Source organism: Primulina huaijiensis, chromosome 13 (assembly GCF_012295235.1).
Source record: "Primulina huaijiensis isolate GDHJ02 chromosome 13, ASM1229523v2, whole genome shotgun sequence".
NCBI classification, from domain to species: Eukaryota; Viridiplantae; Streptophyta; class Magnoliopsida; order Lamiales; family Gesneriaceae; genus Primulina; species Primulina huaijiensis.
This window is the reverse complement of record NC_133318.1, coordinates 15,094,436-15,166,524: the sequence shown is the minus strand read 5'-3', so window position 1 is coordinate 15,166,524 and position 72,089 is coordinate 15,094,436. Positions and strand designations below refer to the sequence as shown.

Below are 72,089 nucleotides of genomic sequence, written 5' to 3'. Positions count from 1 at the left end.
ACAAAATTTTCTTTATTAGTTACTATTTTTTGTAAAATATTAATGGATTTCGATACAAGTATTGTTGTGAATGGGAAAAATATATCATTTCCTTTAATGTTGGTATATAATCCTTTTTCATTAATTTTATTAATAGGAAATAACATTTGGAAAAAAGGTGTTCCTAATATAACAGGAGTAGAAATATTTTTAATAAGAATAAAAGTTGTATTAAGACAAACCCCTGAATTACATATTGCCACATCGGACAATTTGTAATTTACTATAAGAGGTTGCTTATTAGCAGCTGTTATAAATTGAATAGTCTTTTTATAATATTTAGAAGGAACAATTCCTTCACTGATGCAATTTACATCAGCTCCTGTATCTAACAAAGCTTCAATAGTAATTTTAATTTTTTTTATTAATAATAAGGGTTACTTTTGAGTACCACTTTTGAGAAATAATTTGATCAATTTTATTGACCCATACCATTTGATTTATTTCATTATCTTCTTTAGATAAAATATCTTTTTCATCATCTTCTTCTTCATCAGAAGTAGAAGTTTTTTCCCAAGTATGATTATTATTAATACTAAGAGTATTTACTCTTTCTTTTAAATATTTTATTTCAGATTTTATCTGATCTATTTCTCCTTTTAATTCGAAGATAGTAGGTTCTCTTTGTTTTTGTTTAGCTTTTTCTAATATTTTGTTGTAAGAATATAATTCATATTCTTGTGCAGTATTTTGTACTAATTTAGTAGGCTTCTTATTTGCCATATTTAGATAATGTTCTATAGCTTTTCTTTTTCTAGAGGATTATTTATTTGATCTATAAGATCTAAAATGAAACTTTCTTCATTATATATAACATTTATTTCTAATCCCATAAAATTTATGAGACAAGTATCGCAATCACAATCTGGATCACAAATTTTATTTTCTGATATTTCAGAATCATTATCTGAACTACTATTAGAATATTCAGATATTTCTTCATCAGTAATGTTAATATAACAATCTTTTTGTTTTAAATCTTCTTCATTATTTAGAAGAATATTTATCAATGATTCTTTTAAATCATTGTTTATGTTGAGATTATTAATCTTTTTCTTGACATAACACTTATTAGCTTTATGTCCAATTTTTCCGCATTTCCAGCATACTGGAACTTTAGTAGAATCATTTTTCATTGGTTTTTTAAATCTTTTCTTAGAATATTTTTTAGGTTTTTCTTTATTTTTTAGATAATGCTTTTTTCTTTTAAAAGGAAACATTTTTCTTTTCTTATCTCTTTTAGGATATTGTATTGGTTGAAAACCAATTTGTTCACAAAAATCACCGATAATATTTCGGTTTTCTATCTATTGCATATCAAGTTGTCTTTTTAACTTGATATCATTGCAAAGATTTATTCCTTCTGCAATTATTTCTTCGGATAAATCACCGTAAGTAAGTAAACTCCAATCTATAGAATTTGTTGGAGACTTAGATTTTAATCGATTTTTGACTCTTTCTGCAAAAAGAACTGGAAGTCCTGAAATAAATTTTTCTTTCCAAAAATTTGCATTGCAATCATTTCTGGTTAAAACTTTTGTCATAAAAACATTTTTATACCATCTGAATCCAGACAGTGTTGGACATCTCAAATTCATTAATGTTCTTGAGATCTATCTAATTGAAGCTCATTAGCTCCAATAAAATTAGATAAAATGGTATAAATAAGTGTATTCACCGCATCTGACTCTTCTCTTCCATTAAGATCAAATATAGAAGAGTTAAGAATTTTATTGTTTGCATCTTTTGAAAGATAAAAATCCCACCAACCTTGAAGTTGGCCAGTAAAACCAGTAATAATAGCTTGATTAATGTGCCTATCATTATTACCTTTTCTTTTGGCGGCAGAGGAGTATATTAACATTTGTTTAATTACAGTTTTTATCTGATATTCAGATTTACCATCTATATTCCTTTCAGTAATGGCTTCACCATTAAACTGAACATAATCTTTCTTTTCTTCAATTTGAAGATCAATTGGTGTTCCCTTTTTATAAAAAGGTTTTACAGTTGACACTTTATGCATTTTTTTAATCTGCATTTCATCTTCAGAAGAACTTGAAGAATTTTCAAGTTGTTCAGCTTTGGTGATTACTGAGATAAAACCTTTTTCTTTTATATTGATTTTTTTGTAATCGTTCTATTAGACCTTCCATAAAATTTTCATCTTTTTTAGAGCTTAAAAGAATTTTTTCTTGTTTAAGATTAGTGGGAGGTTTTATCATTAAAGTTTTTGAACTTTCACCACTAGAAGTTTCTTGTTTAGATTTTGATAAAATTTCTTCTATTTTAGTAGTTTGATTTCTTAAATAATGTAAAGTAAGATTAGTAAAATTATTTTGCTGAATTATATGGTCAAAATTACCATTTCCTAATTCAGATTTTATAGGAGGAGCGTATATTTCTTTATTACCTTTTTTAATTTGTAAAGTAGTAAATGGAGGATGAATTTCGAAAGATTCTTCTACAGTTTCATGAACATATAATTTATATGTTGATTTAAGAGTATTTATAAAAGACTCATCTATAAAATTTGGAAATATTTTATTTCTTGCTGAAAATATAAGTTTTCCATCCATTTGAAAAAATCTAAATTTACTTTAGTTTCTTCAATCCATTCTGTATATCTTAAAGAATATAGAGTTTGTTGTTTTGGGTTTAAACAACTTAAAAATATTTTTTCTTATTTAGATTTTTATCTTTTCAAAACTTTTTTGAATAAGATTATGATTACTAATAACCATAACATTATAACCCATATCAGAGAATGTAGGGGAATTAGATTTTCTATTATTAACAGAATAGCTTCTTTGAAATTTAGAAGTACTAGATTCAGGTATTTCAACCTTATATTCTGGTTGAGATATATTATCATTAGTCTTTTGAAGACCAGGTATACTAATTTTTTCAAAATCAGATATAGAAGAAGTAGAATTTCTACTTTCTTCAGGAAGTTTAATTCGTAAATTTCGTTGGAATGAGAATTTTATTTCAACATCACCATCAACATATTGAACTATACTTTCTAGTTTTCTAGATTCTTCTTTAAGAGACGGAGCAATATTCTCCATCTTCCAGATTTCTGGCAAAGTAACTTGACTCCAATTAATTGTTTTAGTAATCATAATATTACTTTTATTAATATCAGTTATAAAAAGAGTAGTTTCCCCTGTTTTTGAACTGATTTGATTAGTATTAATTCGGAAATTAGAAATAGTTGAATTCATTACCTTGTAACAAATTCTATATAATAGAACAACATTTTCTGTTCCATCTATCATGTCGAAGCCTTCAGTTTTAATGTTTAAAGTGAGGGCTTTCATGATATTTGGATCAGAAAGAGATATTGGGAAATTAGGAAAACAACTAAAATGTATTGGTCCTTTGCATAATGAGGACTCTTTTATTCCTAATAAGGAATCTTCAAATTTATTATGCCTTTGATCTCGTACAATAATTAAGGCTGAAGGATTTAAACCTAATCTAGTGAGAGGTTTTAAACCTACTTGAATCATACCGAGTTGCATAAATTTGTAATATTGCTTATGAATATCAACAAGTCTTTGAGATAATAAACTAAATGAATCATTTCCTTCTCTTAGAGGAATTATTTCTTCAATTGTTTTTATTATATAATCGGATTTAAAATTAAATCCAATAGATCTATAAATCTTCATATTTCCACGAAATGTTAAATCCATCTGGACTCAATCCCAAGAGGCTAATCTGCACTTAGATGAATTAACAAGTATGATCCAATTTGCCATTAATTATAATGTGCCTTGATAATCCGATGGGAATATGGACTGCAAGAACAAGCCAAAGAAAAATTAGAAATAAAATTTACTCCTAATATTCTGATTAGGAAAATTTTAATAAAAATGGTGGGGTAAAGAGGACTTCTTTGCCGAAGGACGAGTTTATGATCGACATGGAATTATTGCTCTTGGACCAGCAAAAGAGACCATGAAAAATTTAAACAAAGATACGCCTACTCAGGCCACACTTCTCAAAGAATTATTTCAACATTTAGATAAAGACACTATTACTTCTATGTTCACAGAAGTATTTGGTGAAAAATCCAATCTATCTACTCAAGCTTCAACTTTCTCAAAAGGAAAAGAAAAAACTGAAGATGACACACCTATGACAGACCAAGATGATCAAGATCAAGATGCACAAGACCCTTATGATGGGGATGATGATATTTTTGCATTATTGAGAGCATAACCGTGGGAAATGACCTGGATGGCACGACTAAAAAGTCTAATGAATTATTGTTGTAAGTTATCGAGTCTGTAATCTTATCTTTTATGGTGTACGTGTCAAAATTGTATTCGTCTAAGTACTATTGATAGTGGGTGTACTGTTTATGTTATTGTTCTATTTAAGGAGTGGATACCCTTTGTGATCCACACAACGAAAAATCTCTACAACTGCTTTTATAATAAAAGTCTGAAGTTCTCTCCAAACTTTCCAGTTTCATCAGTTTCTTCAGAATTATGTAAGTATATGTCTTACGATTATATTTATGATCCACCTTTTGATTATATTATGCCATTTGCAAATTATCTTTTAAAATTAAATTAATAAAATCTCAAATTGAGATTCTTGAAAATCAACTAAAGGATCCAGAGATCAATCCTGTTTATAAACAGTGGTTTACTTATCCAAGTTTGGAAAGATCCAAACTAACCTTAAAGGCTTGCGAAAAACAGAGCTCACAGCTTGCTGCTTAAAGCCGAAGATTTGAAGAATCTTGAAGTGTTATTTTAACCTAATATAAGGTTGTTTATTGTAAGAAATCTTAAAGATTGTAATAATTGTTTGTTGAAGTGATAAGGTTGTTTATTGTAAGAAATCTTAAAGATTGTCTCAGTTGCTTAAATCGAGATCTCAAGTTCACCACTAAATTCTTGCATGATTCATGTCTTGCCTGGAACGATCTTTCTTTGGTTTCTAATTCTTTAGTTAATAAGGATAATGAAATTTTGTTATGACACAATAGGTTAGGTCATGCCACTTTTATTTACTTGAGAAATTATTTCCTTCATTATTTAGTAATAAAACTCGTCCAGGTTTGTTTCTTGTGATGTGTGTCAATTGTCTAATCATACGCGTGCTACGTTCTCACCACAACCATATAAGCCATCACAAACATTTTCACGCATACACAGTGATATTTGGGGTCTTTCTAATATATCAAATGTTGCGGGTCACTGTTGGTTTTTGCTTTTTATTGATGATTTGGGTATTTCTTATGAAAGAAAAATCTGAGACGTCTGCACTCTTCAAACAATTTCATGTCATGATCCAAATACAATTCTCCAATCGCTTCAAAATTTTGAAAACTGATAGGGCCCGAGACTACTTCAATTATGTTCTAGGAACTTACCTTCACAGTCAGGTATCAGTTCACCAAAGCTCTCGTGTCGATACCCCCAACATAATGTTGTCTCTGAGCGTGAGAATCGACACTTACTTGATGTATCCGGATCCTTACTCTTCACACACAATGTTCCCAAGCATTTTTGGGGCGATGCTGTCCTCACTGCCAATCAACCAAATGCCATCTCGTGTCCTCAAATATAGACTCCCATCCAAACTCTCCAGGCCTCCTTCCCTACAACACGCCTCATTCAGAATATCTCTCACCGAGTCTTTGTTCTCCAAGACCCACAATGGAAGACGACTGCTTTTGATGAAATACAGGGCTTGAGAAAAAAAAATACTTGGACTATCACTGATCACTCTCATGGGAAACAAACTGTTTGATGTTAGTGGATCTTCTCAGTGAAACACAAAACTGATTGTAGTACAGAAAGATTCAAAGCACGATTGGTAACAAAAGGATACGTGCAATTATATGGCATCGATTGCCGATAAACTTTTGGTCCAATGGCCAGACTCAATACTGTCCGAGTTCGCTTATCATTAGAAGCAAACTTGGACCGGCCCTTGTGTACCAGGTTGATGTGAATAATACTTTCCTCGGTGGTGGTCTAGTGGAAAAAAGTCTATATGGATATTCCACAGGGTTCGCGACATAATCCACAACTAATAAAGTGTGGAAACTGAAAAAATCCTTGTATGACTTGAAGCAATCACCTCGGGCATGGTTTATACGGTTTTCGAATGTTCTAAAAATGAGTGGGTACGCTCGGGAACAATCGGATCATATCTTGTTTACCAAACACTCAGAAGAAGGAAAAATCACAGCCCTCATAGTCTATGTTGATGACATTGGTCTTACAGGGAGGCATATTGAGGAGATGGAGCATATGAAGGCCTTATTCTCGAAGGAATTTGAAATGAATGACCTTGGGAACCTCAAATATTTTCTTGGAATGGAAGTGACCAGATCTTCCTTGGGATCTCAATTTCTCAAAGGAAAAAGTACGTGATAGATCTCTTAAGAAACTAGAATGTTGGGAATCAAACCAGTGGACACACCACTGGATGCAAATGTCAAGTTTGAAGCAAAAACGATAGTCTACTTGTTGACAAAAGGAGTTATCAAAGACTAGTTGGAAAATTGATTTAAGTCTCACGTACACACCTTGATATTGGCTTTACTGTGAGTGTTCTTAGTCAATTCATGAATTATCTTACAAAAGATCACATTGATGAGGTGTATCGAGTATGGAGATATCTCAAAAGAAACAACCCAGGAAGGGGACTATTCTTCAAGAAGTCATCAATTCGAAATGCAGAAGCTTATAGTGATGTTGATTGGGCTGGGTCGCATACTGACGGGCGTTCCACATCTGGCTATTGTACATACTTATGGGAGAATCTGGTAACATGGAGAAGTAAGAAGCAGTATGGAGTGGCGAGAAGTAGCGCAGAGGCAGAATATCGAGCCTTAGCTCATGGTATATGTGAAGGAATGTGGTTGAAGAGACTACTCAGTGAGCTGAAGTTAGACAACCTTTGCGAGTAGTGTGTGATAATCAAGCAGCTATAAGTATAGCCAAAAACCCAGTCCACCATTATTGATCAAAGCACATTGAGGTGTATCGACATTTTATAAGTGAGAAGATTGAGAGTAAAGTCATTGATCTCTGTTATATCCCCAGTCACTTGCAAACAGCGGACATCGTAATGAAAGCGCTTCACCGACCTCATTTTGAAGACTTGAGTTCCAAGGTGGGCATGATCAACATATGTAACCCATCTCGAGGGGGAGCGTTGAATGTTGAACAACAAATCTTATCCAAATAATCAGTAATTAGGATATATTATTATTTGTATTTTAAAGTATATTCAATCTTCTAGAGATAGGACTCTTTGTTGGAGTAAACTAGGTATGTAGATATTTATAAATTAATATCTCGTATCAGGCTTCTTAATTTTAATTTTCTGAATAACATTTTGCAACCTGCAAACCCTACGTGCGTTCCTACTTTTGCTACACTACTATATTTTCACAACCTCGTGTTTACCATTATTTTCAAAATTTATGATATTCTCTGATAGTCGATAGAGAGCACATTTTGTAATTCTATGAGGTTCACTTATATTCAAATTTCATGAAAGCCTCGAAATAAAGAAAAAGGCTTCGGATGAGATTCCTGTGAGATGCGTAGCATGTAACATCGATCTTTTCTTGATACTATCAGGAAGGAAAAGCCTTAAAACTACTGGCGACAGCAGCTCGGCTTGATATAGAAGATTTTTTGCAAAAGAAAGTTTTCCTTGAGGTATAATTTAATTAGTCTTGTTAATGTTACTCTGCATGAGAAATAAGTATTGTGAAAATTTCAACCGCTAGTTGAGAATTTATAGCCTTTTCTTTTCTACTTTTCGTAGTGTTTGTCGCAATAATGATTACTGGGAAAATAAAAAATTTCAGGTTGAAGTCAAGGTAAAAGAGAATTGGAGGCAAAATGAAGGGCTACTTAAACACTATGGCTATGGGGGGCAAATTCAAGCTTTGTGATGTAGAACTCCATGCTTCCTGTTGTAAAATCCCCATATGGCTGATGATTTTTTGGGCAGCGGCTGATCAAGGTACCAGTCAAGACACCTGTGTTCATATTTTGTTAGCAGGATGATGTCTATATTATTATTGTTCATTTCCTGTAACGACATATATTTTCTAGATGAGTTTTTTTTACTTACCAGACATTTATGCACATGGTATATCTTGTGAGGACCCGGATTTTCGAAGCAAATCAGCCAAGAAATAAATTCAGGATTTTAGCTCAACCTTATCAAATTAAAAGCTCAACAATTGGACTTAAAATTGCAGCTCAAGATGTGCAAAATCCAGTATAACGGAGCTCGAGACGTCGCAAAACCGCAAGGACCAAAGTGTAGCCACTCGGTGAAGCAAACCCTCAGCTCATGGATCTTAATATCTAGTTCAAAGAAGCTCATCCATGTTGTTCTAAATGACAGTAAAATGAAGCCAATGGATAAGTTAGGAGTTGAACATATTTATGGTGTAAAAGATGACCTTTTAGTAAACCAAAATGACGTGAAGTGCTTGAGCAAATTGGCCATCATGGAGGTTGATTGGGCTCCCAGATTTCGACCATATGGCCCTCGATATGTCATTTTTCAGTCTATAAATACCACTCATGGTCTAGACAATTCATACTCCAAAAAGCCTTCACAAATTCACCAAAAATTCTGCCCTTTCGTGTGAGAAAGTTGTTGTGCCCTTAAATTTTGGGCAGCAAGTAGACATTATCTTAAGGTGTTAATCTGTTCAAATAATCAATTATAGTCGAGCCAAGAAGTTCCCTCAGGAGTTGAGCAACAATAAAATTGAAATGGAGTCTCATTTGAATCGCATAGTTCGGTTGTCGATATCGTGTGCCTCTAGTGAAGTATCTACATCGTCTAGCCAACATTTTAAGGCATTATTTTGCTTGTGTATCACGCCCAAGTCTTGCTCGTAATGCTGTCCAATTCACGTTCAAGCTCGGCCCAGGTTCGGCCAAGGTTACGTTCAAGTATCGATCTAGTTCGAAACCGCACCTTTGAATTGCCGTAAGTGGGGTTATATATGTTTCAAAGACTTGTGTATGTGTTAAAATTTGATCGTATACTGTATGTTTTGTTTTCAATCGTTTGCTTCGCATTTGCATCTTTTGCTAAGTTTTGTTTCGATCCGATTCGTTCTGTCCGTTTCATTTGATCTGTTCAATCCGTCTGTTTCGTGCCATTGAGATAAGTTTGTTTGATATGATTCGAATGATAGCGCATTGGGAAAGCCTGTGGAGGAAAATGCCCCAGAGGGAGTCTGTCTATGAGAAAAGGCTCCAGAGGGAGCCCGAGATCAAATGATAACTCATGGTCATTATTATAAGATCTGTTTTCAATATGTGATTCTGATATGATAAGATTTTGTTTTGTTTAATATGATCTGATCGATATAAGTTCCGAACTCCCTCTGTTCCATTTTCTACTTCTGCTCTGAAAAATGCCCACTTTAAAGATATGTATATGTATAACTTGTTATTCTGATATTCAATTGACCTCCACTTGTTAAGTATTTCCCAAAACGCTCACCCCTTTACGTCCCTCCCCAGATAATAATGAAAAACAGATGGAGGAGACGGAACAAGATAAATTTTGGGGTTGGTGAAGAAATCCAGAATTATGAAGACCAAGTCTTTGATTTCATGATTATAGTTTATTTGCTTCCGTATTTCGTACTTTTCTTTGTAAGAACAACATCCGCATTATTCGTATTTCACATATGTAAAGACAATGTTCTTTTACGAATTAGACGAATTTTTGACTATTTGTTACGAGACTTATTGTTTTCAATGAAATGTTTAAACAATGTCGGATATCATCTACGCCTCGGTCTCCGGACGTTACATATCTGATTTACTTTTAGTGGCTACCTTGTTCACCATCCCTTTCTCTATGCGTGTATTTGTATCGAAGGAGTTAATTGATGTTATCTACGACGTTGATACTTATGCCGAACTGGAAATTGCATGATGTACTAATACATTAAAAAAAATCCTGGAAATGTGAATATGAAGATAATGACATGTGACCGAAATGTATGATTTTTGTATCTTTCTTGCTTTAATTATCCTCCATGGTCTCGTGTCCATAAGTTTTAGATAATGTCTCTTTGTGAGATGGTTTCACGAATCTTTATCTGTGAAATAGGTCAACCCTACCGATATTCACAATAAAAAGTAATGCTCTTAACATAAAAAGTAATACTTTTTCATGGATGACCCAAATAAGAGATTCGTCTCACAGAATACGAACCGTGAAACCGTCTCACACAAGNAGAGATTCGTCTCACAAAATACGAACCGTGAAACCGTCTCACACAAATTTTTGCCTAAGTTTTATTCATTTCAAGGCAAAGAATATGGTGTGATTGTTTGTCTGTCCAAATACTATAATATGCGAAGATTCAAGAGCTGGGGTTTGATTAGCAAAGAGACCATAGAAGCCGAAGCAACTCAAAACTCTGTTGAATGGACCAATCTATAACATAAACGAACATGGGGTGTGTGTACAATGAATGATATCATATATCCCAATTAATTAGTACATATCTTTTGGCATTGGATTGGGATCGTATTCATTGTGTTGTTGGGGGACACGCCATGCATGCTGCACGTCTTGAATCAATTAATTACTACCAGATTTTGGCCGAGTCATTCACAAATAAATATTAAATATTCAAAATTTTATAGTTTAATTAGTTATAGACCATTTAGAATTTTTTATTTTACATTTATTGGTTTTTTTCCCCCTCAAACCCTTTCTACTTGGGTGAACAATAGTTTCTATAATTGTATTTTATTTGAAAAACTTTTTAAAAAATACATTTAGAATATTTTTGTCATTTTAAATGTACTTTGTAACCTAATGTGTAACTCTCATTGTATATGTAACATGATCCAATGTTATATTATGGGACAATTCGAATAGTGAATATTGAAAAACTTTCATTTGCAGAATTATAGTTGGTATTTATTCTCTATTTTGTGTTATCTGCACTTCACTTTATTTGTAAAATATGTGTCATTTTTATTTACAAACGGAGTGAAAATAAGAAAAAAATGTAGTGTAAATAATAAATTCTTTGCAAAATTTTGTATTTTCATGACAATATTTCTAATTACAGATAAATCTATTTTTGGTCTTGTATATTTGTGTGGTTTTGAAGATAATGTTTACTAGTGTACGTAGAACATGAATTGAATGTGTATCTAATATAAATATTATTTGGAAATTTGAATTTATTTATAGCATTTTCTTACATGTTAGGATAATAAGATAATTGTTAGAATAATGAGCTAGTGGCAAAAGAATATGAGGTGTTTTTTATTAAATAATTTACTTTTTTGCACATTAATTCTTAAATAAGAAAAATAGTAAGGACAAATTTGGACATTGATTAATATTATCAAATATAATTATGCTAAGGGTTTTACATATTATAGCATAGATAATCTCTTTTCTATTAATACAAAAGGATAGAAATCAGGAATAGGAAAAATAAAATAAGAAAAATCCATAGCAAAAAGAAGATGACATCCATCAATTTCAGCCGGGTTTAATGCAAAAGGCAGATTTTGTATTAATTCCTTTAATTTCCGCTTTTCTTTTCACATTAGTTCAATATTACGGTAACATGAGAAAGTTATGAAAATTAATTCGAGTGCTACCTATCTTTAATATGGGACAGTCTTTGACCTTAAAAGTGCCATTAAATTGTATATTTATTTCAACAACTCGGGACCCTTTGTATATCCCATAATATATATATATATATATATATATATGTGTGTAATTTGAAAATTAAAAATCTAATGAGATCAGTGTTCTAAAAAGCTCGTTTAAGCTTCTCTTAAGCTCGTTTAAGCTTGAAGTTCGGCAAAAACGCCTCGCTTCGGAGAAAGCGGAAAAAAGCGGTCAAATTGTAGTTTGACCGAATTAAGCGTAATTAAAACGTTTAATTAAGCGTATTTAAGCACAATTAATCACATCTATTTATTTTTTAATTCTTTTATTTTGAAGGTATGTCTTTTTATTTTAAAATAAAAAATTAGGTTTATAATTTAAATGTTTATTTTTTTAATTTTAATTATGATTAAGCGTGTCTGATAATGATTTGACAAATATTTAACATTTTTATTGTGGTCTAGTTGCAAAAACAAATAAAGATTNTATATATGTTTGCACAATTTTTATGGAATGCACGAATGTCAGGTGCTAAAAGCACCAATTTATGTAAATAATATAGCTTCTAAAAATTCAAATGACATAGGAACCAAATTTGATCGTAAGTTCTAATCTCCTAAGAAAATACTACGCTAAAAACGAAGAAAAAATGTCTGGAAATTGAAGACATAAACTTCCAACATAATTTTTTGTATTTACAATAATTTGTAGGAATTTAGAAAGCATAAAAATATATTAAAGTTTCTGAAAACTCTGGAAACTCGAATGAATATCGAAAGAAAATATCTAGAATCTAAATTAAAAAAATGAATTTGCTTGAACTAATGTTATGAAACTTTCGCAGAGAGTTTGCAAGAGTTATGATGTTGAGTTGTTTTGTCCAATTTTCTTTCGTTTGTTTTTGTTATTGTTCTCAGCTTGAGCGGTTTCTCCACATCACTCATATCCATGATCTGTTTCACGATTTCTTTAACTTTTGCCACCAACACATGACTTTATCTCACGATCTCCTTACAAGCACGCTACTTACTACCTAACCAATTAAGATTTAAAGAAACAATTGATGGACTTCATCTTTCAATCTATCTTATTGTATTTGAGCCACTTTGATTGGATTTCAGATCAAACAAAAAATATATATATATATAGTTATTTAAAACGTTGGTGCTTGCTCCCAAATCTCTCTTGTTCGTTCTTAGAGGGTGATGTGTCATATTTTTATTTTATAGGGCACATGATCTATCATAGCCTCACACATGGCACAACAAGATCCATATTTAGATGTTGGATATTTGGGTATGTGAATATACATATAATTCAATCATCAAATGTCTGCAGAAACTATTCCTATCAATATGATAATTCGGCAATAAATTAGGTTGGCCCAAATTTAAAGCTACAAACGGTTTACACTTATACGATTATAATTGGTTCATCAATCACCCATCGCCTCCTTGATTTGTGGCGAAATTGATATTTACCCAATTCTTTTTATTATTATATTTTCAAAAAAGAAATTATTTTTATTATCATCTTTTTTTTGGCCCTGAATCATAAATAAAGAACACAGATCACAAATCACAAATCACAAATCACAAATCACAGTTTTTTTTAAGCTCAAGCAGCAGCATAGTGTTCCTCAAACTTTATACAAAGAGTGCTCAATACCCAATATGAAGCAACATTTGGTAGCAATGCTAAATATTATCTTCTTCTTGTTCTTTTTCCTCCAACAAAAATGGATTGTTGTTAATGGAGACATGTTCATCAGAAGCAAAGGGATTCAGTTCATGCTGAATGGGAGCCCTTTTTATGCAAATGGCTTCAATGCCTACTGGCTCATGTATATGGCTTCTGACCCTTCTCAGAGGCCAAAAGTATCCGCTACATTCCGCCAAGCCAGAAGCCATGGCCTCACTGTCGCAAGAACTTGGGCTTTCAGTGATGGTGGCTACCGGCCTTTACAGTATGCTCCTGGATCTTATAATGAGCAAATGTTTCAGGTCTCACGTTTTAAATATATGTACACACACATATATATATATATTTTGTTTCAAGATTCTAATACATTATGTGTGTGTAAAGGGTTTGGATTTTGTTATAGCTGAGGCTAGAAGATATGGAATTAAGCTGATATTAAGCTTGGCTAATAACTATGAAAGTTTTGGAGGAAAGAAACAGTATGTGAATTGGGCTAGAAATAAAGGGCAGTATCTCAATTCTGATGATGATTTCTTCACAAACTTTCTTGTCAAGGGATTCTACAAGAATCATATCAGGGTAATCTTCACGCATTTGTTATACGTTGGAGTGAGAATCTTTTGACTTCTGAATTTTTTGTAATTTTTTTACAGACCGTTCTTAATCGATACAACCATATTACCGGAGTCGTTTACAAAAATGATCCAACAATTATGGCTTGGGAACTAATGAATGAGCCCAGATGCACTTCAGATCCATCAGGCAGAACCATTCAGGTTTCATGAAACAAATTTCATTCTTTTTTCTGTTTAAAAGACCTAATATTATTTGCTACATGCTTTATAGACAGGCCCAATTCATTTGTTTTCTTCTCCACTTCTGTTAGAGTCAACACATAATCTTTAGGCCTAGAACATGTAAATAAACTGCAAAAAGGGTAGGTCCGCCCCAACCATTTCAATTACATGATGGTTGGGAATAAATAAATGACAAGAACTGGTATTTCTTAATTAGTCCACCTAATTTCTTGGTGAGCTGTGGTCCTAATTATGCATGTGTTGGTCTCTTTTTCCTTTAACAGACCTGGATAACGGAAATGGCCTTCTATGTGAAGTCCATTGATAGAATTCATTTACTTGAAGCTGGTATAGAAGGATTCTATGGACAATCAACTCCCCAGAGGACTCATCTCAATCCTCATTTTAACTCAGGAACCGACTTCATAGCAAACAATCGGATACCTGCCATAGATTTTGCTACCGTTCACTCCTATCCTGATCAATGGTAAGTGCATGCTTACCTTGTAGATATTACGATCCAACATCGGTTCAATGATATAAGATGTGCCAAGATCTTGTAATTCTTAACATATTTTTTGTTAAATGATTAGGCTATACAGCTCAAACGATCAAAGCCAACTGTATTTCTTGAGCAATTGGCTGGATGCACATATTCAAGATGCTGAGAATGTTCTTCACAAGCCACTACTCATCGCCGAGTTTGGAAAATCTCGGAAAGATCCCGGTTTCAGCCCATACCAGAGAGACATGTTGTTCAACACTGTGTATTCCAAGATTTATGCCTCCGCCAAGCGCGGTGGAGCTGCGTCTGGAGGCCTCTTCTGGCAGCTTTTAGCCCAAGGAATGGACTCTTTCCGAGATGGGTACGACGTAATCCTGGAGGAGAACTCGTCTACAGCAAATTTGATAGCTGAACAAGCTCGCAGACTGTATGAAATCAGAAAAATAGTTTCCAGGGCTCGATGATTTTGTGGAAACAGAGGGAAACCCATTGGAAATTGATCTAAATACAATATATATATATATATATATACTCAACGAGTACTGAGTGTTGTGTTTTACTCTTAGAGATGGATCGAAAATGGTCATCCAGATATAAAGATTTGATGGCTGTCTCAATATGCGAATTCGATCGGTTGACGGTTGATGAATACATAGATCTCTCCTGATACTGATGTAAACTTCCATGAATGTGGATAATAGCGAAACTATATCATATTTTGAGCGGCTCATATTAATTAGCTTTGTTGTGTCAGCGCGACGTCAAATTTCTTTACAATTTTACTCTTGATAATACTTGTTAGTCAATTTTTGTTTGTGTTAGTTAATTAGTAATTTATGTATATCTATCTTTCTATTTTCCCTTTTTTCTCTAATTTATCTCGAATTTATCTAAAACTTCAAACTATCTCAATAAATCTTATCTAATATATAAATATCATAACCTAATAAAATAATAAATGTGTTACATAAAAATTATAAAACACAAAAAAAAAATTTAATATGACATGCATCTGTGCTACGGAACAACGAACGCTAGTGTGTGTGTGTAAACAAAACCATTGGATTCAATTGTGTAGGACTCAGGGGCGTAAGACAGTATGGGCAAAGCTGGGCATAAGATATTTTTCATATTTAAAGCCTAAGTATAAGTGTTTAAAGCCCATTTCAAAAAAACAAAAAAAAATGCATTTAATTTTAAAGTCCAATTAATGTTTAAAGTCCAATTTAAATGAGTAATTAAATGTGTAGATTTAAAGCCTAATTCAAAGTGTTATTAGGTGTAGATTGTTACAAATATTTAATTTTAACTCTTCCGGTTTCTGCAGCAACTACAGAACGAACTTTTTTAGGGATGAAACTCATTAAGACGCCACTTTGTAATAAAATAGAAAATGACCCTTTGGCCAATACCATGGTTATTTATATATAGAGGGATATTGCTCTGGATATTGATATAGAATTTATCATAAACAAGTTTGATGTATTGAAAAATTTCAAAATTCGGCTTAAATAAGAATTCGTATGTTCCTTTAACTTTTTTTAATTTCTATTATATGAAGTTCAAATTAATATTTAAAAATATTCTGCCCATCGGAAAAAATAATTCTGGCTACGCCACTGGTAGGACTTGTTTATATATTTAATAAAATAATCAAAATTCATTCAACAAAATTTCATGATAAATAACTTTATTCAAAAAACATATGCTAGAGAGAGACGGGACATAGATAAATAATCAATTATGTGAGCACAAAGGCAGAAACTTGGTTTATCGATCTTCTGCGATAAAAAAGATGACACTTGTTATTTTACAATTATGCCCTTCTCCTTATTTTTTTCAGAAAAATGCCGTCACATTTATGAAGGAAAAACAAGGCGGGAAAGAAAATTGGATAAATCAAAGCCATTAATGCTATAATTAATATAAACTACCGGATTTCGGTGGTGAGTGAAACGTCCACTACTCGCTTTGCTTTAAAAGTACTAAATTTTTTTTTCTAACTCCTAGTCTCGATTCAGCCTATACATATACATATTATATATAAAATATTTTGACATCATTTTAAAATAAAACATACCAACTATATTTGAAAATTCAAAAAAAAAAAGAATTCAAAACAAAAAATCGTCGAAAGTTTTACCACTCCTAACTTAGCAATATTTAAAAATAAAGCTGACTCTAACAATCTCTCAAAAACCACTCAAAAGCATAATAAAAGTCGTACAAATCTTTAACATAAACTTAAATCCTAAATCCTAATCATAATGCGGAAAATCTACCGCTGGTCTTCGGGTTATGTGCATTTTCAGTCCAGTCAGATCAACCATCAAGACCTCCATCAACATCAATATCGTGCTCACCTGCATCGATCACACCTAGTAAGTCTATTGACTCAGCAAACCATAATCTTCATAACAAGTAATACATATACAATTACATGCAACAGTGAAAATACTTTTACATAAAATAACATTTCATGATCATGCATACATTTAAACATTTTTCATATCATCATTATCATATTCCTTTTCTTTTCCTCATAAACATAAACATTTTCCTTTTAAAGAATTCGGATCGTTAATTGTGACTTTTGTTTCATCATAAGGTCGATGGATCCATCTACATGTAACCACAGTACTGGGCGGTGGGAACATCAACGACACTCTCACCCGTCAACTGAGCCTTGGCCTATCATCATTATATGTAAATACGATCGTCGGGCTCCCTCTGGAGCCTTCTCCCATAGACGAGCTCCCTCTACAACCTTCTCCCTCACGATATCCCCATTCATATCATCATAACATCATAATAGTCACAATTACTTCACCTCGTCCAACGTTTCGTATTTTCATCACTTATAAAAATCATGCATTAGAATATCATTTTTCTTTTAAAACCAAACATGCAACATATCTTTTAGCTTCAACATTTTATCATAAAATTCCATAAACATTTAAAATAATCATTTTAACAGTATTCAAGGCACTGCCATGACGTTTACTATTTTTCGGGTGTAAAATGACCGTTTTACCTCTAGACATAAAATTTCACGATTTTGACTTTTTCTTACTTTCGTTGACACTAGACCATCCCAATTAATTATTCAAGCTTAAATAATTTTTTTGATATTTTTATTGCGCTTAAATTTAAGACTTTTCATTTATTTCGTAATTATCAATTTGTAGTGAGTTTTAATCCCGAATTAATTTCAAACTTTATTATAAAATTCTCAAATTCTAAACATAAAATTTTATATTTAAATTACCTTCGTGAACCATGATTCGACCCCCATTGAACCACGTTCAAACCCTTTAGCTATTTAAACCCCTAACTCGAACCCTAAACCAAACCCTCGAGCCATCATGCAATTTCTTCAGCCATGCTCGAGCCACCCCGAGTCAACCTCTTCCCAGAGCCTCTATGGACCCCTAATGGACCCACTTGAACCCTAGGACTTGACCCTAGCCCGCCCCGAAGAGACCTGCACAAGATAGAAGCTTCGGCCGAGATGCCCTACACACCTAGGACTCTTTGAAACTGAGCTAGGACCCTTGCCCTCGAGCCACAATCGAGCCCAGCCCCTCGTGAACCCCCTCAGGACCCTACAGATCTAGCCTGGCGCCTGGCCCCAGCCGCAAGCCCTCCCTTAACCTGCTGATCTCTCGGGTAGGCTTGGGAAGAGTCCCATCGTGCATGGCCTCTTCCCTAGCCGTCGAGCTTGCTAGGACTCCTCCACACATCCAATCACGTCCAGCCCCAGCCCCGGGTCAAGCCCTGGCCGTGCCATGCATGGTGAACCCTCATAATCGAACTCTTTCCTCAAATCATGCAATAATGGTTCTAGCTTGTTCTAGCTTCGTGCTGCTTCAAAACCGTGCATCCTAGGACCCTTAAACTTATTAAAAAACGTCCCTATATGACTATTATTCATGGCAGCCCTTAAATTTGGTATATGATATACACCAGAGAGTTCCATGCCAAAGCCAGCTGATTTGGCAACAAATTAAGTTCGATAAGGCACAACACCGTAAAAGGTAAGCCTTATCGATACAATAACAGTAGGCTGATTCAAAAGAGATAGAAACATATCAATGAAGTTTTGAAGGCAATACAACATTTTGTTTCAAGTGTACCCAAAGAATCGCTCACACATATTTTTTCACAACCTTTTCAGAACAAACAGAGTGTTCAGCTAGTCAGTATGATCCATAAGGACTAATTAATCCAATTTGGACCCGAATAGGACTGGGTACCAGTTGATTTTATTTATGTTTGCATATGAAGAACAAGAAAGGCTAAAGAATTCAGTTTGGTACTTGGATAGTGGCTATTCGAGACACATGACTGGTCAAGACCAATCATTAACTAATTTAATCAAATGACAATGACTCAAAATCACTTTCGGTGACAACGTGAAGGGTAAGACCATAGGTAATGGTAATATTACTCACGAAAATGTTGTGATTAATTATGTGTTACTTGTTGAGAATCTATGCTTTAACTTGATCAACATAAGTCAACTTTGTGATAATTGTTACTTAGTTGAATTTCATATGAGTAATTGTTTGATTAAGGATGTTGATAACAAAGATTTCAAAATAGAATTAGAAATGATAATACATGTAAAATTGATTGGCATAATAATCACGTAGTCTCGATATGTTTTGCTAGAGTTCATAATGATAAAACAATGTTTATGACATAAACGGTTAAATCATCTTAATTTTAGATCGATTAATAACTTGAATAAATTGAATCTAGCCGATGAATTTCATGTATAGAATTTGTTAAGAATCATGTATGTTCCGCATCCTCAGTTAGGTAAATAAGTCATATCTATTTTCAAAAATAAAGGTAGTAAACCGATTTTTAGATGCTTAGAACTAATGCACATGAATTTATTTGCACTTATACATGTAATGAGCTTAGGGGAATAAAATATACTCTTGTTATTTATGGCTTTTTTAGATTTACAAGTGTTATGTTTCTAAGTGGTAAAGATCATACTTGTGTCCAACTGATTAAAATTCTTAGATGCATTCAGAATGAAAAATTAATTTCAGTAATCAAGATTAAAAGTGATTGCGGTAAAAAAATCACTAAAAAAAACTTTAGATACATGTTTATCAGAACATGGAATTCAGCATGAGTATTCCGCAGTTAGAATATCTTAGCAAAATGGAGTCGCTCAACGAAGAAAAAGAATTTTGAATGAAGCCGCTCGGACAATGCTTGTTGATTCTAGTGTTTCCTAGAGATTTTGGGTCGAAGAAATTAACACCGCATGTTATACACATAATAGAAGACTGGTAAAATTCTATATGAAATATGAAATGATAGTGAACCTAATCTTTCATATTTTCATATATTTGGTTGCAATGCCAAATCGAATCTTTGTATATGTTTTGGTTATTCTGCCGTCAGAAAGGCGTATCACGTATTTAATAAGAAAACCTTAAATGTTGAAGAAACAATTCATGTTGTATATGATGAAATCGAACTGATTGATGATCAAACTAACCTAGCTGATCTGAGCAAATAGATAAGAGATATAGATTTGGCATATGACAACAAAGATGAATTCAATGTGAATAAGAGGATCTATCAATCACCACCAGAAATTTTAGATCAGTCAGCTAGAAAAAAAAACAAGAGAACTATTGATGAGAACCAGACTGATATGAACTAAGCTGACATGAACCAGACTGATGATATACAAGCTGATGAGAATAAAATTATCGATAACCAAGTTGATGGGAACCTAACCGAGGAAACCCAAACTAATCCTATTCCAAAAAATGCTGATAGCAATCCACTTGAACCAAATTACCAATGAAGTAAAACTCATCCAACCTCAGTAGTGATATGTAACCATTCAACACCTCTTAAAACTAGACAACGAATGATTAATGAATTTTTGCATGTTGTTTTTTATTTCACAATTGGAGCCTAACAAGATAGATGAAGCACTTTTAGACAATAGCTGGATAGAAGCTATGTAGGAAGAACTTAATTAGTTTGATAGAAACAAAGTATGGTATTTAGTTCCTAGGAATACTCGTTAGTTAGTCATAGGAACTCGATGGATTTATAAAAATAAAATTTGATGAAAATGAAATTGTGATTAGGAATAAAGCAAGATTAGTCGCACAAAGATTTAGGCAAGAAGACGACATAGGTTTTGGTGAAACTTTTGCACCAGTAGCTAGGCTAGATGAAATTAGAATATTCCTTGTTTATGCTGCTTACAAAAACTTAAAAAATTTTCAAATGGATGTAAAGAGTGCCTTTATGAATGGCCTACTGCAAGAAAAAAATATATGTGGAACAACCACCACGTTCTATCAATCATACCTCATTTGATTATGTGTTTAGATTAAATAAAGACTTGTATGGATTAAAACAAACACAACAAGCCTGGTATGACACCTTATCACATTTTTTGATTGATCATGATATCACAATCAGTTCTGTAGGAAAAAAAATCTCTTTATTTTTATTAAGAATGATCATACAGTACAAATTTATGTTGACAATATTATATTTGACTCGACTAACCCAAAACTTTGCGATAAGTTTGTCAAGCTGATGCAAGAAAAAATTGAGATGAACATGATGATCGAACTGACGTTCTTTCTTGGGTTTCATGTCAAATACTTAAACTCATGGATCTATATAAATCAAGCCAAACGCACCAAAGAGCTATTGAAATGATAGAATGGAGACATGCTCTGCTGCAACAGTCCCTACGAGTTCATTAGTTAAGCTCGATAAAGACGAAAGAATCACATAGATAATCATGTCATAATTACTATTTTTCTTTCTAATTACCTTAGATCTTAGTATAGTACTCAATCACAACTAGAACCCATCAAACCTTTGTTAGTTTCATATGTTGTTACCTAACCATCAAAATCTAATTTACCCAAACTTGTTCAATCATTTGAAAATGGTAGAATTTTCACTTATGCTAAAATATCATTGTTTTCTCGTAATTTTATTTACCAAAAGAAATCATAATTTTAAAACTGTTTTGTAAAATCATAATATAAAACTAAACACTTACATGAAACCTTAGAGCTCAAGCTAATGCCCGATAATAATACATTAAAACTCTTAAAATCTCAAAACATTGAAGATATAAAATTTTAATCTACCTTCCAACGTAATTATTAATCATATTGTTGGGATTAATTAGGGGGGTAATCGTTGAGCTACAATAGCTCGGTTCTTGAAATATTGAACACCGATGAATTAAATCGAGTTTGGTTAAAAACCAAGCGGAAGATACTCGAAATAATACTTCGTAGAAATCGATTAAATATTTTGTAAAGCATTTAAAATATATGCAAGTTGAATGAGTTAAAATATTTTAGTTGAAACATTTTATCACACTTGGTATGCAATATTTTGATATTTGAATAACACATAAAATGCTTCAACAATGCATCTTTAAAACTATGAAAATGATAAGTAAATGCAATAAACAAATAGACACGAATTTGTTTATGGATGTTCAGAGATTTCAAACACTCCTACGTCACCCTTTTTCCCCTTGGGAAGGATCCATTAGAAGACTTTGATTTATACAACTTCTTGTACAAACCCATTCAGCTAGGACTTACACTACTGCCTAACTGAACTTCTAGCACTCAATATTGTAGACAGCACCTCACAATCAGCATATTGTTTAATGTCTCATATGCAAAGACTACATACACAAATTTTACGTCTTTGTGCAAGACTCACTCAACTAATCTTTGAAGTTCAACTCTCTTGTATATGTGTGAGTGATTGTGTGTGTAAGGAATTTATCTTTTACAGTGTACATCTCAAATGTATCCTCACACAAGGCCTTGTGCTCTCAACTAGATAATATATTCATGCTAACTGCCCATGCTTTGAATCCCATTCAAAAGCTCTTGTTTGATCTTCAAGATGATGTATTTATAAGCCCCAACAATGATATATATGTTAGACACAAGAATATGACCGTTTGGAAAGTTTCTGTACTGTTTCTGAAATTGCAACGGTCAAATTTGTCTTGCTGGACATTTTCCCGACCGGTCAACTCTGGTCAACTCAACTGGTCGTTCAGTTCAACTGGTCAGCAGCTGGTTCAGTTCAGTTGGTCTGGTTCAGTTCAACTGGACTGGTTCAACTGGTCTTCAGCTGGTCTGGTTCAGTTCAACTTGTCCGGTTCAGTTCAACTGGTTCGGTTCAGTTCAGTTTCAGCTGATGTTCTGAAATCAGCCTAGCTGATTTCAATTTGTGCAAAACCAGCCGCTTCATCGTCATTTATCAGCTACTTAGGCTTTCATTCAGACTTTGACTTCTGAAAATGATTTGTAGATTATTGTCTTATCTTTCCAACGCATACTGAATTGCTTCATTTCAATAACCGAGCTGAGAGATATGACCAAAATACCGCAGCTGCTCAAACCCAACTGATTGCTGTTTTCGTGAGATCCGTTCGATAATTCAGCGATCAGTTAGACCATGATAACATCCGATTTTGCCCAAATAACGTGAAATACGACTTGTTCCAAATTGCGTTTTCGGATCAGCAAAGTTGGCGGATTGTCATTTGGATCATCCAGCTGGGAGATATCATCAAAAAACCGAAGATCGCCAGAAATTCAGTTTATGCAGAATTCAGTTTCAGCTTACTTCTTGTTTTAATAACTTCACACTTGAGTAAATATGTTAGAAACACAATAACAAGTTTTGTTAACATCAAAATCAAGATTGCGAACATGAAATGTTCCAAACACATATATTCTTTGTTATGCTAGATTTTATATTCAGTTTCTATATTGGAATATCAAAAAATCGATTTCGTAACATTATCCCAATTTATCATATATTACTCTTCCCAAAAATATTTTATTATTCCCCAAGCAAATTTGAGTAGGTTTCTTGTGAGACGGTCTCACGAATCTTTATCTGTGAGACGGGTCAATCCTATCGATATTCACAATAAAAAATAATACTATTAGCATAAAAAATAATACTTTTTCATGGATGACTCAAATAAGAGATCCGTCTCACAAAATACGACTCGTGAGACCGTCTCACACAAGTTTTTTCCAACAAATTTTTATCTTAAGTCCTTAAGTTGACTTATGCTTGACAGTTACCCTTCCAAATGTAAAAGCTGTAAGTCTTAGTTCTGAAGTGATACCAATCATAGAGATTCAAGAAGCAAATCCAAAATTAATCCAGAAATTTCTCTAATACAAAGTACCTTTGAAAACTTATTTTTGTCAAGCTCACACAAAAATTAATTTTCATTAAATAATCGATACAACTTAAGTTTCATTTAACTATATCTCCCTTATAATCACATAGAATTTAAAATTTAGAAAGTGAAGTACCAAAATTAATCACCTACTAGTACTCTATTATAATCCATTAATTATCATAAAAATGCAAGTGGTAATACAAACCATTTAATATCTCATAATATATAGGTCATTATTTCTTCAACATGAAAATTCTCAATCTTATAATTTTACCATTTGAAGTTACACATATAAAATATTTTAGTCAATCAATATAGTCATATTGCATGTCCAATTGATCCAAAATATAGAATAAAACTTTTCCAATAGCAAGAATATTATTAACCATATATCCCATGTTCTCTCCATCATAAATCCATTAGGTTGAAAGAAGACCACAATTGAGAATTCAATATTTCTTAGCTATTTGAAATAATAATTCCCCAGCTCTTGGACGAAAATAAAACTAAATCAACTTAAATTTAAATTCATATTGCCAACTCAATACACCAATATATTACTAGAAGTACGAAAAATATTACTAACTTTTGTGTCCACATTCTCAATAAAATATGAGTAGGTATCTTGTGAGACGGTCTCACGAATCTTTATCTGTGAGACAGGTCAACACTACCGATATTCACAATAAAAAGTAATACTTTTAGCCAAAAATTAATACTTTTTCATATATGACCTAAATAAGAGATCCGTCTCACACAAGTTTTTGCCATAAAAGATATACCACCTATTAAGATTATATCATATCATAACTTTTAGTATTGTTGTTAGTCTCGATTCCCTTCGTCTCTGAAATTATACCCATACATGAAAAACATCAAAATTAGCTTTTTGCATGATATACATAAAATTTCATATTTTAAAAACATTGATTCCCATAATAAATAATTAAAATATATTGTGAGTGGATTTGTGATTATCAGATATTACACCAAACATCATATTTATTATTAAAATTATAGCATTTATCTGCAAACTATTATTAATCATCCCTACATATTTATCCTATCATCCTACCTTATAGTATCAAATTTATAACTTTATATTAACATATCTACACACCATTTGCTTGTATATAATTTAATATAATTTATTAATATTATGGGTCTTCTAGGAATAATACATTTTTTTTATTTTCAATATATATTTTTTGTACACAAAAATTATTAAACAAAAAAAAAATTAATATGACATACATGTGCCACGAAACACTACTATGAATAAAATTTACATATAGAAAAGACAAAATTGGAAAAAAATATGTGTTTTCTCAAATCGTATCAGAAGGGGTTATTCTAATAAGCTCAATTATTATAATATAGGCCACCTTGATATGAGCACCACACTCAAGTACGCCAGTAGGGTAGGGTGTAGGCGGCCGTCCTATCTATGATACTAGGTGGTTGACATAATCAGACAGGCTGGATGTGACTAGTACAAGATTTGACATGTCATGATATAGGGTACAATCAGACGCCCTACTATAATTAGTAGGTAGCACGAAGAACGAGGTCATCATTACTTCTCCTATTATAAATACCAGGTTATCTCTTTTCATTTGAGATTCATTCATTTTATTGCTTACACTCTTACACCAATATCACAACCATCACTTGGTTACATTGGTCTTTTGTTGAGTCATTCAATGACTTAAGCATCGGATTGGCCACGCCGGACACCCCTCTAGCGCCCATTCACGAGTTCATCTCCTTGTCTGCAGGTCACAGGGAAAGCCATATCTCACACTGCTCTTATTCCCTTCATTATCTTGATAGCAGATCCGGTGGAGCACCCGACCCGACTCATCCATTTCACCCGGATCGTATCATTGGCGCCGTCTGTGGGAAATTGAGCTTAAGACGTAGATATGGTTTCCATTCAAAAATAAGTCCGACCAGCTCGGCACTCAGATCTTATATGTGGATTTTATATGGGCTCAAAGCTCAGCGGCTATCCAAGATTGGCGGGGAAGAGTATTTGCGATGCACTCAGCAGCAGACAGCTATATGAGTCACCTAATTTAGCTCAACCAGAGAAGTTTCACTCTACCGAAAATGAATTCGGATTCAGTATTTCCATGTTAGTGATTTGGTTTTAAATAAAACTAAGACAACAGGAGAAGCAAAAATCTTTTAAGTCCGGGAGACATGAGGCCTCGGCACATTATCTTAAGTCCGAGAGACACGAAGCCCCGGCACATTATTTTAAAGTCCGGAAAAAATGAGACCTCGGCACATTATCTTAAGTTCGGGAGACATGAGGCCCTGGCACAATATCTTAAGTCCGGGAGACATGAGACCCCGGCACATTATGTTAAAGTCTGGGAGAAATGAGACCCCGGCACATTATCTTAAGTACGGGAGACATGAGGCCCCGTCACAATATCTTAAGTCTGGGAGACATGAGACCCCGACACATTATCTTAAGTCCGGGAGACATGAGACCCCGACACCTTCTTTTAAGTCCGGGAGACACGAGGCCCCGACACATTATCTTAAGTTCGGGAGACGTAAGGCCCCGGCACAATATCTTAAGTCCGGGAGACATGAGACCCCGACACATTATCTTAAGTCCGGGAGACAAGAGGCCCCGGCACCTTATCTTAAGTCCGGGAGACACGAGGCCCCGACATCTTATCTTAAGTCCGGGAGATACAAGACCCTGGGCTCCGTACCCTGGTTGCTCATTAAGTCCAGGGACCCGTACCTTGGCCCGGGGATTCGTACCCCGATCATCTGTTAAGTCCAAGGTTCCGTACCCTGACTCGGGGCTCCGCACCTCGACCACTCCAAGACCCAAGGCTCCGTACCCTGGTTGCTCATTAAGTCCAGGGCTCCGTACCTTGGCTCGGGGCTCCGCATCTCGACCACTCTAAGACCCAGGGCTCCGCACCCTTGTTGCTCATTAAGTCCAGGGCTCCGTACCCTGGCTCGAGGCTCCACACCTCGACCACTCCAAGACCCAGGGCTCCGTACTCTGGTTGCTCATTAAGTCCAGGGACCTGTACCCTGGCCCGGGGATCCGTGCCTCAGCCATCTGCTAAGTTCAGGGCTCCGTACCCTGGCCCGGAGATCCATACCTCGGCCATCTGCTAAGTCCAGGGACCCCTACCCTGGCCCGGGGACCCGTACCTCGGTCGTCTGCTAAGTCCAGGGATCTGTAACCTGGCTTGGGGCTCCGCAACTCTACCATTATCTAAGTCCAGTGATCCGTACCTTGGCTCGGGGCTCCGCACCTCGAACATTATATGAAGGTTGGAAGATATGAGTTCCCGACACCTCATCCCATCTCTGGGATATTTGAAGCCCCCGATGCTTTTATAATCTGGATTTGATTATCTTTCTATCAAAGTATTTTCCCTGACCGGGCACACAAGACTAATCGGGACAGCGAGTATGACTCTAGCCCGACTATTTAAGGAGGGAGTGATGATACCCCCTGGATAGCTCGGGTCATGGGTTGTGCCCGGGTCAGGGGTATGGATTGTGCCTCGGTCACGGACGACCCGGGACACTGGATGGATAGCTCAAGTTGGGGAGAATATACGAAAAGGATCACTAGAGGCCGAGCAGTTTAACGTCTGGGACGTCTTCTCCCCGGGCTATTGGATGCCCGAGCTCTCATGCAAGCTTCCGAGAGACTTTCTACCCAGGCCACCTCGATATGAGCACCACACTCAAGTACGCCAGTAGGGTAGGGTGTAGGCGGCCGTCCTATCTATGATACTAGGTGGTTTACAAAATCAGACAGGCTGGATGTGACTAGTACAAGATTTGACATGTCAGGATATATGATACAATCAGCCGCCCTACTATAATTAGTAGGTAGCACGAAGAACGAGGTCATCATTACTTCTCCTATTATAAATATCAGGTTCTCTCTTTGCATTTGAGATTCATTCATTTTATTGCCTACACTCTTACACCAATATCACAACCATCACTTGGTTACATTGGTCTTTTGTTGAGTCATTCACTGACTTAAGCATCGGAGTGGCCACGCCGAACACCCCTCCGGCGCCCATTCACGAGTTCATCTCCTTGTCTGCAGGTCACAGGGAAAGCCATATCTCACACTGCTCTTATTCCCTTCATTATCTTGATAGCAAATCCGGTGGAGCACTCGACCCGGCTCATCCATTTCACCCGGATCGCATATATAAATAGTTATATACTCATAAAATTGCACAAATACTGAATAGGGGTGTCAATCGGGTGGGTTGGGTCGGGTTTCGGGTCAACCCGCGAAATTTTTTTTTTTCCAACCCGAACCCAACCCGAACCCGAAGCAACCCGAAACCCCCCAACCCGAACACGAACCCGTATAACACGATTCAACCCGTCTAACCCGCGTAACCCGAATTTTATTTATTTTTTTAAAATTTTTTTAAAAAAATTAATAAAAAAAATTCAAAAAATAAAAAATAATAATAATATTTTAATTTAACACATAATAACAAAATTTCCAATTTAAATTTGAAAGTTTAATCGTAGAAAATTAAAAGTATATTTACTAAATCAAATAAAAAATTGTTAAAAAAATAAAAATATGCAAAATAAATATTAAATTATGAAAATTTATCATATAAATATACAATAAATTTTGTTCAAACATACAATATATAAAAATATAGGTAATATTTTCAAAAAAAAAAAAGTTCGGTGGTCAACCCCCGACCCAACCCGAAACCCACCTAACATGGCACTAACCCGAATCCACCCAACCCGAAACCCGAAAAATCCCAACCCGAACCTAATTTTTTTCGTGTTTGGTCGTGTCGGGTTGACGGATCGTGTAGCATTTTGACACCTCTAATACTGAATATATGGTGAACTTCACATAACCCTTTACATGTATTTCGCGGTCGGGTGAGAATCAGACAATGCATTAACATTACAATGATAATGCATTGTACGAAGTGTTTATCATCAAGGCCATTTACAATCTCAAGATTACATTCAGCATCATGCATTGCTTACGCCGCGCCCAGAGACATTTTGTCTCTAGAAGATGCTCAATATCACTCAATTCCAAATGAACATGAAGCTTTGCAAACCAAGATGATGGAAGTTAACTCACAGTTAAAGCTTATGATACTACGTGGGGATTTGGAAGGCGCCCGCAATATGTTCGACAGCTTGCCTCACAAAAATGAAATTTCTTGGACCAATATGATTTCCGGCTATGTAAATGCCAATCGTTCATTTGAAGCATTGTCGTTGTTTTCAAAAATATGGGGCGAGCATAAAATCCATATGGATCCCTTTGCACTCAGCTTGGCGCTTAAGGCATGTGGGTCAAACATGAATTTGAGCTATGGGGAGATGTTACATGGGTATTCTGAGAAAACTGGTTTTGTGAGCTCGGTTTTCGTGGGGAGTGCAATGCTTGATATGTATATGAAGAATGGAAGAGTTTTTCATGGTTGTAAAGTGTTTGACGAGATGCCATTAAGGAATGTAGTGACTTGGACTGCCATTATCACAGGCCTTGTTCGTGCCGGTTTTAACAACTGTGGGTTGATGTATTTCGCCAACATGTGGAGAGATGGTGTTGACTATGATTCATATACGTTTGCCATTGCACTAAAGGCATGTGCTGATCTTGAGTTTTTAAATCATGGAAGGGAGATACATGCTAGAACAATCAAGAAAGGTGTAGATGTGACCTCATACGTGGCCAATAGTTTGGCCACCATGTACAACAAGTGCGGTAGACTGGTGTATGGTTCCCGCTTGTTTGAAAGTATGAGTACACCAGATGTGGTTTCTTGGACAACTTCAATAACGTCATGTATGCACACAGGCCAAGAGAAACAGGGAATTCATTTGTTTTTGCAGATGATAGGGTGTGATGTACGTCCAAATGGGTATACATATGCAGCCGTTGTTTCGGGCATCGCAAATATTGCAAAACTTGATTGGGGTCAGCAATTGCATGCACAACTTTTGCATTTAGGCCTTGCGAATTCATTATCTGTGGCAAACTCCCTCATGACAATGTATTCAAAATGTGGACAGCCTAATTCAGCTTCGACTATTTTTCATGAAATGACCAGAAGAGATGTCATTTCATGGAGCACCATTATTTCAGGATATGCTCAAGGAGGTTGTGGAGAGGAGGCTTTTGAACTTCTTTCAAGAATGAAAAGAGAGGGTCAGAAGCCCACTGAATATGCTCTTTCTAGTGTATTGAGTGTCTGTGGAAGCATGTCAATTCTTGATCAAGGTAGACAGCTTCACACCAATGTGTTAACAACCGGTTTAGATAAAACAGCTTTGGTACAAAGTTCTTTGATTAACATGTATTCGAAATGTGGTAGCATAGGAGAGGCCGTAAAAATTTTTAATCTGGCAGAGAATGATGACATAGTGTCATGGACAGCGATGATTAATGGGTATGCGGAACACGGATGCAGCCAAGAAGCTATTGATTTATTTGAGAAAATTTCCATTGTAGATTTGAGGCCGGACGCTATTACGTTTATTGGTGTTCTTAGTGCTTGTAACCATGTCGGACTTCTTGACCTTGGGTTTCACTATTTTGATTTAATGATTAAAGAATACAGAATAAATCCTTCCAAAGAACACTATGGTTGCATGATTGATCTCCTATGCCGAGGAGGAAGATTACAGGAAGCCGAGAATATGATAAAAAACATGCCATTTGAACAGGATGGTGTTGTTTGGTCAACTCTGCTGAGAGCTAGTAAAGAACGTGGTGATGTTGAATGTGCAAGGATTGCCGCGAAGCAGATACTTCAATTGGATCCAGCTTGTGCTGGGACCCATATCACCCTAGCTAATATATATGCCTCAAAAGGGAAATGGAGAGAAGCAGCCCATGTAAGGAAACTGATGAGAACCAAAGGTGTTATCAAGGAACCTGGATGGTCTTGGATAAAAATCAAAGATCAAGTTTCTGCATTTGTTGCTTCTGATAAGTCTCATTCACAGTGTCAAGATATATACAACATCTTGGAAATAGTAGCTTCCATAGAAGAACTCACTGTCCAGGAACTTGCTTCCATCTTATATTGCAGATGACTAGCAGATGAGAAAGTCTTTGAGAAGATGTGAAAGCAGTGTTGTGGCAAATGGTACAGGTAGGTAAAATGGTGTGTTGAAGTGTGCTTCCTTTAATTGGCAATGAGATTGTGAACCTGATGATTTTCATTTCACAAGAGTAGGGCGATCTTCACAGAAATGCTGAGTGAGAGTGATGGTGGAGCAGAACATTCTTTGATCCGATGAAGGAATAGAACAGCTCTACTGCAACTATACCTAATGGTATAGATGAGCTACTAACCTTATGGACCTCTTATAGAGCTATTAATGGACTCCTAAGGATACCTATAGAGCTATAAACCCTACTACTCCAATTGCTGAGTTTTACAATGCTTGGGAAGGTGACTTGCTTTTTTTGAGGATATAGTTTGTTGATTTATGTGGTTCATCTAAATTATTGGAAGTATCACATTAGTCATTATGTCTTCTATATGTTGGCAAAACTTAATTTTGGGTCTTAATTTCTCTGTCAGTACTACATTTAATTTTCGTGTTATAAAAGTATATCGATATCAACTAAAAAAAAGAGCCTAAAGAGGGACGATGTGACGTGGTGGGATATAATGCTCACATAGGCTAAAGGTTGTGAGAAAACATTATTTTCATTCTCCTTGTTGATTATAAATGACTTTGTATAATTTATTAGCATCAGATGCATAAGATTTGCGGCCAGAGATTGGGCTTCAACTTCCACTGCACAAAAGCCGGGTTGAGATGGACACACAAGCTCAAATAAGGTCAAAGAACTTCGAGACTGTTCATCTGTGGGATAGAGTACATTATTATGAAACCATGAACCATGAACGAGATGTGTCAGGAACCAAGAAGTTGTGGTGAGTTGTACAACGCCTAGTTTCTTCCACGATGAGGTTTTTCATGATTTTTGTTATGCAGAACAACAACTTGAAAGTTACTGTCAATTTTTGTGTGCGTTTTGGCTCATCGGGCAGTTATGTATAAGCATTACTGGCTATGAAATTCTCTGACTGATAATCCAAAAAACTGGAGGTGTATTTTTTCTGATGGATAAAAAAGAGTGGTGTAAATAACTTTTCTTGTATTTTTTTGTACCGTTATTTGCTTTTTGACAAATGAACGTAAATTTATATGTGATGTATCCATAGGTCCCAAGCCTGCTGTTTTGAGTCACTTCTAAGTTCTAATCCACGCTAGGAACCAAGGAAGCAAAAAATCATATAAGACGAAAATGCTAGAATTCCTCAAAGTTTATTTCATAAAAATATTCCACTGAACAAGAAACAGAATCATCTGTCTTTCAAAATCCAGGACTGAATAACATGATAGATAAAACCCCCAGAAAATGCAACAGAACCTACAACTACCACAATTCTAACCCACACATAAGATGCAAATAAATTCAAAACATAAGATTTCCAAGACCAGAACCATAAAATGCAGAAAATGGATCCAAGAACAGCTCCCACGACGACCTGGCTAATTGTATGGAATTGCTGGGAAACTCGTAACCATGACTGTAAATAAAAAGATTTGCAAATCAGCAACTCTATACTTCCAGTCCATAACAATCCACCAATTGAAATAAAATCTATTTGTGAATCCTTCAAGTCAAGTAATTTTTTGACTACCGCATGCTGATTGCCCGGCATAAATAATCGGACAAAATGCCATACAGTCTCAAAGCAGACGTGTGCATGTGAATGACAGCAGTGAATTCATTTTGAAAAGCAATCTGATCCAGCCAAGGTAGGAAGCAGCCTTAGATCAATACGAATCAACCAATCGCTAATGATGAGATATTTGACAAGACAAACTTTTACCAAGAAATCCAGTCATGATAGAGTGATCATATGCATGTCTGATGCTCATTGGCATATACTTACCAAAAATGACCCGAGTGTAAAGAAAAACACGCATAGAGTTGTTGTAACCCCATTTAGTCCGTACCATTCAACCACTGCATAGATGAGTGCATCACAATTATATCAAAATGCATGATGAGATATGTTAAGCAACACACTGTCAATAATAAGTAACAGTCAGACATTAAATGAACTCAGCAGTTTCATGCTTTCAGACTTCAGCGAGAAATTGTTGCTCGGTTTAATTGAAACCATTTTGTGTTTCTCATCCAGAAAGAGGGACAAATTTAAAGCATGGATCAGGACAAACAAATAGATAGAAAAAATATTTTGGTCATTTTAGTGTTGAGACTAAGATTTTCAAAATAATTCTTACCCCATTTTCTTAGCTTTTATCTCTTTAGTTTATATGCAATAGGTAACCTATGTTTTATATGCAAATCTGTTTTGCCTTCACTTGCATAATTTTTTCCTTCTGATTTGATGCAATCGAATGAAGTTTTTACACTCATCTTATGTGCCTGGTGTCTAGTGTATAAGAAACTATATCGCAACAGTTTGGCTGTTGAAAGAAGTTCAACAGGTAAAACTTACTCGACAGATTGAGAAATGTGATTGTATAAAAGATGGACTGAGCATGAGAGGATGGCATTCCGGGATCTGATTTTAATGCGGAAGTAGGCCTCTCTTGGTTAAGTATTCTCTTGAGAGCAGTTGAGAGCGTGACATTAGTGACAGACCCTATAGCAGCCCACAACGATTCGGCATCATGCCTCAAGAGGATTATAGAACAAAAAACTGCAGTAACTAACCACTTGCTCTGCGCCAATTGTAATAAAGCAGTCAAAATAATGAACAATGTTACTCTCAGTCTACAAAAGGTAGAGTGTAAACTAAATAGCTTAATTCGAATTTAATTGATGAGAACATAAGTAATGCCTCAAACTTAATTTGAGTGATGTAATTGAAACTTGCATTTATTTAAAAGAAAAAAGTGAAGTAAAACGGAGGGTAACACACAGTTGGAGAACAAAATAACTAGCCTGTTCATAAGCCTACAAAGGTATGATCCTACTTGGGTTCTTTGGTTACACTTGAAGTGAAAACAACTTTTCAACTCTTGGGTTATGATAGGGAAACCTTTTAAAAATTAGAATTCACGAATTTAACATAATTAGTAAAAAAGAGACCAAGAACTCGAACTGGAGAACCCTTCAATGTTTCATCTTTTATACTAAGAAAACCATGGTTTCTAAAATAACCTAAACACCAAATAGCTTGATAATTTTCCAAACCTTCGGAAGAACCAATTAAAAACGAAGACCTGCAGAAGCATTTAACACGAAATAGGACACCGATCAAGAAAAATAAAATGAAATTTTTACCAACCAAACTATTGAGAGTGGCTTGAATCCCGCCAGCTCCAAAAGATGAAGACTCTCCCATTAAAGCATCTTGTTCAAAAGCTTGAACACCCTCTTCACTCGAACTGGCGCCTGCCACATTCAAACTGGGCATTCTCCTTGGGTTTATCCTGCGAATATCCTCCCAATAAATTGATTTTCTGAGCTCCACCCGTTCAAAATATTCCAGTCTTTTGGCTAGAATTTTAGTGTGATCACGGAGTTTCGTTGGTTGCGAAATCGCAGCTCTTAGAGGTCTGACAAAAATGGCCGACATTTCCGTGTGTTGAGATTGTGTTTAAAGATGTGATAATGAGGTCATAATTCATTTTATGCGGGAGTGTTATTTTAAAATAAAAATAAATTATTGGGGTGCCCCAAAAAATTAAATCATTCCTGAGCCCTAACCTTTCTCTAGAGTCTAGACCATAAGCCATACAAGGTCAAGCCCCTGTGTTCGACCGAGGCACCTGAGCAATGCTCGGCCGAGCCTGAGAGGTGCTCGGCTGAGCCCCTTGTGTACGGTCGAGGCCCTGAGCCATGCTCAGTTGAGGTTCTGCCTATTCAACCGAACCTGTGACCGTTTGAGCCCTATACATCCAGAGCCTAGATACGTACTTGATCCGATTTTAGAGTAGTCTAATATTTACATATGCAATCTAATTACCTCTAGCTTTATATTAGAGGGAGCATGTTATATAATATGGTACAAGTCTCAGTATGCGGCCTGAGTATACGACGATGCTCGAATTCTCGAACTAATTATACCAGCTGAAACCAATCTTGACCTAAGTGCTCGGGCTCTACCCTAATAACTTTATCAGATATCGAATACACGAGTGATCTTTTTAAATACAAGGTAATCTCGAGAATCTCGCGATATGATTAAATCTACCAAAATATCCGTGATATATTCGGATTTACAGGGATTTGTTAAGAATGTATCTTTACAAGGGAAACCTATTTAAAATAGACTTCTTCTCGATGTAGTAACTAGGCCTCTCAATGCTTATAAATATCAAGTATGGTTCATTGTTTGATTGATTCACACATTGTTTCACTTAGCACTACTTTACATACCATAGTTTATTATTTATCTTTCTTCTTGAGTCAAGATCTGGCTTGAACGTCAGAGTGGTCACGTCAAAAAAATATCTGGCCCCCCTAACTATTGCTCATTTGTGCATATTTTCATCAATCCATGGGTCTTGGCTCAAACATTGAAGGTTCAAAGATCAGACCCATAGAAATTTCGGTATCATCATATTTTATATTAATTAATATTAAAATAATTATAATTATAATGACTACTATTTTTCTTTAAAAAAATCTAGTTTTGTGAAGATTTAGTGAAAATTGAACATAGCTATAGCAAGTGGACGAGAGACAATATTCGGTTGGTCAGCCATCCAATAATATCAACTCTAATTTATTTTTGGATCCATTTCTTTCGCAAGTTTGAATACAAAAATCAAAATATAGCAAAATTGACCGAGTGAAAACGTTCTGGATTGGTCAATAAGTACATTTGATTTGAAGTCATTTTTGCACCATTCAAGATCATTTTCTTTCGATACAATTATTGTAGAGAAAATTGGTTAAATAATCTCGATCAACTCTTTTTTTAAGAAAATGTCTTAAAATAAGAGTTGATCGAGGTTAAAAAAAATACCCCAATTACTGTATGGCGAAGAAAAGAGTATCACGAACTATAAATTTTTCTTAGATTTAATGTTTCAACATTAAGAAAAATATATTTCATTGCGCAATCATGCATATTTATTTGCTATAAATGGAAACAAAACAAACAAACATAATAAAAGAAGTTGGTTGACAAAGTCAAATCCATTTGTACTAGAATTTAATTTGGCCCAATTACATTTTATCCATCAAACCCAATAGAAGGAACTAACTGACAGAAAGAGATACAGAAAGCCCGATATAATCTAAGTCAAGCCCATGGGTGGTCTCAGAAAGAATTTGAATGGGTTGTGGGAAAATCATGGGCAAGATCATGGCAAAGACTGTGGAGAAAGTGGGGAATAAGAAAAACTCCCACCGAATAAAAAGAACAAAATATCCGTAGAGGACATCTCAATTCTCAACAAACTTGCAAACACTATGCAAATTCAATATCTCTAGTTTCAAGCAATTTCAGTTCTTAGTCTAGTTTCCAACGTTCATTTTTTTATCAACGTAATTATATTTTTATGTTTCGTAAATTCTTACTGTTTAATGTGAATGTGTCAAGTCAGGAGTTAATTTATTCAATTTCTAGTATTGTTTCCTATGTTTTTAGCGTAACATTTTTTTAGTATATTATAACAAATCAAATTAGGAATTAATTGTCGTTTGATTTGTAGAATGTTTACACTTCCCAAGCAACATGAGGAAAGGTATTGAGACGCCTGTTCGTACGTAGTTACTATGTATTCTATATTATGATGTTGTGGGAATGCGTTTCAATTCATTTAAACTTAAAGGTAATTGTATATCAAATATAGGACTCGATAAATGATAATCACTTGGATAATCTGAGGGAGGAATGTTCAGTGTACCCATCATATGTGTGTGCACAAAAACCAGTACATGTAAATCTCATGCATAATTGAAATAATTTAATTATTTAATTAATATTTAGACGATGCAGGCTAAATGTAAAATTATTTCGAATGGTATATATTTTTATGCAATTTAAAATGTTTTCTCAAGTTTTATTGAAAGTTCTACTACTAAAATACTATTAGAAATTTTTTTTTAAATGGAGCTATGACCGAAAACACCCATACACATACGTCCATGAAAATTTTGAAACAAGCATTAAAAACTACCATCCAACAACTCAATAAAATAACTGCAATTATCAAAACTTTAAAAATGCAATCAAATCTCTTAGTCTACTGTTTTAAAAGAACTCAACAACGGACAAGATCATCATCGCATGAAAAGATGCAAAAACATTTAAAATGTTGTTAACACCCATGACTCATTATCATAATATGCGGAAGAATGCAAGGTCCTCGGATTAACATGTGCACCCCCAGCTCCGCCTACTCAGTTTTCAGCGCATCCAGTCTCCACATCCTCATGATCACCTGCATCAATAACATCTAGTGAGTCTAAAGACTCAACACACTTGAACCGTAATAATAAGTACATATACATATCATTCAACAGTGAGAAGTACTGTAATTAAAATAAGTTTAATGATCTTCCAAAAACGTAAACCTAAACGTAACATAACATATTCAAATCATGTTCCGTCCTATCATCGTATGTGTTCATTTTTCTTATTGAATTCAGATTATTAGTTGTGACTTTCGTATCGACTCTAAGTCGATGGATCCATCTACGTATAACCGCGGTGCCTGGCGGCGGGGACATCAGCGAAAGTTTTACCCATCCACTGAGCCTTGGCCTTACATGTTCGTTTTCGTGTTCGTATTAGTTACAACCAACTCACCTCCTTAAAAAACATGTCATCGTATTCATCACTTGTAAAATTCATGCATAAACATAAATTTTCTTAAAACAAGCATGCTACGTATTTATCGGCATTTTCATAAAAATTCATGTTCATAAATAACATATACATTTTAAACATGCATTACCAGTTATCAGGGCACTGTCAGGACTACTAACTCGACCCGAAGCCAACCACACTAATTAAAACACCTCAAAACATATTTATAACTATTTACTAGACGTAAACTCGAAATCAAACTTTAAGTTCTATAATTCGCTTAAAACTTAGACCGGATCTCCGGTTTTAACCCAAACTTAACCAAGCTTAAACCATAGTTCAACGACTCCTAACCAAACCCTGTATGACTCAAATTAACAATCAATAACCTTGGAAACATTGACTTATCAACACCCAAAACGAACCATACTCATCAAAATCAATAATTCTCTAGTGCAGGACCAGCGCTACAACGCTGGCTGAGTAGCGCTACGGTGCTTGTAAGCGCCTAGGCGCCATGCATCAGCACTGTGGCGCTACAAGAGCTGAAGCTCAAGCGCTGCGGCGCAAAAAGGGCAGCGCCGCGGCGCCACACTTGCGTGCAAAAACTCCAAATTTCCACCTCAAAGCTAAACCATCCTTCGCTCACTCGGCCCGGATCAGGCTCGAACCAACCTATCCTAGACTACAACCAAACCTTCTTGCACTGCCCTAACCATGACCCTCAACCCCATGCACTAGGATACATGAGATACACCCGGACACGTTCTTCGTCTTCCAAACTCGTAACATAATTTGGCCACAAGACAAATCGCATATCTTAAAAATAATTATTTTGCATGCCATACATACTTACGAACATCGTGAACCTCGTTAGATCGTCCTCGGACATGCTTCCACCACAACTTAAATTAAATACCTAAAACAGCCCCTAAGGTGCATTCGGACACGTACGATTTCCAGATTAAATAGAACCACTTAGGACGTACCAATCGACTCGGGACTCGACTCATACATAAAATACATCTAAAACTACTGTTCAAGGCCGTAAACCAGCCCCGAACCATGCCATAACCCGTACCATGTACAAAGAACCATAAAACATAAGCTGACCCAAAGAGCGACACTATGTCACTTATGCGTTCCGCATGACTTCCTATCGATTCCAACTCGAACAAAGCCATAGGATCGACCCTTAGACACAACTTAAGACTCTGGTCTAGCCCATTACAGCCCATAATGCACCACAGCCCCTTAAACAACACAAACCCGTACGCCCTAGATCTCGAGCCCTCATGCGTGCAAGTTGGTATTCACGACTCCAACGTATCTTCCCTCCAACCAATGCCTAACCTCCCCCCTACCAGGCTTACCTTGGGACCCTAAGACTCTACCTAGACCCTAGCCATGAGCCCTGGTCCAACTCTAAACTGAAACTTACGCCCACAGCCGCGGCCAAGCCCCTATGCGCTCGGCTGCACTTGTTTTGGTTTCTGTCGCACCAGCGGACTATCATCCTATCCCGGACCACTTAACGACATCCAAACACGTCCCATAACATATCCATACATAACAGCAAGCCCTAGGTACTTCCCAACGAAGCCTACAATCCAAACTCGAGAAAAACGTTGAAGTTCATGCATAATATATATCGAAACGATTTTTTATAACGTTCTAGCATACATATAATCAAACCAATGTGTTTTCATGCATAATTTATATAAAAATACAGTATATAACAAGATTGATGCATAGAAGAAAGGTTAGACATGCCTTTGCGTTAAAACGCACGATATATCAAACAACGAATGCGTGGAAGAACGGAGACGGTTTGCTGCGTTTTATGGCTTAAAAGTGACCAAATTTATCAAGGATGGTAGTATGGTGATCGGCTAAGCTTGCTGATGGAAGAGAAATCCAAAACTACAAGCCCCAGGAGTGAAAGTTTTGGCCGAGATTGTGTGTGTGAGTTTAGTGTGTGTTCTTGGTGTAGGTGGCGTGAGTTATGTAGGTTTAGGACTAGGACTCTTGTATATAATACTTAGAAATATATATTAGGTGTTTAGGTTGATTACTCAAGTTTTAAATTACTAATTAAGACTTCCAACTTTTTACAATTTGTAAATTTAAGAGTCCTAAAATTTTAAATTATATCCATAATTAAATACTAAATAATTTAATTAATTAAATAATAAAAATAATTATTAAAATATTTTATTTCGAGTGGAGGTATTTAAATCTTTATTTTTTCGAATTTTGCTAATTAAAATGTTTAGCATCTCTATTTTACTCGATAAATTAAATTTAGTCCTTAAATGCTAAAATTCTTAAATCCTATAAAATACCTAACTTATTGGCTTAAATAAAAATAAAAATTTAAAATTTTTAAAGCTTAATAGTCTCCGGTTTCCTTTTCCGATTTGCAATAATGACTTCAATCCATTTGGATCCATCTCAAGCTACATGACTTCAATCCATTTGGATAAATTGACATCATATATTGCTTGCTTGAAGCTCTTCGGATCACATTCAAGGTCAGGCTCATCCTGGCCTTCTTCAAGAGGTAGATCATACTTCACATGTAGACTTGAGATCCTCTCAGATCTCCTAGGGGCATGTATTTCTTCAACAATCTATTGGGGTGTGGCTTTATAGTATCAAGAATGGGTATTTCTCGAATCTCCTCGAGTTCAATCATCTCGCACTTTCTATTCAATAGAAATTATTTAACTAAGAAGGTGATGTTCCTTGATACAAAAATTTTGTTTTCTTGAGATAATAGAAATAATATCCAACAAAGTTCTTTGACTATCCAAAAAAATAGCACAAAATGGATTTATTATCCAATTTGTCTCTCATTGTCTGCTTACGTAAGCAGGACATCCTCATATTCTTAGATAAGAATATTTGGGAGCTTTTACCATCTATAGTTCATAGGGTGTTATTTTCATTGTCTTTGTATTGACGTTTTTCAACAACATTGTTGCAGTTTCAAGTGCATATCCCGAAAAAGATGGTGTCAATTTAGTGAATTTCATCATAGATTGAACTATGTCCATTAATGTTCGATTATGATGTTATGATACATCATTCAACTGTGGCGTGGCAGGAGGAGTCCACTGCAAGAGAAACCATTTTCTTTCAGATATTCTTGGAATTAATTACTCAAGTATTCTCCAGTTTGATCAGATCAAAATGACCTAATATTTTTTCATAACTGCTTCTCTACTTCGGTTCTAAATTTTTTGAATTTTGCAAAGGCTTCATACTTGTATTTCATCAAATACACATACCTTCAGTAGTAATCAGTAAAGATAATGAAGTAGAAATGCTCATATTTCTTGCTAACACTTTGCGGGCCACACATGTTTATATGGATTAAATCCAATAGGTCACGTGCATGTTCCACTTTCTCTAGGAAAGGGGCTTTGGACATCATTTCTTCCAAACATGAATCACAAATAGAAAGATAATTTATGTTTGAAAAGTCAAAAATGTCTTCACCCAATAGCTTGTGCATTCTTATTTGAAAAATATGACCTAGTCTGGCGTGCCAAATGTGTGATTGGTTAAGACTATCTTTTTTTTTTCTTTTGTTGTTGATTGTTTTGGACATTTGTTTACCATTTCATGAACCCTCATGTCCTGGATACTTTCCAATTTCAAGGCTTCTTGTAGTAGAAACAAATATGTTCTGATTTATCGGGTTTTTGGCCTCTTTAGTAGTCTTTGGAGCATGCTTCTAGTTGGTCTTGTTTTTTCTTGGAAGGGACATTACATTTATTTCCCTTATTTTGTGCCGCTTTCTTTGTCCTAGACGAAGATCTCATTAGAAGAACAAGCTTTTCTTTATTTATTGTGGTCTCATAAGTTGTAATCATGTTGACCAACTCTTCAAGATTTTCCTGAAGGTTATTCATATTGGAATTCACCACAAAATTGTCTAACGAGGATGAGAGCGACAAAAGTAATATGTCTGTACAGAACTTGTTCGATATGACCATGTCTAGTCCCACAAATTTTCGATAAGACCAATCATATTTACATCATGCACATGGACCAAGGCCCCATTTGCCTACTTGTAGCCATGAGCTCTTTGACAGCAGTGTGCCTCAAGGGACGTTTCTACACATCATACAATTCTTGCAGGTACATATAAATGTCTGTATCACTTCTGCAGTTCATTTTATTTAGAATCGAGCATAGAACAGTTAACTTGTATATCATGGTCTCACCATCTCTCAAACTTCATTAGTTTAGCAGGACTGAAATTTCAGGCTCCTATTTCGGAGGAGACTTAAAACGTGTGTATTCTCTCTCTTTTCAATGCCATAACAATTTTTAATTTTCTTAGTCAACCTTGATAGCTAGGTCAGATTAGCTTATTTTGATAGAGTATCGTGGATAACAGATTACGTGAAATCATGTCAAGATATATATAATGAGTATGAAATATAAATAATCATTGCCTACTATTTTAAAATATTTTATAAGACATAAAATATGGACTTCAACTTTACAAAGTTCATTCCCATTATTTTAACATTTTCATCACCCTTTAATAAAAACAGAAAGTCTTATTTCCTTATAAGTACATGGGGCTCAATCAACAAATCATGATCTTGAATAATATCAATCAATCACAATTTCTAAAAGATAGATCCCAATTACAATCATGCAAACCCCACGTAGTTTGTCTCACTTTTTAAAAAGACCCCATAGTATGACGTCATTTATCTTTATTTTTCAAGTCGGTCTATCAACGTTGAATCGTACTGGACGGTCACCATGAGTTTCCACCATAATATGAGCTCAAATCACGAAAGTTCCACCCGATTCATATAATGTATGTCAGTGAAAGTCACAGCTTTTCGGTGTCCGAACCTCTCTAATAATATGAGCAAAAAACTGAACGTGGGTAGTGTTGATTATGCAAAAACGGTTGATGGAAGATAAAATTTTTTTTTAACTCATTATAATATTCCTTTCATGGCTTTATTTAAATTTCGAATCATATTCAAAATAAAAGATTTTAATTTTGAAATTTGTCTCACCATTTTTAATTTTAAAATCGCGTCATGTTGTTTGTGTGTTTTCCGGATTCATGCAACTTTATTGTTATAATAATAATAATAACACACATACTCATTATTTACAATATAATGCATATCGATTAATATAAAAAATGTGTAGTTATTAAATGTTTTGTAAAATATTTTTATAGTTTAGTGTATTAAATATCTAAATTTTATAAGTTTTATAATAATTTATAAAAAAAATATGTTTTGTATAATTGTAATTTTTTTTATTTTTACAGGTTTGGTAAAACAAGATTAACTTTGGTTTGAAAAATGAAAATGAGATGATTATTGAACCTGTAAAAAGTTAATTTTAGTATCCACAATATTGATGAAAGTATGAGATAAAATTCTTATCAGAATTGAGGTCAAATTGAGCAACAAGTGAAAGTGGACTAATGAAATTACATTTTTACAATGCTTGAGTATTTTGACCATATTTATCAAAATACTTAGTAAAAGATTATGAAATTTTACTACAATTCAAAAAACTCAATTGTGGACAACATACTTTTTATGTGAAAGAATCAAATTCGTGGGGAATATTGTCAAAAGTGGAGTGTAAGAATTAAATAATGCTTGGATCATTCATGAAGACTAATTGCACTAATTATATTTATAAAATAATATTTTATTTGCATTTGTCTCTCGAAATTGGCCTATACATAGGAATGTATTTTGATTAATGAAATCATCCCTCATTTTATGAATTACACTTTGAGTTAATAATTCTCTCTTTATTTTCTCTTTATTTTTTCACTCAAATAAACTTATCATGTTGATTTTTTTCCATCATGAGTAGCTAATTTCCCAAGATCGACATGAAAAGGTGAAGCTTTTAGTATGAAAATAATAAATACTTATTATTTTCACTCTTTATTTTTTTATGTTATATTTAATTTCTTTTACTTAAGCATTATAATATCCTACTTGTAAGTGGAAGTTTTGTTTTAGTAATGCTATATGTTACACAAAATTATTGATATCATTTGAATGTTAGTTTGATATTACCAACCATTCAAATTGGTTTACTTGATTTGGTGTTTACAAATATATAAGTCACTAAATACTTTATCACATCTTAAGTTTTGATGTATATAATATTCTAAATAGATAATAACATATAACAATAATATAAATAATGATTATTTAATATATTGAAACTATTTTAACAAATGGATTTCATTTATGTGCTTTAATTCTAATCTTTATTGAAATACCAAGAGTGAATCCTCTGAATTATGAACATAGAATTCCATAATTTAAGGTTCGAGTAATTAAAAATTAGAAGATAAAAAAAATAGGAAGACATTGCAATGGACTTGTCGTTACTTTAGCTTCCCGATGGATATGATATTCAAACTCATGAATTATACTACTTGTGACAACATGCTCCTGGTCGTAACTATCAAAGTTGTGGCAAGTTTTTGGCGCAATTGCCGGGAAGTATAATTAAATTTAAAATCTATTTAATTTAGTTTATCATTTTTTCTTTCTTTGAATTTTTATTGTTTTGTGTTTTTTTTTTTGGCATTTTCATGAGAATCTGGGCACGTTCAGTTAGTGGTGGACTCATTCGGAACAACCTCATATTTTTAGGAAAAAATAGAGGAACAAATCAACCACTTAGAAAATTAAGATGAAACTCAATCTCACCATGATCATGATAGATGAAAAACAATTAGAGACACATGAATCCTACACAAATTAGTGCATCTTCATTTCATTTTTTTTGCCTCTAATACATCTCATTTTAATTTTAAGCCAGGTATTATCCAACTTTTATCCAACTTTCATGGATTAAATTCTGAAAATCCTTACACGCACTTACGAGAATTTTAAGAAGTGTGAAACACGTATAATGATTTAAATCATAGATGAACACCACTAGGATTAAGTTTTTACTTTAAGAGATAAAGCTAAAACTTGACTACAAAATCTTAGATCGGGATCCATTGGAACTTGGGATGAGTTGCAACAATAATTTTTGAAAATTTTTTGTCCATCTTATAGAATAAATTCTTTCAAAAGGAAAATTGTCACTTCCACTAAAATACAAGTTGAAATTTTTCATAAGTATTGGGATAGAAAAAAAAAAAATTCTTAATCTCTTTCCACTGGTTTTGAAAATTGGAGACTTATTTCTCAATTTTATGAAGGTTTGACACCTAAAATAGGAAAATTGTTGAATTTATGTGTAATGAAACATTAAAAGATAAAGATCCAAATGAGACAATTGATTATCTCGATTCATTAGCTAAAAATACTCAAAATTGATTATCTCTTTGGCAAGAAAAGTTGAGGCATTTGAGATCAAAAATAGTGGTCAACTAAAGCATGTCCAAGAAATTGGGTTTCACATATATGATACAAGTGACCATTATACAAAATATTGCTCCATCTTGCGATCTTTCAAAGATTATCTTTATGAACAAGTCAATGTTTTTAACACTTTCAAAAACCAAATTTGAACCATTTTCTCTAAGTTACAATCCAATTCGGAGAAATCATTCAAATTTTATTTAGAGAAATTATAATGTTGCGCAATTTTCACAACCACCTTTTCAAAATCATTAAAATTTCCAAAATTATAAACCTTATATTCCTCCACCTAAAAAGAATTTGAAAGATACATTACATTCTTTCATTACAAAGCATGAGTCTATCAATAATCAAATTGCTTAAACCATGATAGATATGAAAGATACACTTGCTAAATTTGTATATGAACTTAACATTCATGAAAAAGGTAAATTTCCTTCAACCCAGAGCCTAATCTCAATGACCGTCATTCACAAACTAGAACTTATATAACTCAACCGATGAATCAAGTAAAATCTATTATTACCCTTCGCAGTGGTAAGGTTGTTGAAAAATTCATTCCTGATGTCATGCCCCGAGACCGGGGTTGGTCAACATCGGCGTTGTTCATCAATCACACAATCGAAAAACAACCAGCCTCGTAGCACAGTATAAACCGAAACCAGTTTATTTCATAAATTCGCAAAATTTGAACATTGTCTTTACACCTGAAAAATAAATAAATGCAGAAACGTTTTACATGAAAATTTAACTACTAAAATTCGAAAATAACGAGAACATGGCTAAGACTAAATCTCGAAATCACCATCCCCAGAATTGTTCCGACTCTTCTTCCTCAACCTGTTCTTCTGATTTATCTGGGGAGGGGAGAGTAAGGGGTGAGTATTTTGGGAATACTCAGCAAGTGGGGGCCGTTCGAGTACACAACAATATGCACATAAAATTTTGAAATACATACACACACACACCATGCATATTTTGACTCATACCACATTCGTATCTCTGACCTGACACTGAGATTCCTCTACTTTCAATGGTTTACTGAATTCAGTCCCTAATTTTTATTCCTCTAAGGGGGCGAGGCCGAATCGGTTATATCCCCACCGTATGAGGGTCATATCATAGTTGAGATTCCCTCCCATATCAAGTTGAATCCTCACAGTGTCAACATAAAACCCATGCAGAAATCATAACCAGAAGGGGTAGAAGGAGAATTGTACTCGATCGAAATTTCAAAAAACGAAAATGCATACACCGAAATTACACATTTAAAACAAGCCCACTTACCTTAAATTCTTGCTGAAAAACGTGAAAAGCTAGGGTTGCTTGCACAGGGAATTTCGAAAATTTCCTCTTCGGCGACTGGACGGCAGCGCTTCGCTATTCGACTGAGCAAAACTCGAAAATTCCTAGGGAAACTAGGGAGAGCAAACTCGAAAATTTGGTGAGTTATGAGGTGTGATTTTCGAGTTATAGGGCCCTCCTATTTATAGGGGTTGGCTGCTATCTCGATAGGTGTCATCCGCGCGTTTAAATTTGAATCAAATCTTCATCTAGAATCGTGATCTAATCTAAATCTTTATCCCTGATCCTTGATAATAATTTCGAAATTTAGATATCATTCCTTGGATAATTTCGAAATTATGCCTTGTCCAGCCTGCAAAAATTTCGACTTTTGTGTCTAATTTCCAATATTCGACAGCCTTTTTATTTCCAAATTATATTTCTTAAATCCCAAAAATTTCCCTACCTAAATTCGAAATTTAGTGGTATTTTTCCAAGATAAGATTTTGATATTTTTTTCTTAAAAATCCTGGTAGTTAAACTTTTAAATTTTTTTCCAAGCCTGTATTTTATCGTGCAGAATTTTCCCTATATCTCATCAAATTTCGAAATCCTCCCTAAATCCTTCAATATTTTCGAAAATCCTATGATATCTACTTTAATATTTTGTAATTCAAGATTGAGTTATCTTCCTGCTTAAATCTTTATCCAGGTATATCAAATCTTATATCTATATCCGGTATATTTATGCATATCTCAAATTCTGAAAAAAAATATACACGATATTAATTAAATTCTTGAGTTCCAAATAATGCTCAAGATAAAATTATCCATTCTATTTTCGAAAATCTTGCAAATCTTGGTACAAAATATTATCATGATAAAGTCTAAAATCCTGGATTTTACACCTGAACCTTGTGAAGATGATGATAAATCAATTCCATAAGGTAAGGAAGAAGGGGAACCCATGCCTTGCGAAGAGGAGGTTCATCCGACAATGTCACCACCATTCCACCATGTATTAAAAAATAAAAAAAATCAAATTTGAATTCTGATATATATGAGATTTTTAAACAGGTAAAAAAATATTCCATTATTTGATGAAACAATACAGTTATCATCTTATGTCAAATTTTTGAAAGATTTGTGCGATGTGGAAAAATTGAATGTGAAAAAGAAAGAATTTTTTATCTAAACAAGTAAGTGAAATCATTCAAAATAATAATACTTTGAAACACAAAAATCCTTATTGTCCTACTATTTCATGTATTATTAGAGAATGAAATATTAAAAAAGTTTGGCTTGATCTTGGAGCTAGCATGAATTTACTTTCATATTCAATTTATAAAGAACTCAATCTAGGCGAGTTAAAACCTACTTCGATAACGCTTTTATTTGTTGATCTACTTCGATAATGCTTTTACTTGCCGATAGATCTGTTAAAGTACAAAGATTTATGATAAAAGATATGTTGGTCCAAGTTGATAAATTTGAATATCCTGTTGATTTCATAGTTTTGGATAAACAACCGGTTGAAATAATGCAATTCTTGTAATTTTAGGTCGTCCATTTTTAGCAACTTCTAATGCTTTGATAAATTGCATAAATAGAATGATGAAGTTACCATTTGAAAACATGACCTTGGAGCTTAATGTTTTAAATGTTAGTAAGCAACCATATGATAAAGGAGATGGAATAGAAGATGAAAATCTTATTGAAACTCTTGTGGAATAAAACATTCAAGAAGGGAGTACTAATGATCAATTAGATATTTTTTTAATAATATTGCAGAAGAAAATATCGAAATGGATCTTATTGATTTTAACAGTTCATTATTTTCTAGAATAAGAGAAAGAAGTGGAGGTAAAATATGAGAACAAATACTTTCCGAACTCGATATGAGCATTATGAGTTTTTGGCAATGCCTTTCGATTTGAGAGATGAACACCATTGTTCATGGATTTGATGACCTGTTATTCAGATAATTCATCGATAAGTTTGTCATAGTTTTCATTGATGACATACTGGTGTATTCTCGTGGCCTTGATTAGCATGCTCAACATCTGAGGATCGTGTTGCAAAGACTAGAAATCATCAGTTGTATGTGTATGATTTTGGGTCGACAAAGTTATCTTCTTGGGACATGTCATATCTAAGGACGGGATATCGATTGACCCTAGTAAGATTGAGGATGTACTAAATTGGTCATGATTGGAATCAACTCTAGAAATACAAAGTTTTCTAGAAGTTATTACCGAAGATTTACATTTGGGTTATCATAGATAACCATGTCATTGACCCAATTTACATAGAAGAATACTCAGTTTGAATGGACAAACGAATGTGAAGAGTTGTTTCAATGAATTGCATCAAAGATTGACTACTGCACTAGTGTTTTCTCTGCAATCATGATCAGCTTGGTATATTGTTTATACCGATGCATCGCTACAAGGCTTAGAGTGTTTTTTGACCCATAATGGTCATTTGATTAAATATTCTTCTAGATAATTGAAGAAGAACAAAGAGAATTACCCAGTTCACGATCAAGAACTGGCAGCGTCTGTTTTTTCTTTGAAGATTTGGTGACATTATCTGTACGGTGAGAGATTTGAGATATATTCTAATCATAAGATTTTGAAGATCTCTTCGCTCAAGAGGAGTTGAATATGTGCCAAAGAAGATGAATGGATTTATTGAAAGATAATGAATGTGAAATAAAATACCTTCTAGGATTAACAAATCTCCTAGTTGATGCTCTGAGCCAAAAGGTAAGATTTTATGCAGTACTTGAGGCCAATGTGGTGTCTAGTACAATCGAGGATTGTTGTTCTTTAGGATTCCATTTTAGACACAAGAAATGAATTGAAAGCATTTGCGTTGCTTCCATATTTTTTAAACCTTCATTGTATACAAGAATGAGGGAAGCAAAATTTTCTAATTCGAAAATGAAGAAGTTAGCAAGGTTAGCTCAAATGAATAAAATTTAAAGGTTATCTTTTCAATATGATGGAATATTGTGTTTATCTTGGAGGGTTGTACCAAAAAATGCTGCACTCTAGGAAGAAATTCTGTCTAGATCTCATTGGAGCAAACTGAGTATCCATCCAGGCAGTCTTAAAATGTATAAATATTTGAAAACAAGGTTCTAGTGGAAATGTATGAAAATGAGTGTCTATTAGTATGTATCCAAATTTCTTGTTTGTCAACCAGTGGAAATGGAGCATGGATGACCAGGAGGTTTACTTCATAACCTTTCTATTCAGGAACGGAAGTGGGAGCATATCACAATAAATTTTGTCACCCACTTTCCATTGTCATCTAGGAATTGTGATGTCATTTGGATATTAGTGAATCAAGCAGTACATTTTATCTCGTAAAATCGAGATTATATTTTTGATAGGATGACAAGACTATACATCCAAGATATTCTGAGGCACCATGGAATACCAGTGATTATAGTTAGTGATCTGGATCTGCATTTTACTTCGAGATTATGGGATATATTCAGAAAGTGTTATGGACGACTTCGAGTATGAGTAGTGCATACCATCCTGAGATTGATGGACAATCAAAAAGAACTATTTAGATGCTTGAAGATATGCTACGAGCATGTGCTATTGATTTCGGACCGACATGGCATGCCCACTTGCTATTGATATAATTTTCTTACAATAACAGTTACTACATTAATATTGGTATTGCACCTTTCAAGGCTTTGTATGGAAGACGTTTCCTACTCAACTATTTTGGGATGAAGTGGGAGAACGAAAAGTGTAAAGACCTAAATTACTGAGCAAGTAATTGAAAACGTAGAACTTTTCGAAAAGAGAATTAAGACAGAACATGACCATCAAGTAAGTTATGTGAATATCAAGTAGAGACCAATATAATTTCAGCCAGAAGATAAAGTTTTTCTGAAGTATCACCTTTCAAAAGAGTCATGAGATTTGATTTCAATGGAAATTTAGCACCAAGTTTTATCAGAACTTTTGTGATTTTTGAACACATTGGAAATCTGGCTTATCAACTTGCACTACCACTGCATTTGTCTAGCATTCATAATGTTTGTCATGTATAACTGTTATGGAAGTATATAGTAGAAGAATCGAAATTCTGGGTCCTACTTGTGTTCAACTTGAATAAGATTTGACCTATGTGGAGAGACCACTTTGAATTGCGGATTGAAAAGACTAGATACTCAGAAACGAGACTGTTCAACTGGTTCCAGTGCAATGGAAACGTCGTGGAACAAAATAAGCAACTTGGGAGTTGGAAAGCGGTATGCACTCAGATTTTTTGCATTTATTCGAGTTGTAACCTTGTGATCATGAAATGTACTTTATTCAATTGTAATTTTTTAATTCAGTTCGGACCTTCCAAACTCCCTAGGTTCAGCCTATATATAACAAGTGTTTCAGTTGGTTTCAATGCCCCGTTTTCTCCCCTCTTCTCTTCTTCAACTATTAGACATACATTTAGCGCTTCTAGCCAGTTTCTTGGGCATTTTAGCGTCCAAATGCTTTTTGAGTGAGTGACGAATCGGGGAGTGGTCGGCGACTCTGAGCATGCAAATCGCGATGAAATCAATGGGCTGACGATGGATGAAGGTTGGACGATTAGGCATTACAAATAGATTTAACTAGAGGTACATAATGTACTGATTGAGATGATCAGAGTAGTACACACATGCTCGATATTCGTATGCATGATACATGTTTTACTGGTTTGATATTATTATGTTGCATACTATGTTGAGCTTGTTATATTTTATGATACATCTTGTTGGTGTGGGATCGCTCAGCCCCGTTAACATTTAGTGGACGTTTGGGAATCGAGAGTCATAGTGGCCGACGGGTTGAGCTGATGATTCTGAAAATTTTAGGTCCATGTCTTGATGATGAGTGTGGGAGCTTAGTAAAGCCATCGAATTCTCACATTTATCCGAATTTTAACAAAAACAACATGAAACCTAGCAAAAGGAATTAATAGAAATCCCAATTGGTCATTTGAAACAGTTCAAAGCTAAAATCAAAATTTTAATCTTGCTTGCTTCTTCCTATCATCAAATAGTTGCATGATATCATGTTTTGTGTTAGTCATCACCCATTATTTATTACAATTTCCATGTCACTTTCTTGATCAGCCGCATCTCCTTTTGCTTTCTGAACCAATTCATTTTACGAAGTTTCGGCTTCAGTACTCCTCTTCGACTTGAGAAAATTAATCAGCCCTTCAAGAACTTTATGAGCATCATCACCCCTCAACAGTTCCTCTGCAACCTCTGCAGGTGTGACTCTCATATTCTCAATCAATTCCTCAATCTCTCCGAAACACGAGTGTTGATCATGGATCCCAAGATATGTTGAGGCCAATAGTTTGAAACCGTCTCGCGTCAGGTAGGACATGTGAATGTGCATGTCCATCCTGCCAGGCCGCAACAACGCCGGGTCAAGTTTGTCTCTGTCGTTCGTGGTGAATATGATAATCCGCTCATCTCCACAGCTCGACCATAGCCCGTCCACGAAGTTCAGCAAGCCCGACAGCGTGAACTGCATTGAAAAGTTATTAAAAAGATGAACACTATTATTTTCATATCTCTTGAGCTTTAAACTTTTGATATAAGTGATTTTGATATTAATAAGTCCACACACTCCTGACACTGAAAACTCTAAATATTTTATCATATTAATGTTGGGCAGTCACTAACCTGCTGATCGGGCCGACACTGGCCGGGTCCATTTCTGCAGGTATGCCCATTTCTGTCGGCCAACTCTGTGCTGCAATCAATGTCTTCAATCACAAGTATGGATCTATTCGCTGTCCTAAGCAAAAGTTTCCTCAAATCCGAGTTGCGTTTTATGTTAGTCAGCTCCAAATCATATACGTCAAACTTGAGATAATTAGCAATTGCAGCGATCAAACTGGATTTTCCAGTTCCTGGAGGACCGTACAACATGTACCCTCTCTTCCAGGCTCTGCCCACTTTCCTGTAAAAGTCTCTTCTATTCAGAAACCTTCCCAAATCATCGATCAGAGCCTGTTTCTGGGCACAGTCCATGGCAATTGTGTCAAAAGTGGATGGGTGTTGGAGATTAATAGAATCCCACACGATTGAAGATGTATAAGGAGCAGCGCAAGCCAGTGTATGAAGCTTAACGACATTATTCTCAGCTCTGATGGAGTTCGCCTTTTCAAGCACGAAAGGCACGTAGGAATCCAGCACTTTACCCGTGTACTTCTTATCGAAACACAGCTCGAAATACCGTTTCTCCGATTCAAGAAGAACATTATCAGTTTCTTCATCGATCACTTTCGAAGTCTTTCTCATCTCCTCGTTCACGAACCGCCATTGAAGCTCCATCCCATTGAAGGTATCCGCGATCTTTTCAGATTGAGCGAACTTGATACTCACATTGGTGTCTTTGTGACGTTTGCTGATCTTCACACGCCCCATATTTGGCCTGGTTTTGGTGCAGAGATAGATTTCAGCAGCGCTGTAAATTTCGTTCAAGGACATGCCATCTCTTTCTTCGATAACAATGGTGGCGTTAATGGAAGATCTTGGCATGAAATAGAGATGAATTTTGTTGAGTATATAGTCTTGAACCTGTCTTGGCACAAGTTGGTTCAAAATGGTCTGAAGCATCAGAAGTAGAGCTGAAATGGAGGCGTATAAGGTAAAAATTGAAGATGCGGGAGGCATGCCGGAGAATATCGAAACCGCCATAATCGACTGTGTAAGGCCAACGAAGGTTAATATATATCTCCTTAATTGTTTTCAAATGATAGCCATTACATGTAATCATGGTGGCAATTTATACAGCTAGAAATAGTGGAGTGGGCTCAATATAATGTTATTTGATTTTTTAATATAAAATAATTTTAATTCTTTCAACTTTTATAGGTTTAAATTCAGCTTAAATATAAAAAATAAGTTACAGTCACCACCCAAAATCTCATTTAATTTTGATATACTTAATAATTATTATTAATTATAACAAATATATTACACTTGAGAGAGGTGGCCGAACAGTAACTTATTCTTAAACTTGATTCGAAATCTCCAAAACACTGTAGAATGAAATTAGGTACGGCTCAAAAACAATATATAATTGAAAAATGAAGCAAAAAGATTTAAGCTTAAGCCTATTCAATTCATCTATATTCTTATTCGGAACAAAGAAAAGTAGCCCAAAAGAAAAGGTTGAAAGAAAAAGGGAGTTTAAGAAGGAGACGTAAGACCAAGGACGTAGTCAGGAATATCGCTCTATTCGTGTTATAATTTTAAACTCCGAAATCTTTTACTGTTTTAAATCGATCAACTCATACTAATATTAAATTGATCCAAAACTATACATATAATTTAAAAAAAAAAAAATTAGGCCATCCGTATGCCAATGAATGTGGCTCCGCCACTGCATGAGATATATCTCCTATATATGTATTTGCATGAGGCATATACCTATGTGTGTGTGTGTGTGTGTTGTCCTGGTGGGTGCATTAACGATATATGCGAGAGAGGGCATAAAAATTTTCAAAAGGGTTTCTGTACAGCACCCTTATTTTAACATTTTTTCCTTGGGAACTTTACTTTCCTTTTGTATGTCAAGGTAAACAGATGAAGAAACCTATGGATGCAAACATCTTTTTATTAAAAATGGTTAGTGGATGAGGAAAAGGAGCTAGGTTTGCTGGTTGATTTTGAGGCGTCGATCTGATTTTGATGCTGCCGAGGTTGTGACAGTTGTCCTAACCAACCCACCCAATGAACAAAAAATTGTGACTTTAAAAAGAATGGGTTTGCATGTTGGTTTCGTTGGTGATGGGTACTAAAGGAGAGAGGACAAGGTGAAGGGGATCTTCTGATATGAGTCAATGGGAAGTGACGTGCAAAAGGCTTAGGGATCCGATAGTGCCTTAATTGGAAATGGATGGTGTGGGACTTTCACAAGGGAGAAAATCAGTGGATGCGATTTTAGGGCATGGGGTTCTGTTCTCTATTGCGTGTCACTCCATGTTTTGATATCCCAGCTTTTCAGTTATAATCGATATATAAAATTAAAATATAATTAAAATTTCGTAAAATCTTATTTAAATTTACAGTTAAACCTCACTTTACTGGTGAATTTTTTTGGGTTATTTTAAGGAGAAAATATAGGTAATTAATTTTTGAGTTATATTTTAAATAAATTTTATCTTGCACACAATAGAGTATATATATATATATATTTCTGATGAAGAAATCTTGAATTATATAATTGAAATGTTTATATATAGAAAAAAATGAAATTGAAAATTAGGTCGGTCCTTCGTGTTTCTGATCTATTTGTGATTTTTTTTCTTCTATATTATCGAATTTCAGTTATCTTTATTTTTTTTAAAAAAATTAATCATTTTATACGTGATTATGTTACGATACTGATGTATTTTATGTTACGTAAGCACTCTTATGTAGAAAAGACTAAAATTGAAAAATAAATTTAAAGACCGAAATTGGAAAATAAATGTAAGATATACTATTAAAATCAATTCCTAGTGATGTCACCTTTGGGGAAAGTACCTTCGTTTCGTTTCAGCTTCACTAAAATTGGGCTATGCCTCGAACTCTTAACACGGGCCGGGGGCAATTTGGGATCCTAATTTTTGTGGTTGAAGCTTTTACTCGAGTGGGTGCTCTCAGCCATTTTTGTTAATATAATAAACTAAAAACTCAAAATATAAAAACGAAATTGATTATTTTAGTTCATTTCAAAGTCATAATTTTAAAAATTATCTTCTTTTTTTTTTTTTTTTTTTTTTTTTTTTTTTTTTTTTTACATATTTTGCATTATGTTTTATATAATTAAAAAAATCCTGTGATACCTTTTTTTCTATAAACACACATGTTCGATTTTCATGATTCATTTGTTTATTATCTATTATTTCTCTTTAAGAGTTGATTTAACATTTATTCATTTTTATTTAATTTATAATATATTAATTTTTTTAATACTACTTACTTATATCAATAAACATATTTTAATAAAATTATGAATTGTTAGTTTGAATTAGTGCATACGAAACTACCAAGGTCATAATATTTTAATTACGATTGTTGCTCATGCAAAATAATATAAACAAAATCACCAATCACCATGATTATGAAACGTAATAATTACATCAATTTGAGTTTACACAAATATAAACAAAAAAATCTACTGGTCTCAATTAAGCTTCTACCTTATTACATGCTAACAGTTTATGAGTATGCACAACAAACTTTCAAAAAAATAAAATGCATAAAAATGCAACTCGACAAAAGAATTATCTCAAATTATCATCACTCTATGTCCAAAAACATGGAATTCATAAAATTATTCGAGAAATTGTGAAAATCAAATAAAGAGTTTGATATGAACAAATTGAAGGTGAATAGGGTTTAAAGGATATGTGATATCTTTGTAATTTGATATTATAAAAAAGATTATTTTTGGTAAATTAATTTAACTGAAAACTAAAATTGATTATAGTAATTGTGTGAATTCTATCTAAGAAAATCTCTCAATATAAAATACAGAGAACGGGAAAAATAAGTTTCTCTAAGGGAATATTTATTCGTGCGATCAAAGCTCTATAATATTTTAATGGAACGACCATGGCTTTGTCATTTTCATTAATACCTAAAGAGGGACACAATTTGGTAAAATATCTCGAGGTATATCAAGGTGATATGATTATTTAAAAATTCATCATATAGATTAATATAAAGAAATATTTTATTATGATATTTTAGTTATAGATTATATACATATTTACTAAAATAAATTTTTATGATACTTTTTATTAACTAAAAATTTATGTAATTTATTAGGAAATGTATTTTGTTTATAAAAATACATATCATGGCCCTAAACATACCTAGCATTATTCGGGTACCCGATTTTGCTCGGGTCGAAGTCGGGTTTTTTTTTCTCTCAACCCTACTTGCCATATTCTCGATTATAACTACTCGAATCCGAAAAACTCAACCCGCGCATAATAAAGCCAAAAAATATCAACCACCCCCCTTTCCCCTTATAAGCATGTGGCCGAAAGAAAGCTCATCTTTTGAAGCTTCAACATGATTCCAATCAAATAGCAACTCACACTCCCTAATCATGGATTTATTCATTATGGTGTACACAATGCAAGCCGCACTTGATAAAGGAGAAAGGGAAATCAAAAGGTTCCAAAGCAAACACTGAGTAAAAACTTTAACAATCACCAACTTACATATAAATTGCAATGTTCAAAAAGTTAGGAAAATAGTATTTTTATCCACTAACTTAAATGTATATGCGCTCGAGGAAAAACTTCGGTGAATGGCAAAGGTTCTTTTCTTACGATGTTTAAGAAAATTTTCCATATTAGCATATTTTCGATGTAACTGCTAAACTCTATTAGTGTAACACTTTTTCCTACATATTAACTATATTGTACGTTATATCATTATTAAAAATAGAGTTTGAGAGACTAATAATCATATATTCTACGGGACGACCTAATATAGGGGAATGTCATTAATAGAAAATGTTTTTTTTTTGTTACGTAAAACTTCGACATGGTTTTCTCATATTTTGGACTATCCAATAACCCAAGAAAAATTTAAAATATAATAAAGTATAATTGATCCACCAACTCTTCTATAACATCCATTTAAAATAAAGGACCATCAACTACAGTAGTGTTTCTTCCTATCATGTCATGTGGGTGACAATATGATCCAGGACGCTAATAAGCTACTGTGAAGATCACACGAACCATTTCCTTATTGGCCAATAGTTTCGGTGGATTTATAACCACCATTGCTGTTAACATGCTCACATATCATATAATCTGTTTTCATTTGCTATTTTTCACATTCATGTCATAGCACTTGACTTGTAAAAATTCATGATCTTTCATATGAAATATATATTGATAGAAATTGTGCTATGATTCAATAAATAAAAGCATACTACAAGTACACATATCAATAATCATTGCAAAACAATTGAAAATCATAATATGCTCATGTACTACATCAAGAAATAATGCCAACTTTCTTTTCAAGCCTAAGAACAAGTTTTGAGACCATGTTTCTTGCTCCTAGAATGTCAAATACATATACACATCAATACTAGCATTTCTAGCTAATTTTCGAAGGTCTACCAAAGTTTATGGTTTACATAGCATAAACCTATGAAGTAAAGGAAAACATACTTCCCTGAGTAGCAAATTATGTGTAGAACTCAACTCCGCCTTCAATTAAAGCTAAATATGGATGGTTGTGAAGAATTTGAGGGATAGGATTGAAACCCTTGTTTTATATTGTGATTTTTGAGTGTGAGGTGGTGAGAATGGCCAAAACAATCGAGCCCGGGACATTTAAATCACAAAAATCATGTTTGAGAATAGTTGCGAATTCGATCGGGATATATGAGATAAAGATATTGTACTATATGTTAACCATAATTGATAGGTTCTTGATCAAATCATAGATACACATATCGTTGCCTTGATATTAAGGGATTGAGAGACACTTTTAATGAGTATGGATCCCGATCAATATTGATAGTGCCCACAAGAACCTTAAGTTTTGGTTATCATATAGTACGGTCCCTTCAACTCTTATATCCTGATCGAATTTGCAACTATTGTCATATCGAGAGTTGTATTTGAATTCGATAACGATGCAATGTATTTTGAGTAATAACATTGACATAATTTATGTAACTAAGAAAACACCTTTCCAAAATACATATGTCTTAATCTGGTTATAGATTTCTTACACTATTAACTCATCAGATCACATAAGATATCTTCGTCCGTAGGCAAATGGTGAATCCTCGACTACAATGCATTTTCTCCTACATATTTCGAAACTATACCCAACCTCGTCACCTGATGACCCTCAGTAGAGACGGTAAATGTCAAAGGAGAAATGTTGTACAACCATAACCGCGAACTATTCCATTTGATAAATGATAACTGCTTGGATAGTCCAAGTGAGTGTTGTTCAGAGCATCATCATATGATCACCTATCTGTATGAATAGACATCTCTATATCCTTACCAATGAAACATGACTTTTACATCACAGATGCTAGTCTCAAGCTCAAGCAAACTTTATCCTTATTTTAAATGAATGATTAGACTAGGAACCTGTTTAGAATATACAGTACACTTCCTAATGAATTTCATGATCTTACGTTGAGAGAAAGACATCATGGTACCTACAGTATATTTAAGAACTTTATATATGTAGCTTGCATGGATATACAGATAAAGTAAATGTTATAATTAGATAAAACCATTAAATATTATTAAAATAAGATTGTTTTCATATAAGAGTTAATAAGCCCAAGTCACAAGTCGGCCCGCTGGACACCTACTCTAACAATCTCTCACTTGCCCTATAGCCAACTACCCATACATTTTAGACTCATTGCTTCACGATGCTTCTCAAATAATGGTCCTGACAGAGCCTTCATCACTTAATCAGCAACATTATATGCAGAGGCGACTCTCTCCATTGATATGTCTCCTCTTCACAAAATCTCCCAGATTATGTGGAACTTCCTCAATATATGTTTGGATCGATGATGAAACCTCGGTTCATTTGCTTGCGTAACGGCAACGATGTTGTCACAGTAGACCAGGAATAGATCAACTGTTTAAGGAATGACACCCAACTCTTGAACGAAATTCCTCATCCAAACCCCCTCCTTTGCTGCAGCCGATGCAGCTATGTATTTGGCCTCAGTGGTTAAATCCGATGTGGTGTCTTGCTTGAAACTCTTCCAATAGACAGCACCTCCACTGAGCTTGAATATAAATATAGATGTTGATTTCAAATCATCCACATCTGATTGGAAGCTAGAATCATTATAGTCTTCCAATTTTAATTCTCCACTCCCATAAACCAAGAACAAATTCTTAGTTCTTCTCAAATACTTAAGAATGTCCTTCACGTATTTCCAATTCAATGGACTGGGATTCAGTTGATATCTGCTTGCAACACTCAGTGAAAATACAATATCAGGTCAACTAGATATACAATATATTATACTGCCTATAGCAAATGCATATGGAATACGGCTTATGGTTTCTATCTCTTCATCAGTCTTAGGGCACATAGATTTGGGTAGAGTCACACCATGATACATTGAGAGATATCTTTTTTTGGAATCTTCCATATAAAATATCTTCAGTTTGGTATCGATATGAGTGGATTGAGTGAGTCCTGGCATCCTCTTTGATCTATCCATATAGATTTGTGTTCCTAATACATATAGGATGTTTCACCCATATCTTTCATGAAAATTTTGCTAGCTAACCATGCCGAAATCATTCCCAATGAGTAGTATATCATTAACATAAAGCACTAGGATTGTCACTGTACTCCCACTAACTTTATTGTATACACAAGGTTACTTAGGGTTCTTGACAAACTCAAACTCTTTGATAGTGTTGTCAAATATGAGGTTCCAGCTTCTTGATGTCTGTTTTGAATCCGTAGATGGATATCTGAAGTTTGCATACTATATGCTCACTTCCTACTGACGTGAATCATTCAGGTTGAGACAAGTGAATCTCTTCCTTAATGTTTTGAAGGTCATTACCTTCATGTCCGCCCTAAGTTTTTTTTGTAAATCCATCTCCTTCTTATGAGAACCGACGTCCGAATTACATATCCATCTTTATGGCGAAGCTCGTCTCTTGGGAGGGAAAGACAGACACACCAATTTCGGAGGCGACTGAAGTGTACTTGGAAAGTGATACAGATGCTGCTGAGGCTGAGTGATTATTATCTTTTACATGGAATTTTGCATTGAGTTTTTGCCTGATAGCTGATTGATCAGAATATCTGGAGAAGAAAGTTTAAATAAGTTCCGCGCATTCATGTTGAATCTCATAAGATACGTCCCACTATCACTTTTTTCGATGGTCGTTTTGAAATGATGTGAACGTAAAAGTGAAACAAAATCAAAATTTGTGTCTTGTGTAATGCATACTTGATTAATATTTATATAAAATCATATTTGACTCTTATTTTTTTTTATTTATTTTTAGTAAATTGTTTAGTTTCGGTGCTACCTTTTATTCAAACCATTGATTTTAAAACCATGATTAGGCCTACATTCTGTTAGCAGGCTCAAGGCAGACACAAAACTCAGCTTTAGTACAATTCAATGTAAGATAGGGAAATACAGTGAGCTCACTCCTGCTCAACCATAAGCAGAAATATCAATTATCATCCAACAGAGGAAAAAAACCATGAGCCGAATCACGATTGTAGAATAACAGAAACCAAGATCCCAAATATGAAAGGAGGTCTCTGTTAATATGTGTACAGATTGGGATCACATTGTAACTGCTCTTGAGTTTTATTAATCTGAAAGATGGTTTCTGTACAGTGTGTATCAAGCATTTATACATGTTCTAACTAATGCTCTATTGACTATGTTGACTAAGTATTCAAAACACGCTTTTGGTTGGTACTGTGTGACATCCCCCCTCAAGCTCGGAGTAAGCTCAGCATGCCGATCTTGGACACTAAGACATGATGCTGATCAGATCCCAGTGCATCCGTGAAGATATCGGCAGGTTGAGAGTGAGTTGAAATATGTGATGTTGCAATGGTGTGATCCTTGATATGCTCGTAATAGTTAGTATTTTTATTTCATATTTCCCATTATTCCAACCTCCGATATGTTTAATTGATACATTTTTGTGTAATTTTATTTTAGGAAGAACTTTTACGGTCTTGGAGCAAATTTGAGTTAAAAAGGTGATGTTTATCACATTTGAAGTTTCCAAGATAGAGTTTTGAAAAAGAATGACCAAACCAGAAGATGTCCTGGAACAAGGCGTGGCCACGCCTTGTGATTATGTTTCAGCTGTCTAAAATTGCAAGAAGTGAAAAATCTGATTTTGTGAAGATTATGCAAGATTTGAAAGAATTAATTATGGAGTCTGGTTTAGTGGAAATTCTTGGAGGGAAACTCTAGATAAGATATTATCTATTATTTTATATTTTAATATTTATGGTTAATTAAGAAATTAGTGGGCTTTTTAGCTTAGTTTTAGACCCAAATCATACTACTCCATGTAAGAAAAAGGGGCACAGCCTTAGAATATCAATTCACCATTCCATCCTCACGTACGTAGTTGAAGGTGCAGAACTTCCAGATTTTCCCAACAAAATAGTTTGCATTTCTTTATGTTTTCTTATTTATTTTTTATGGATATTGTAGATCAAACTATGTTAGGCTAATTTTCTAACTCTGATTCAAGGGATAGTCTACTATTATAATTTTATCACTTTGAGGTTTTGCACTTTAATTTATTATTCTTGTTTGCCCAAGTATTCGTTGATTTATGATTTAATTATTTGAATGTTATACGTCAATTAATCTGACAATTTAATTTGATGTATGATTTTCTAATGCTAACCATGAATTCAGTGATCCGTAATTGTCATGAACGATTGGTACGTGAGTAGCAATAAGTTAGATGTTTTTGTGCTATGATAACATGTGTAATCTAAATAAATCGACGGAACTAGATCTTTCAATTGCAGCTATCTCGGTTGTTAGATTTTAGGATTAACTGTTTTCACGAAACTAAAATGCTATATTAATTAATATGGAACGATATCGTGCCAAGTTGATTATTTGTAAGTTTTGACTGGATGCTGGGTTTGGTCAATTAATTTAAGAAAACACAAGAATTTTAGCGGCTATCCCTATTATTCTAAGGTTAATTGCTTGGAATAACATGAATAAATGATTGGTTAACCGATGAACAGTGAGATAATTAAATAGTAGAATCCCATTAAAACAGTATTTTCTCATAATAAATTCTTCACTTTATTCTTGTCGATTAATTTTCAATTCTAGATCCAGTATTTTTCTTTCTTGGTAATTTTAGTTTAGGTTATTTTATTAAGTAATTATCAAAACAAATCCCCCTTTTTATTTTTATTATCAAAAGAAATAAATCTACTGTTCCCTGTGGATTCGACCCTACTCACCATTAAACCCGTTTTTATTTAAAAGAGTAGGAATTAATTTGGTGGTCAACGACAACACACCAAATTTTGGCGCCGTTGCCGGGGAACGGTGCAAGGTTAGTTTCTTTTGAGTTTAGTTATTTTATTTTCTTTTATGCCTCGTTCTTCTCGTACAAAAGAACTCGAATATAATCCCGAAATCGAGAAGACAACAAAAAGATTGAGAAAGGAAGCAAGGCTAGGGGTAAACAGCCATCATCATCGTCATCTCCTGGTTTAAACGTAGCATTGGAGTCAACTGACATTAAAGGAGAATCCGATCTTGATCTTAACATTGAAAGAAGTGAGAGTGACGAAGAATTAATGGCAGAACAAGTTCAAAGAACCCTCAGGGAATTAGCTAATCCTAATATTATTCAGCAGCCATTATGCATTCAATTCCCTACTACTGAAGCTACTTTTGAATTAAAATCGGGTTTGATTCATTTATCGCCTACTTTCCGTGGTCTTGCAGGTGAAGATCCTCACAAACATCTGAAAGAGTTTCCTATTGTGTGCACATCCATGAAACCACAAGGGATTACTGAGGAGCAAATCTCATTGCGAGCTTTTCCATTCTCTTTAGACGACAAAGCTAAGGATTGGCTCTATTGCTTGCCATCTGTGATGATAACGACTTGGGACAATATGAAACAACAATTTTTGGAGAAGTTCTTCCCAGCTTCACGCACAGCAAATATCAGGAAGGACATTTGTAGGATTAGACAGCTGCAAGTGGAGACTTTATATGAATATTGGGAGAGATTTAAGAAATTGTGTGCCAGTTGTCCTCAACATCAGATTCCAGAACAGCTCCTAGTCAAATATTTCTACGATGGTCTCTCACTTTTCAATAGGAACATGATTGATGCTGCAAGTTGAGGTGCGTTGGTAAACAAAACACCTTAAGAGGCACGAGCCCTAATATCCAACATGGCTGCCAATGCACAGCAGTTTGGAACTAGGCAAGATAACCTCCCACAACAAGTTAATGAGGTAAGAACTAATCCTATCGATCAAAAGTTAGATTCTTTGACATCACTTTTGGAGAAGTAGGTTGTAGGACAGGTACAACATGCCAAAGTTTGTGGGGTATGCACAATGGTTGGACATTCGACGGACATGTGCCCTACACTACTGGAGGATCCCCCACAACAAGTTAATGCAAGCGACGGATTTCCTGGACAACCTCAGCGCCGATACGATCCATATTCTAATAGCTTCAATCCAGGATGGAAAGATCACCCGAATTTCAGCTATAGGAATCAAGGAGGTCAACAAGGATATCCACAGCAAAATTTTCACAAACATCCATCACCTGCGCAAGCCTCTAACTCAGTTATGTCCATAGATGAAATTGTGAAGGCCTTAGCTGAGAACAATCAAAAATTTCAACGAGAAACGAGGGCTAGCAATCTGAATTTGAGCACTCAACTGGGACAGTTGGCGACTGCAATTCACAAGTTGGAAGCACGAAATTTAAGTAGTCTACCTTCTCATATAGTGGTGAATCCAAGGGAGAATGTGAGTGCAATTACTTCGAGAAATTGTAAAGAATTGGAGGTTCAAGAGATTGGGCTACAAACTTCAGCCAAGCTAAAGGAAGAAAATGAAATAAAAGTTGAGGATAGAATAATCAAGCAAGATGATGCTCCGAAAGGTAAGTTTTCTCCTCTATTTGAGTATAAACCTATTCCCCTATTCCCTCTTGCATTGAATAGGAAATGTAGAAGTATTAAGGAGTTGAATGACACTTTACGAAGAGGCGAGGTAAATATTCCTTCATTAGATGCTATTAAACCAGTACCTCGTTGTACTAAATTTTTAAAAGAATTGTGTACTACACAAAAGAGAAATAAGTTGAAGGGCTGTAAAAGAGAAAAGGTAGGAGAACATGTTTATGATGTTATTCAAAAAACTATTCCTTTCAAATGCAGTGATCCAAGTATGTTTTCTATCCCTTGTACTACTGGCGATACTAGACTTGAAAAGGCCATGTTGGATTTGGGTGCTTCTATCAATGTCATGCCTGATTCTGTTTATAATTATTTGGAACTTAGACCTCTGACGGAAAATGGAGTTGTGATTCAGTTGGCTGATAGGTCCACTGTTTATGCTAGAGGTGTAATTGAAGATGTTCTTGTGAAAGTTGAAAATTTGTTTTTCCTACTGACTTTTATGTGCTTGACATGGAAAATGATGATTTAAACTGTCATATTTTGCTAGGAAGACCATTTTCGAAAACTTCAAAGTCTGTCATAGATTAAATAGTGGTACTCTTACTATGGAATTTGATGGTGAGATTGCTAAGTTTAATATTTATGATACCATGAAATATCCCCTTAGTGAAAGAACTATTAATACTCTTGATATCGCTAATCACTTGTCACAAGAAAATCCAAAAATTGTTGATAAAAATGATTTAGAGGAGATTATTGAAAGACTTTTTGAAAATTCTAATACTCGATTTCCTTTCTCTGATTCGCAGACATCTAAATTGAGCGAAAACTTCATCCAGATCGACCCAAGCATATACTCGTGAAAAAAGGAGGAAAAATTCCAGGGTTAGGGATTTCCAAGAAATTCAAAGAAAACAGTCACATGCTGAAATTTGCTATGAAAATATTCAAGTGGAATAAAGTGGAAAAAGTGACCATCTATGAATCACCATGAGCAACAAGAAAGAATGAAGTCGAGCCAACGACAATAAATAGAGGCGTTGATTGAGAATCAACCCAATTTTTATTTTTATTATTTTGAGTTTTTCCTTTTCTTTTTTTTAAAATAGTACAATTTTTGTTACATTTGTGCAGAAGATGTCTTCTAACAAAGCGTGACCACGCCTTATAAGAATACCACTTCTGCGATCACACAAAATTTTTTTTTTTTGAGGTCTTAAACGCAGATGAAGTCTTTTAACAAGGCGTGATCACGCCTTCTTCGTACACTTCCTCTGTAGTCCCAACACAGTAGATGTCTTTTGACAAGGCATGATCACGTCTTGTCCGAAAACATCTTTTGAAAAAAAAAATTTGCTTTAAACGCAGTAGATATTTTCTAATAAGGCGTGATCATGCCTTATGAGCAAACATCTTCTGGTTTTGAAAAATTTTGGACATACACGCAGAAGATGTCTCTTAACAAGGCGTGATCACGCCTTGTAAGAAAACATCTTCTGATGTTGTCTCAAGGGCAAATAAAAAAATTTTTTAAAAAGAAACTAAATTTTACTTTCATTTTATTTAACCCTATTTTTTTCACCCCTTTCACATCTTCTCTCAGCAGCTTTCATCATCGATCCACCATTTCTCTCGCCACAGCAATAGAAAGCTTTGCTCTACAATGCCCAACAATTTTCTGGGGAGTTCTCTAAATTTCCTTGTGTTTTTACTGTTTGTGTTGTGCATTTACTTTTTGTGTCATTGGGGACATTGCCACATATAGGTGTGGGAGGGGTATATAGCCTTATTTCTCGTTTCAATTTCTATTTTTCTCATTTTTTGCATGTTTAATTTAAAAAAAATTAAAAAAAAATTGTGACATTGTTAGTTCCAAGCACCTAGTTCATTTATTATCTCTTTCTTCTGAATCCTGATTGCCTCCGATGCGAATAAAAAATAATGTTTTCTTTGCGTGTAAATGTTTTTGCATCCTCACTTTTGCATTATAAATAAGTTGTTCTTGATGATAGTTAGAGAGGATAAGTGTGTGGGATTTAACACAATTGCTATATTTTTTTTGGTGAGCTTTGAGCCTATGAGCAATCATGATATCATGCTCCATTTTCTTTGATTGTGTGTTGTCATTGCATTGTTAATTTTTCTAGAACTTGCATTGTTATACATGTCTTTTTCAACACTTTATGATGGATTAGGTGCATAGACAAAATGATCAGGACATTGGTTCAAACCATTTTCTTCCGCATCATCTGATATGTTCTTTGAGCCTACCCTGATTCATAGACACCTAGTGAACCAAGTTTGAGCCTCAGCTTTTTTTCTTTGAATAAAAATAACCACATTATAAGTCGTGATAAATCCTTTTTGTTGATTATCCCCCTTTTTGAACCTTGAATTGGAGAATCATGTAAACTTTTCACAAATAGCATCACTCAATCCAAAATAGTGTGAATTGTTGGGATTTAATCAATCTCGAATCCTTATAGTCACTGTCTACAAAAAAAATAAAATAAAATAAAACAAAAAAAGAGAAAAAAAGAAAGAGAAAGAAGAGAAGTAGACGAAGTCAGAAAGCAAAGAAGAGCAAAAAAAAACATAAAAAAATAATAAAATGCTCTTGATTGTTATAATTAGATATAAGAGTTTTTGGATACATTTTTATTTTTGTGAGAAAAGTTTGATATGGTTTCTCTAATTCCATAGCTCATTGTTTCCTTTTATCCTACCTTACCACTAGCCACGTTACAACTCATTTATAGCCCTTTTTGTTTGTGTGTTTTAATTCATTCATTTAGTGGAAGGATGCGATATATTTGCAAGCTTATGATAAAAATTTTCAATGTATTTGACATGAGAGTTTGTTGATATATTTCCTAGACACTAATGAGCGGAATGAACGGATCTTGTGAAGAGTTGTTAAATCCCATGCATTTTAATTTCTACACATTTTGATTGCAGTGAATAGTGATTGTTCATGATGTTATTTTGTGAGATGCTCTGAAATTAAAATGTCTTGTTCCATGAAAAATGTTTTGGATAAGTATAGGAAGCGGAAGGAGGACGAAAAATTGAGATAATGAGTTGATCTATTTTATGCTTGAGGGCAAGCATCGTTTAGGTGTGGGAGATTTTGATAGACTTGTAATAGTTAGTATTTTTATTTTCATATTTCCCATTATTCCAACCTCTGATATGTTTAATTGATACATTTTTGTGTAATTTTATTTTAGGAGGAACTTTTACGGTCTTGGAGCAAATTTGAGTTAAAAATGTGATGTTTATCATATTTGAAGTTTTCAAGATAGAGTTTTGAAAGAGAATGGTCAAACCAGAAAGGTCCTGGAACAAGGCGTGGCCATGCCTTGTGATTATGTTTCAGCTGCCTAAAATTGCAAGAAGTGAAAAATCTGATTTTGTTAAGATTATGCAAGATTTGAAAGAATTAATTACGGAGTCTGGTTTAGTAGAAATTCTTAGAGGGAAACTCTATATAAGATATTATCTATTATTTTATATTTTAAGATTTAGGGTTTATTAAGAAATTAGTGGCCTTTTTAGCTTCATTTTAGACCCAAATCATACTACTCCACGTAAGAAAAAGGGGCGGCCTTAGAATATCAATTCACCATTCCATCCTCACGTACGTAGCTGAAGGCGCAGGACTTCCAGATTTTCCCAACAAAATAGTTTGCATTTCTTTATCTTTTCTTATTTATTTTTATGGATATTGTAGATCAAACTATGTTAGGCTAATTTTCCAACTATGATTCAAGGGATAGTCTACTATTTTAATTTTATCACTGTGAGGTTTTTGCACATTAATTTATTATTCTTGTTTGCCCAAGTATTCCTTGATTTATGATTTAATTATATGAATGTTATACGTCAATTAATCTGACAATTTAATTTGATGTATGATTTTCTAATGCTAACCATGAATTCAGTGATCCGTAATTGTCATGAACGATTGGTACGTGAGTATCAATAGGTTAGATGTGTTGTGATGTCATAACATGTGTAATCTAAATAAATTGATGGAACTAGATCATCCAATTGCAGCTATCTCGGTCGTTAGATTTTAGGATTAACTGTTTTCACGAAACTAAAATGATATCTTTAATTAATATGGAACGCTATCGTGCCCAGTTGATTATTTGTAAGTTTTGACTGGATGCTGGGTTTGGTCAAGTAATTTAAGAAAACACAAGAATTTTAGTGGCTATTTCTATTATTCTAAGGTTAATTGCTTGGAATAACATGAATAAATGATTGGTTAACCGATGAACAGTGAGATAATTAAATAGTAGAATCCCCTAGAAACAGTATTTTCTCATAATAAATTCTTCAATTTATTCTCGTCGATTAATTTTCAATTCTAGATCCTGTATTTTTCTTGCTTGGTAATTTTAGTTTAGGTTATTTTATTTAGTAATTATCAAAACAAATCCCCCTTTTTATTTTTATTATAAAAAAAAATAAATCTACTGTTCCATGTGGATTCGACCCTACTCACCATTACACTCCTTTTTATTTAAAAGAGTAGGAATTAATTTGGTGGTCAACGACAGCACACCAATCCTTAATTTTCTCGCGGATTAAATGACAATGAATATCTATATGTTTGGTGCGTTCATGATATAATGGGTTGGCAACAATGTGAATGGCGGCTTGATTGTCACAATGTAGTAAAGTAGGAGTATCAAATTGCAGTCCCATGTCAATGAGGAGGCCGCATAGCCACACAATTTCACAAGTTGTGGAAGCCATGGACCTATATTCAGCCTCCGCCGAAGATCGAGAGATTGTGTTCTGTTTCTTGGACTTCCAAGAAATTGGTGAATCACCAAGTGTAACAAGATAGCCAGAAACAGATTTATGACTCATTGGACATGAGGCCCAGTCTGAATCACAGTAGGCATATAGGCGAAAATCACAAGAAGAGGAGAAGAAAATACCCATGCCTGGGGAGCCTTTAAGTTAGCCAATGATCCTTTCAGCAGCATGCAAGTGAGAAGTCTTGGGGGCCTGAATAAATTGACTAAGGTGGTGCACTGCAAAACAAATGTCTGGACGAGTAATTGTGAGATAAATTAGGCGTCCAATAAATCGCTGATACACAGTGGGATCATCTAGAACCGAGTCAGGGACTGGATAAATGCACGTGGAAGCGAAGTTTTTGTCAAATTCAGGTGTGGTTAACTTTAGATGTTGTTCCATAGGAGTAGAGTGAGGCTTACAACTAGCCATGCCAACTTCAGAAATTAACTCAAGGGCATATTTGCGTTGGTTTAAATAGATTCCATGTTTCGATCGAGACACCTAAAAAATATTTGAGATTGCCCAAATCTTTAATCGCAAAATGGGAGTGAAGATAAGCCTTCAATGCTGCAATAGTAGTATAATCATTCCCTGATATAACGATGTCATCGACATAAACCAATAGAATGGTAATAAGGGCGGCTTGGCGCTTAATGAAAAGTGAATGATCATGTACAGACTGGATGAAACCATGTTGGATCATCACATAACAGAATTTTGAATTCCATTGTCGTGAGGCCTGCTTCAAACCGTACAGGGATTTCAGTAGTTTGCAGGCATGATTTTTTTGTTTGATTGTTCAAAACCTTGAGGAATGGACATGTAGATGTCTTCTGTGAGATCTCATTGTAAAAATGCATTGGTCACATCCATTTGGAATAATGGCCAATTATTTGCAGCAGCAATGGAAAGGAGGCATCGGACAGAGACGATTTTGGCAACAGGAGAGAATGTGCCATGATAATCTATGCCATATTGTTGAGTGTAGCCCTTGGCAACAAGCCGAGCTTTGAATTTGTTGATACTCCCATCGGCATTGTACTTAATCTTATAAATCCAACGACAACTAACAGTTTTCTTGCTCGTAGGAAAGGGTACAATTGCCCATGTTTTGTTAGCCTCAAGGGCTTCAATTTCAACTTCCATAGCCTTTTGCCAACGTGGATCAGTGGAGGCTTCTTTATAAGAAGTTGGTTCGGAGATTTGTGAAATGGAGTGTGGCGCCCCAAACCTTGCCACGTAATCATACAACATGTGACGTCATATGCATAAATTTTTCGTTTCGACGACGTAATAATATAATGCATATACGACAAAATAGTGCAATTACCACACTATCTACGTCAGTGTAGCAGAAACAGTATAACAAATACACACATACAACTCAAATAAGACAATAAGCTATACTGTCTCTATTTCCTATCAACTACAGGACTGTTTGACTAGACACACCTAGTCCTTCACCACTATCATGTCTCACGGCATAATCCTGTAACCTGTCCGACAAAAACATCCTCCAAAAGGTGAGCATACACAATAATCGTCATCGTAATACATAACAGTTATATTAACAACATAAAATATAACTTGAATGATAACAGAAATACTCCCTTTGTTGCCTCTGGACAATCAAGTCACCAACCATCCACGACATCAACAACATCACTCTCATACTACTGCAACGACAACATCGACGATACGTCGCACCCCAACTCCGGCGACCAATATCATCGAACGAACAACAACATCGACGATACGTCGCACCCCAACACTGGCGACAGTAATATCGTCGAACGAATAATATCAACGATACGTCGCACCCCAATTCCGGCGACAGCAATATCGTTGAACGAAAAACATCAACGTGACGTCTCCCAACAACGACAGCCAACAACATCAACAATAATAAACAACAGCAAATATAATATCAAATCATCCAATTCCAGTGATTTATCATCTTCAACGCAATAGTATTCATCAATACTAAAGAATAACAACATATGCTCGTACGTCAACACGTACCTGATAATCGAGTATATATAAAATTTGACTATTTCTTTGACCCCGAGGCTTGTGATGTATCTAAATAATTCAAAAACAATTATGAGACCAGAGGCTTGTGATGTATCTAAATAATTCAACAACAATTATGAGACCATTGTCACCGTATCAACATAATCATAACAGCCTCAATATATCTCATCAAATGGCCCAACAACAATTAATTCAACAAAATATAAAACTCGATTATAACTTCTTATCGTTCAACAATTTAATATTCTGATATATTTAATTCGCAATACTACCATCAAATACACCCTAATTAATTAACTTCAAATAATAGGCTATTTTACAACATCCGTTAAACTATGAAAACTTTATATCAACGTGTAGCCTATACTTCGTAGACTTCGAAGATATAATCAGAATAAATAACAACTGACAAACAACTCTCCAATCTCAATCAAACGATTAAAAATCTCTAATTATAATAAATTAGGAATAATTCAAAACAACATCACTATAATCTTCTCTACTTCGTTAAAATTATACACTATTCAACAATTTTCAATTTCTGTATAATTTAACAATTTATCGGATTTATTCCAGAAATTGATGAATTTCAAACATCACCAAAACTATAAAATTTATACCTCAAATCGAAGACCTCGTATCAACGATCTCAGAACTGAAGTCGGTTCGTCGATTGGATAAACCGATAAATCGCAAGATCGAAAAGAAAATCTGAAAACTATTTTCTCTCGTATGCTCTATCGATGGTCTTTATCTTCTGTTTATTTGAGTCGGTGGAATTCATATTCAACTCAAATCAATTTTTTTTATTTTTTATATTATATTAATAAGATAATATAATATAAAATATTTAACATTTTTAATACCGGTATATTCCTTCGGACTGGTCAAACTATCAAATTTTCGAAAACTCAAAACATGAAACTTCTATATCTTTGAGTTTTCTACGTTATATCCAAATTTCAAATCATTTGGATTTCATATGACAAAAAATATGTCATATCTCATTCTTTAAAACTCATT

General features: G+C 34.4%; 6 protein-coding genes and 1 long non-coding RNA gene across 11 annotated transcripts in view; 4 read left to right on the top strand and 3 right to left on the bottom strand.

Moving 5' to 3' along the window:
- The window catches only part of LOC140991386 (GTPase ERA-like, chloroplastic), a 16,009-nt gene extending 7,828 nt beyond the window's left edge, over window positions 1–8,181 (top strand). The window contains exons 7-9 of one of the 2 annotated variants that reach the window (XM_073461311.1): window positions 7,662–7,742; window positions 7,895–7,983; window positions 8,028–8,181. In XM_073461311.1, coding sequence (XP_073317412.1) covers window positions 7,662–7,742; window positions 7,895–7,981 — 168 coding nt within the window. In that variant the 3' untranslated portion in view covers window positions 7,982–7,983; window positions 8,028–8,181. Of the gene's footprint in view, window positions 1–7,661; window positions 7,743–7,894 lie in introns of both variants that reach the window. The other variant, XM_073461310.1, reaches the window with a different exon arrangement.
- Window positions 8,182–13,296: 5,115 nt separating this feature from the next.
- Window positions 13,297–15,559, top strand: LOC140990841 (mannan endo-1,4-beta-mannosidase 7). Its single transcript, XM_073460662.1, has 5 exons — window positions 13,297–13,718; window positions 13,801–13,995; window positions 14,070–14,192; window positions 14,498–14,700; window positions 14,807–15,559. The coding sequence occupies exons 1-5, from the start codon at window positions 13,389–13,391 to the stop codon at window positions 15,180–15,182; spliced, it is 1,227 nt and encodes a 408-aa protein (XP_073316763.1). The 5' UTR covers window positions 13,297–13,388; the 3' UTR covers window positions 15,183–15,559.
- Window positions 15,560–28,842: 13,283 nt separating this feature from the next.
- On the top strand, window positions 28,843–32,150 carry LOC140991571 (putative pentatricopeptide repeat-containing protein At3g47840). 3 transcript variants are annotated; one of them, XM_073461598.1, is made up of 4 exons: window positions 28,843–31,128; window positions 31,213–31,268; window positions 31,390–31,431; window positions 31,743–32,150. In XM_073461598.1, exon 1 carries the CDS (start codon window positions 28,922–28,924, stop codon window positions 31,067–31,069), a length of 2,148 nt encoding a protein of 715 aa, XP_073317699.1. In that variant the 5' UTR covers window positions 28,843–28,921; the 3' UTR covers window positions 31,070–31,128; window positions 31,213–31,268; window positions 31,390–31,431; window positions 31,743–32,150. The 3 variants fall into 3 exon arrangements, with proteins under 3 accessions (XP_073317699.1, XP_073317698.1, XP_073317697.1); XM_073461597.1 differs by having other exon boundaries at window positions 31,737–32,150; XM_073461596.1 differs by having other exon boundaries at window positions 31,390–32,150.
- Window positions 32,151–32,306: 156 nt separating this feature from the next.
- On the bottom strand, window positions 32,307–34,650 carry LOC140991572 (lipid phosphate phosphatase epsilon 2, chloroplastic). 2 transcript variants are annotated; one of them, XM_073461600.1, is made up of 4 exons: window positions 34,317–34,650; window positions 33,526–33,672; window positions 32,953–33,026; window positions 32,307–32,583 (listed from the first exon to the last, which is right to left on the bottom strand). In XM_073461600.1, exons 1-4 carry the CDS (start codon window positions 34,609–34,611, stop codon window positions 32,356–32,358), a joined length of 744 nt encoding a protein of 247 aa, XP_073317701.1. In that variant the 5' UTR covers window positions 34,612–34,650; the 3' UTR covers window positions 32,307–32,355. The 2 variants fall into 2 exon arrangements, with proteins under 2 accessions (XP_073317701.1, XP_073317700.1); XM_073461599.1 differs by having other exon boundaries at window positions 33,526–33,751; window positions 34,321–34,644.
- A 16,742-nt stretch (window positions 34,651–51,392) lies between these two features.
- LOC140991058 (AAA-ATPase At3g50940-like) lies at window positions 51,393–53,312 on the bottom strand. The gene is made up of 2 exons (XM_073460966.1): window positions 52,189–53,312; window positions 51,393–52,030 (listed from the first exon to the last, which is right to left on the bottom strand). The coding sequence occupies exons 1-2, from the start codon at window positions 53,206–53,208 to the stop codon at window positions 51,659–51,661; spliced, it is 1,392 nt and encodes a 463-aa protein (XP_073317067.1). The 5' UTR covers window positions 53,209–53,312; the 3' UTR covers window positions 51,393–51,658.
- A 10,156-nt stretch (window positions 53,313–63,468) lies between these two features.
- On the top strand, window positions 63,469–64,743 carry LOC140991253 (uncharacterized). Its single transcript, XM_073461188.1, has 2 exons — window positions 63,469–63,531; window positions 63,592–64,743. Exons 1-2 carry the CDS (start codon window positions 63,469–63,471, stop codon window positions 64,741–64,743), a joined length of 1,215 nt encoding a protein of 404 aa, XP_073317289.1.
- Window positions 64,744–70,254: 5,511 nt separating this feature from the next.
- LOC140956296 (uncharacterized) lies at window positions 70,255–71,790 on the bottom strand. The gene is made up of 3 exons (XR_012171422.1): window positions 71,687–71,790; window positions 71,055–71,114; window positions 70,255–70,528 (listed from the first exon to the last, which is right to left on the bottom strand). It is a non-coding gene; the product is annotated as an uncharacterized lncRNA (long non-coding RNA).
- Window positions 71,791–72,089: the final 299 nt, after the last annotated feature.

Excerpts from the sequence above, each read along its gene's own strand:
- LOC140990841 (XM_073460662.1), top strand. The coding sequence starts at position 13,389 with ATGAAGCAACATTTGGTAGCAATGCTAAATATTATCTTCTTCTTGTTC. Across the intron at positions 13,719-13,800 it reads ATAATGAGCAAATGTTTCAG|GGTTTGGATTTTGTTATAGC; the intron begins GTCTCACGTTTT and ends GTGTGTGTAAAG. Across the intron at positions 14,193-14,497 it reads CATCAGGCAGAACCATTCAG|ACCTGGATAACGGAAATGGC; the intron begins GTTTCATGAAAC and ends TTCCTTTAACAG.
- LOC140991571 (XM_073461598.1), top strand. The coding sequence starts at position 28,922 with ATGATAATGCATTGTACGAAGTGTTTATCATCAAGGCCATTTACAATC.
- LOC140991572 (XM_073461599.1), bottom strand. The coding sequence starts at position 34,611 with ATGTCGGCCATTTTTGTCAGACCTCTAAGAGCTGCGATTTCGCAACCA. Across the intron at positions 33,752-34,320 it reads AAGCCACTCTCAATAGTTTG|AGCAAGTGGTTAGTTACTGC; the intron begins GTTGGTAAAAAT and ends CAATTGGCGCAG. Across the intron at positions 33,027-33,525 it reads CACATTTCTCAATCTGTCGA|TGGTTGAATGGTACGGACTA; the intron begins GTAAGTTTTACC and ends TCATCTATGCAG.
- LOC140991058 (XM_073460966.1), bottom strand. The coding sequence starts at position 53,208 with ATGGCGGTTTCGATATTCTCCGGCATGCCTCCCGCATCTTCAATTTTT. Across the intron at positions 52,031-52,188 it reads AGTGTCGGCCCGATCAGCAG|TTCACGCTGTCGGGCTTGCT; the intron begins GTTAGTGACTGC and ends TTTTCAATGCAG.
- LOC140991253 (XM_073461188.1), top strand. The coding sequence starts at position 63,469 with ATGGCTGCCAATGCACAGCAGTTTGGAACTAGGCAAGATAACCTCCCA. Across the intron at positions 63,532-63,591 it reads TCCCACAACAAGTTAATGAG|GTTGTAGGACAGGTACAACA; the intron begins GTAAGAACTAAT and ends TTGGAGAAGTAG.